This window comes from Phyllostomus hastatus, unplaced genomic scaffold, assembly GCF_019186645.2.
Source record: "Phyllostomus hastatus isolate PE091 unplaced genomic scaffold, TTU_PhHast_1.1 phas_scaffold_78, whole genome shotgun sequence".
In the NCBI taxonomy this organism is placed as follows: Eukaryota; Metazoa; Chordata; class Mammalia; order Chiroptera; family Phyllostomidae; genus Phyllostomus; species Phyllostomus hastatus.
Genome location: NW_025334041.1, coordinates 17314598 through 17386686, shown reverse-complemented (window position 1 = coordinate 17386686; position 72089 = coordinate 17314598). Strand labels below are relative to the sequence as shown.

Sequence of the window (72089 nt, the reverse complement as noted above, 5' to 3'; positions counted from 1 at the left end):
TTTTTATTATTATAATTCATTTAGTAACTCTATTATTACCTATGAAAAACAAAAGAATGCAATTTTAATAATTTTGAAGTTTCACATTTGTGTTGTTGTTCCATAGATTGTACCTATGGAAATCCTCTTTTGGGATTTTGACCATTTGCATTCAACTGAGAATAAATATATTTGATGTTTGCCAAACAAGGTTTGGAAGATGCTAACAAAAAACTGATCATTTCCATGTCTTTGGAAATATTCTTTTCAAATTATCCAATAGTAATAAAGTAAATGATGAATTATTTGCTATCTATTGCCTAATAATCAGATATCATTGCATCTAAAATCATTTTTTCCTTTAACTGGTAGAATGCAGTTAAACTCGAGGCTGCAATAACAGATGTCTCACTACTTTGAGTCATGCCAAGACGTTTCGTTTCTTTTCTGACAGTAATTTTTCAGTAGTCTTCTCCAATTAAATTCTAGAATTTTGGGACATGTCAAGATGAGATGTCCTCTGTTCTGCCATTTAGACAGATGACATAACCCTAGTAAAATAATCTAATCTACCCCAGTCTGCCCCAAATCTACCCCTAGTAAAATAATCTAATCTACACTTTTAATTTGCTTGTTCTAGTATAAAACTTCATTGTTGGATACTTTTAGAAAATATATAACTGTGTTTGATTTCCTTCTTTTCATATTCTTCAGATGATCTCATGACCCATGTCCTTTCTTATATACTCTACACAGATAATCACCAAAGAGCAGTTTTTGGCTGATGGACACTGAAGTCAGAAAGATCAATAACAATGTAGAACTTGAGTCAAGTTCCTGATGCCTTTCCTGCCATCACTTCCAAAGTAGCCCTTTTCATGCATCCAGGTAACGCGTGGGCTTTTAATCTAAGATTAAAAACATCTGCGAGAGGAATTGTCAAACAGTCTTGGAACGCTTAGTCGAATTCACAGGAACTCCATCTGGGACTGGTGATACTCCTTTCATATCTTTAATTGTTTCTAGCACCTCCATAGATCAAAGTTCTCTCCGTAATCCTTTCTTCCCATCATGGCATATTTACCTATTTTATATCAAAATATATAATCTTTACCATCTGGTTTCATAGGAGAATATAAATCTTTATCAAAGTAAATTAACATTAAGTAAATTCTTTTTCAGCTCTGTGTGCTTGTATTTCTTTCTTATGTGCAAATTTAAGAAAATCATCCGCTTTTCCATTGTAGATTTTAAATTTAGAAACAAGATTCCTGAGCTTTTCTAACTGTGGAGTATTTTTACATGTTGCCTTGTGTTTGAATTTAGAAGTTCAAAGGAAGTTAGTGTTTTGTTATATAGTGTTTTGATAGTTTTCTAAGAACAGTCTTGTTATAGTTTTTCACACTTGCAAATCTATGTCATATTGCAAGCTATCAACATCTAAAAGATATGATTAGTTTTTAATAATTTTTAGTATTCAATACTTGGCCCATGACTAGTTCATAGTAGACACTCAATAAATTACTATATTAATAACATTAAATCATTATGTTATTATGTGCTTAACTATTATGTTAAAATGTTAAAATGAAGATTTCCAAGTTAAAATGAAAATTGTAAATCAGCTAAAATTGGCAGAAACTATGAAAAAGGAGCTAATTTTAAGGCACAGCTTTGAAAAGATAGCATTTCTTATAATGACATATTTCCTGTTGAACTTCAAACAGTAAAGTGTTTTAGGAGCAAATGATAGGGAAAATGTTGGGGAAGTCTGTAAGAGAAAGGAGAAGAAATATTTAATGATAAGGTCATGTGAATACACAAATTTTTATTGAAACCATAGTTCTATAAGTTTTGGGATTTTGCTACAATATCATATTTACATTGATGAAGTGAAACATTTATGTTTAAACAATTAAATTTATAAATATGTACTTGTCTAAAAAAGTGAAATACTTATAAAACATTCAAAAATGATCTCTTTCATCCCCTGAATTAATTTTACTATATAAACTTCCTAATAAAAGACCAAGAACCATGAAGTGGGCTTCCAAGGGTTAGGTTTTAATCCAGTGTCTCATACTAATGGGAAGTTATGATCATAGACAACATATTTCATTACTCAGGGCCTCATATGTAAAATGAAAGGGTTGGAATATGTGATTCCTAAAGTTCTTTTTCCTTCTTTTTTTAATTGCATTTTTCCTATTACCATATAGTCCCCTGCACCCACCCCCAATCACTACACTGTTGTCCATGTCCCTGAGTCCTTTTTCCTTCTTGCTCAGTCCCTCCCCTACAACATCCCACACCTCCACCTTCGCTGTCACCCTGCTCTCTATCTGTGAGTCTGTCTCTAATTTCCTTGTTAGGTCAGTTTGTTCATTAGATTCCACACACGAGTGAAATCATGTTTTTTGTCTTTCTCTGACTGGCAATTTCACTTAGCATAATGTTCTCCAGGTCCATCCATACTATCAAAAAAGGTAACCTTTCTTTTTATGGCTAAGTAGTATTCCATTGTGTAAATGTCCCATAGTTTTTTTACCTACTCATCTACTAATGGACACTTGGACTGCTTCCATATCTTGGTGAATTGACTATAAAGGTGTGGGTTTATTTCTGGGCTCTCTGTTCTGTTCCATTATCTACATGTTTGTTTTTATGACAGTATCATGCTGTTTTGATTGCTATGGCTGTAGAGTGTAGTTTGATATTAAGTAGTATGATCCTTCCAACTTAGTTCTTCTTTCTCAGGATTATTGCTGCTATGCAGGGCCTTTTGTGGTTCCACGTAAAGTTTTGAAATATTTGCTCTAGTTCTGTGAAATACATCATTGGAATCTTAATACAAATTGCATTGAATCTATAGATTGCTTCAGATAGTATGGACATTTTAATTTTATTATTTCTTTCTATCCATGAATATGTTATATGCTTCCACTTATTTGTATCTTCTATGTCTTTCTTTAGTATCTTATAATTTTCCAAGTAGAGGTCTTTTACATCCTTGATTAGATTTATTCCTAAGTATCTTATTCTTTTTGAAGCAATTATGAATTAGATAATTTAAGCCGACTCTTTTATAGTCAGTTAATATTGGACAGAGGAAGCAAGCACATACAATGGGCTAAAGACAATTTAAATGGTCTTGGGAAAATTGGACAGATATGTGCAGAAAAAAATGAAACTAGACCACCTTCTTACATCACACACAAGAATAAATTCAAAATGTATTAAAGACATAAATGCTTGACCCCAAACCATACAAGTCATAGAAGAAAACATAGGCAGCAAAGTCTCAAACATTGCTCATAGCAATATTTTATCCCAAATATCTCCCAGGCAAGGGAAACAAAAGAAAAAATAAACAAATGGACTACATCAAACTAAAAAGTTTTTGCACAGCAAAGGTAAACATTAACAAAATAAAAGGACAACCCACAGAATGGGAGAATATATTTTCCAACATATCAGATAAGGGGTTAATATCCCAAATTTATAAAGAACTTATAAAACTAAACACCAAAATAATAAACAATCTATTTTAAAAATGGGCAAAGGACCTGAATAGACACCTCTCCAAAGAGGACATACAGATGGCCAACAGACATGTGAAAAGATGCTCAATGTCACTAATCATCAAAGAAATGCAAATTAAAACCACAATGAGATATCATCTCCCACCTGTCAGAATGGCTATCATCAATAAGTCAACAAACAAGTGCTGGCCAGGATGTGGAGAAAAGGGAACCCTTTTGCACTGTTGGTGAGAATGTAGATAGGTGCAGCCACTGTGGAAAGCAGAATGGAGATACTTCAAAAAATTAACAATGGATCTGCCTTAATATTCCATTAAATGTCAAAATTCTGAGATCCAAGACTAAAAACACTTAGATCATAATCACAACTCACTTGAAACTAACATAGTACGATATGTCAACTGTAACTGAAAAATAAAAGGAGAAGAAAGTAAGCCAAACAGCACACGAACCTCTGTAGTGCAACTACAACCATCACCCTTAAAAGCTGAGTGGAAAGCCGAGAATTTACCTTCATGAGGTTGTAATGAGATACCTTAATACCCCCACTGTGATGCTGTCAGGGAAAGCCAATTGGAGAGCTAGGACTTTTGTCCCTGCTGTCCAGCAACAAGCCTTTAGTTTAAGTCTCAGGGTCAGTGGAGACCAAGTAGGACACCTGAACATCCCCTTACACCCAGAAGCAATAAGGCATTTCTTCCCCTCCCCACTGGCTGGTATCAGAAGAGACCTAGTGGACAATCAGGACTTTGACAATAGCTAAATCCACCCAGCAGTAATGAGGAGCTTCCCTTCTTGTATAATGAAGGATGAGTGGGGAATATGGACTTCTGCCACCAACTAACAACAATGATGTGGTGCTCTGTCTTCTACTGCCAGAGCAGTGTCAAACAAAGTAAGAAAACAGAAGGTTTAAATGAGATCCAGAGGCTCAGAGCATAGTAAAAATTGCTCTGGTTGCAATAAAAAGTCTCTCATCTTCAAGAATCAGGAAGATCTTACACTGAATAAAAAGAGACAAACAAAAGATACTAACACCGAGATGACCTCGATGTTAGAATTATCTGACAATATCTTGAAAAAGCCATCATAAACATGCTTCAGGGAGCAACGAAAAACATGTCAAACAAGTGAAAATTAAAAAGTCTCAGCAAAGAAACAGATGATGTAGAGAACCAAATGGAAATTTCAGACCTGAAAAATACAATAACTGGAATTAAAAGGCCAGTGCAGTGGTTGGGCTCAAGGGCAGGATGAAAAGGACAAAGGGAAGAAATTACTCAGTCTGACCAACCAAGGTCAAGTAAACTAAATATAAAGCAACAGAGCCTAGGGACCTGGGAGATTATAACAAAAATTCTCATATTCATGTCATTGGAGTCCTAAAAAGGATGAGAGAAAAAGAAGAGAGATAAAAAAAAATACTTAAAGAAATAATTGGTGAAAACAATGTAATTTTTTCTTTATTTTCATTTTTATTGTTGTCACTATTAGAGATGACTCCTTTCCCCACCCTCCTTAGTTCACCTCCCCCAAGCCCTCACTCTCCCTTCCCTCTGGCCATCACCACACTGCTGTCTATGTCCGTGGGTTATGCGTACACATTCTTTGGCTAATCCCTTCACCTTCTTTCATCTAGTCTCCCCCTCTCTTCACCTCTCCCTCTTCCCTTCCAACAGCTGTCAATCTGTTCCCTGTGTCCATGCCCCTAAAATGTTCCAAATTGGGTAAGAGATATAAACCTACAGGCTTGGGATACTGAATGAGTCCCCAAAAATAAATGCCAAAGTACCGTAAAATTAAACTACTGAAAATTAAATAGAGAAATCTTGAAAGCAGAGACAGACTCCCTCATGAGGGAGAAAGCTTTCTCCCTCATGAAAAGGGAGAAAGCAGTTAGAATGACAGAAGATACCTTATCAGAATCCATGGAGTGTAGACAGAAGAATTTTCAATTCAGTTGTAAAGCTAGTGAATATATCTTTCAGGAAGGAAGTAGAAATCAAGAGGAAGAAAAACTAAGAGGATTTGTCCCAGGTGAGCTAACCTCAAAAAATGGCTAAAGGACTTTCTCTAAACAGAAAGGAAATAATATAAAAAGGAACTTTAGAATATCAGGAAGGAAGAAGAGCATAGTAAGCAGAAATGTGAGTAAATACAATAAGCTTTTATTCTCTTGAGTTTTCAAAATTATGTTCGATGGTTGTAGCAAAAATTATAAACTGTTGAATGTAGCTCTAAATATATAGAGAGGAAATGTTTACAATAACTGTAAATATGTGAGGGTAATGAGAAGTAAAGAAGCTAAAGTTTTGCCCCTGCTGGTGTGGCTCAGTGGATTGAGTGCTGGCCTGTGAACCATAAGATTGGTGGTTCAATTCCCAGTCAGGACACATGCCTGGGTTGCAGGCTAGATCCCCAGTTGGGGGCACATGAGAGGTGATTACACACTGATGTTTCTCTCCCCTTCTTTCTCCCTGCTTTCTCTTCTCTCTAAAAATATATATAAATAAAACATTTTTTAAAAAAAGAAGCTAAAGTTTCCATACTTAAACTGAGAAAAATGAGGACATCAATTAACTGTGTTATGTACATATAATGTAGTAGTTAGAGCAACCACTAAGAAATCTATTCAAAGAGTTATACTCAAAATACTATCACTAAACCAAAATAGAACTGTAAAATAGTGTTTGAGTAACTCACAGGAGGACATGAAAAAAAAACAGAAAAATAAAAAACAGAAGGAACAAACAAAACCAAAATGGCAAACACATCAATAATAACAATAAATGTAGTCTAAATTTACCAATTAAAATGTAAATTGGCAGATTGGGTTAAAAAACATGGTACAACTATATCTTGTTGACCATAAAAATCACTTCAAATATAACGATACAGGCAGGTAGAATGTAAAAGGATAAATAAATAATATAGTTGAAATGTCAATTAAAGGAAGGCAGGAGTGGCTATACTAGCATCAGATAGACTTCAGAGCAAAGACAAAGATAGGTATTATATAATTATAAAAGAACCAATCCACAAAGACTAAGAAGTAGACAATAAACTGCAAAATCTGGTAGGAAAAAAAACTCAACAGACCTGAAAACAGAAAAAGTCAAATCCACAATTACAGTGAATCTAGGACTTGACAATGAACTCTTAGACTTGACACAAAAAACACAATCTATAAAAAAAACTGATAAATTGGACTTTATTGAAATTAAAAATATTTCTTCTACAAAAGGTTCTGTTCAAAATACAAAAAGGTAAACCATAGGCTGTAAGTTCAAGATTAGGTGCCAACATAGTCAATTTCTGGTGGGCACTTCCCAGCTTACAGCCTTTTCAGAGACAGAGACAGAGAGACAGAGAGACAGAGAGAGTTGGAAGGGGGGAAGAGAGTGAGTTGGAAGGGGGGAGATGACAGGGGGAGGGAGGGAGATCTTCCTCTTCTTATAAGGTACTAATCCCCACATGAGGGCCCCATCCTCATGACCTCATTTAACACCAATTACCTCCCGAAGGCCCAGTCTCCAAACACCATCACATCAGGGGTGAGAGCTTCAACATGTGACTGTGAGGTTGGGGGACACAAACATTCAGTCCCTAACAAAGCAGGAACTGAAATCCTAGAATTAGAGTATATGTAATTGAGAACTTACTTGCTTATACAAGATCTGTAAAGAGACCTGACTATTTCAGAGGTCAACTGAAATTGGGAAGTTTCTTATAATTGCAGTGAGCCCTCAGTTCTTTTGCATGAAGATATCAATAACATTTTCTGTTTATGTTTGTATGGATAACTATATCCATTTATGGATAATGTTAGGTCTCCTCAAATGAATGTGTTCTTTGGAAATAGACCTGAGATCCATACTGTTAATTTTTTAAATTTGTACTGTTAATTAAAATTTAAAATACTTTGAGTTTTGATGAAGTTCAAAATTGTCTGTTGGTTTAGATTATTCTACATTGTACATTGGTATGATATTGAAATATGCTAATTCTTTTGCAGGTCAGCACTCCCAGCCACACATTAGGTGCATTTCCAATGAACTTGTCTAGGGAACTGGGCTCTAGATAAATAAACATAAATAAAAAATACTAGACTCCTGACTAGGTGGCTCAATTGGTTGGATCGTCATCACATACACTGAAAGTTTCCAAGTTCAGTCCTTGGTCAGGGCACATACCTAGGTTATGGGTTCAGCAGCAACCAAGGCACAAATCAGAGACAACTGATCAATGTTTCTCACGTCTCTCTCCCTCTCTCTAATCAATAAACATATCCTCAGGTGAGGATTTTAAAAAATACTAGATAAGGTGCTGAGAAACAATACCCTTAACTTGATGTTTACAAAAATATGATTGCTATTTGTTAGGGTTAATTTGCTTCCTTTTTTTTCTTTTAAGAGAGGAACATAATAAGAAAATAACTGTGACCTGGTGCCAGCTGAACATTGAATACAGATGGGAATTCCCAAGGAACTTGTGCTATAACTAGAATAACTACAGAAAAACCATGTCTAAAAATTTAAAGGGACTCTTTAATCTATTTAAAGAATTTGGAGCTTGAAATAATTCCATCGTGAATGAAGTTTACCATCAGCAGTCAGAAACAGTCCTGGTGAATGAAGCTATAGGCATTTAGAAGGGTGGTAAGAGAAGAAAAAAATAATGAGGAAATAAGGAATTTCTTTTGGTAAATGGACATGAAGACATTGTAGTAAGCATTTCAGAGTTATGGGAGGCAGGAGAAAGTCTAGTGGTCGACATAAACATTGACAGTTTATAACCAGTAAGGAATAGTCAACAATATGGTTTTAATATCACTAGATGCTATCTTACAGATATCTGTATGTTTTATGTGACATCTCCACCTCCTACTACCATCACACTGGGGGTTATGTGTTAACATGTGAATTTGGGGGGGGGCACAAATATTCTGTCTATAGTATAGATACATACAAATAAAGAAATGTGCATACATACATGTGGTCTCTTTATCTCACACAAAAGATGAGGTGTAAATATAAAAAAAAATGCCCCTTTTTTATTTTTCATACAATGCACATATCCGTGAAATCCCTTTAATCAGTTAATAGAGATATTCATTTTTTTGTGGCTTGATGGTCCTCCATTATACAAAAGTACCATAGCTTACTCAACTACTCTCCTATGTATGGACATTCAGGTCATTTCCAATATTTAAATATTGTAAGTAATGCTGCAATGAATTTACCTTAAGCAGATTTTTTTGTATTCTGAGGGTAGGACTTAAATTAACTTACTAAAATGGAATTGTTTGGACAAAAATTAGGAATGAACATCTTTACATGTGTTTAACAGCCATTTGTATATCTTTCCCTATAAAGTATATATTTATGTTCTTTGAGCATTTTTCTGATGGACTTTGGTCTTTTAATCTCTTGATTTTTTTCAGAGTTCTTTACCGTTAAGAGTGGTTTAAGAGTAAGTTTGTTACACATTTGTATTATGTAAAAAATGCCCAAGCAACATTATATTGAAAATTAAGAACTGAAATTGGCAGATTTTTAAAAAATTTTTATTCTTTTTTTAAAAAAATTATCGTTGTTCAATTACAGTCATCCACATTTTTCCTCCCATTACTCTCCCCTGCCCTACCCACCCCTAACCTCCCTTGTTCAATCCTCCCCTCCCTTTGTCTTTGTCAATGGGTCCTTTATACACTGACCTTCCCCATCTTCCCTCCCTTTTCCCCTCCCCCTTTCCTATCTGGTCACTGTTGGTTTGTTTTTTACTTCCCTGTCTCTAGTTCTATTTTGCTTGTTTGTTTGTTTTGTTGATTAGGTTCCACTTAAAGGTGAGATCATATGGTATTTGTCTTTCACTTTCACTGGTTTATTTCACTTAGCATAATGTTCTCCAGTTCCATCCATGCTGTTGCAAAGGGTAGGAGTTCCTTTTTTCTTTCTGCTGTGTAGTAGTCCATTGTGTAAATGTACCATAGTTTTTTGATCCACTCATTTACTGATGGCACTTAAGCTATTTCCAGCACTTAGCTGTTGTAAATAATGCTGCTCTCAACAATGGGGTGCATATATTCTTTTGAACTGGTGATTCAGGATTCTTAGGGTATAATCCCAGCAGTGGGATCACAGGATCAAAAGGCAGTTAGTTAAAATAGATAAAATAGAAATCAACCCAGCAGGGTCACTTGTCACGTGTTTATAAACTGTTATGTTCACACTTTAGCAATTTATTACCTATGCCTAAATATATTACACTATTCTGAAACCTTTTAATCATTATATCTTCTATGTTTCCCCTTTGCTACTACTCAGTTTCATCCCCGTTCTGATTTATAATTAAATAAGTTGCTCTTGACAAACATAATTACTCAAGTCTGCAAGCTGAGATGGAATTTCTTTCAAGAGGAATAAGACTTATCTCAACTAATGAGTCATTAAGTTTCATTTCTGTTGCCAAGTGTGCATTATCTTTTATTCAACATGATATGCTGAATCCAGAAACTTTCCTGAATGCCAAAATGTCATTTCTCTCTCTCCACACTCTTTTTCCTGGGATCCGTGCATTTCTGTTCACTCACCTCAGGCCTGATCCACATGCCTGCTATTCCCATCGCAGCCATCTCTTCAAGCTGCCAATCACACGGCACTTGGCCCGAAGGCTCGGGGATTTTGAGTTTGTACAGCCAAATATCCAGAGTCTGGGTTCACTCCACCCAACACTTTTGGATTTGGATTTTGGCATTGTTTTTCACACAGAATTCCAAAGAGGAACAGTTGCTTTACCAAATCCCCCTGCCACCGAGCTCCTTCTCCTTATTCATCTTGTGTTGCCCCAGCTACATTGCAGCAACCATTTAGGAGGAAATAGCAGAGACCCTGGGGGTCACGTTGCCTTTCACCCATGCTGCCCAACTGCTGCCCAGGGGCCTTATTCACTGAAAATCTCACAATTTTGTGTTTCCTTCCAAGCCACCTTGGCAAAAGCTTTTCTTTTGAATTTCAGTGGTGAAGGATGATAGGATGACAGGTTGGTGTGATGCAGCTTTACCGACTGAACAGAACGAAGCTTAAAGATGTTGGAGAAAATATGCAGAAATAGCTAGAGACCATTCACTTTGAGAATGCTGAGTGGTTCAATTGAGTGACTTGAAACCACTGAAAGTAGCTTACTTGCTTCTCACAGTGACATTCTTATTTCTTCTCAAAATTTGGAGTGAAAAGTTGTTGAATTAGCACATTAATATGTTTTATTACCTCCTACTGGATGATGTGTATGTTGGGCTATCCAAATATACAAATGGAAATCAATTTGATCAAAAGTGTTAAAAATGTCATTTCATCATAGACAACTTGTTACTTGTGCCTCATGAATTTTTTTTAAAAATTACACTTCTTAAACCCATCGCCCTAAAATGGGAGATTTATTCATTAAAACTATGTTCTCCTGGATCTAGAGGGTAGTTTTACTGCCATTTTTAAACAAGTGTTTTAATCGTCAGATACCAAATGGGGACAACCTCATACCATCTTTCCCATCAAACTCACTGCACACTGATTCCCCGTGGCACACATGCGATACCACTTTCTCACCTGTATCTGGACTGAAATGCACCCTGCACTTCCCTCAGGGGTGAGGCAGTAGGCTGTATCATCAAGTCATCATGAGGTTTCTGAATCTTGACTGAGTCCTCATAGTGGCCTAGTACTTGATTCTGAACTTTTTTGCATCCAAGATTTCAATATACCAGCTCTTCGGTGAGGCCTTGGAAAATTTATGAGCCTAATTATATATACATATCAGACATGCATTTATAAAGTAAATTTCAGATATATGTATTTATCTTTAACACATCTTTCCAATAATCAAAAATATTTCTGCTATACTAGATAACCAACTCTCAGTATCAGAGTAGTTAGATATGGAATTAGCAAGCAGAGACAGTTTGGGGAGAGTGAGATCACGCCGAAGACCTGGGCTGGCACTAAAAGTGGCCTCGCCAAACCCTGTGAACACTCTTGTCCTATAGATTACTCCTTCCTGTGGGCCAGAACCTGTTACCTGAATCTTCCATACACAGCCAGTCTCACTTATGTACTCTCTTACTCTTTCTTGCTCTTTCTTTTTCTCTTCCTTCCTAAAATTTTTCTGATGACCACAGTACATTCTTCTTTCTGGCCCATTCTCTCTTTCTCATATCATTGTAACTGGCTTTCATTTCCATTGCAATATACTTTCTTCATTTCAGCGTACTTTTGTGGTGTATTACAAGTCATAAGGGGATAAATTATTTTTGCAATTGTCCAGCAGGGTTACTATGTCCCATTTTTAAAAAGAGTAATCCCATCTCTAAATCATGTTCAGATGCTTTTTTTTTGCCTTGAATAATTTTCGAAAAGGGATCCATCCATCCATGATGTACCCATTCTATTTAGTTTCTCCAAAATTGCAGACATTTCCTTTGGGTGCCCACCTTTTTTCGGGACTTTAACCCTTATACATCTCCTGAAGATATCTCCCCAAGTGACACTTACACAAGAATCGTTGAAATTAGAAGTGCCATCTGCAATGAAACCAAATGGGAAAATCACCCGGCTTCGGTTTCCTTAGCCACGATCAATAATTATATTAATGAAGGAATGGATGAGAGGGGCTATGCTGCATGCAAGTCATAAATTGGGGTCTCTTGTGAGAGATTTGGATTTGAACTGTAGCTCCTCTGTTACTTCAGCTAGGGAATCCTCTCTTAGCTTTAGTTTCTGTATTTGTAAAACGTAGAAAATAAAACTGTCTCTCCTCTGGTGCCCTCTGTCCACACCAGCACTGGGGTTGCTGCAGAACTTCAATGAGAAAACATGAAACGCTGATTAGCACAATGACTGGCAAGGGTGGGTCTTCAACAAATGTCCGCCAACATGCTCACATCTGAAACAAGGAGAGGATGCTGGGATGCTTTGTGGGCTGCCAACTCAGAATCATAACCACACCCTTCTAAGGTCAGGGAAATTATATTCCCCAAATTCCCCTTCCCTATTGCATTCTGGAGAAGAGTTCCCTTTGAGAGGAAGCTGTGTGAAGGTCGGGCAGCAGAAGAGAAGATGAAGCCATTATTCTCTGGATGTGCCGGCAACCACACTTGTAAGAAGGCTTAAGAGTCACAGCAGCTTTTCAGTGCGATCATACGAATCTCTGACATTATTGCTGCAGGTTGCAGAAGTCTTCACGGACTCCCCTGACTTTGCAGCGTCAGTGCCCTTGATTTTCCATGACAACTCTCTGACCTTCCCTCTCCAGGTCTTCCAACAGCCCTGTAAAGCCAAAATTCTAATGAAACCTTTTATTCTTGGAATGGTAACAGTGGCTTTGTTTTCCTGACTGATCCCAGGCTGATAGAGCTGGCTATGGTCAGGTTCAGGAAGTTTCCAGAGAGTGGAATTCATTTGGAACAGGGCACTGCTCCTGTCCTCCATTGAAAGGGCTCAGGCTGCAGAAGAAGAAGCCAGTGATTGCTCTAAGTTGGCTTAGGAGGGGGTGGTGGGGTAAATTAGCTCAACAAATGGCAAAAATATAGTGTGAGGAGTAGAGAGATGAGCCATGAAACAATGTAGGGGTGCCTCATCCAGACTGCATGGGACAGGGAAGGTTTCCTTTGGAGGTCAGCTAAATCCTGAAGGGTAGTAGAAATCAGCCAGGCACAGAAGAATGAGCATTTTAGGCAAATGAAGCAGCATACACAAAAGCAAACAGAGATGAGGATGCCTGATTTGTTTGGAGAGGAGCAAATCATTCAGTGTGGCTGGGGCCAGGAGCAAAAAGACTACATAAGAATTCTTTTTTTGTAAAATAATTAAATAGGTTTGCACTATGCTTAAAAGGGACCTGAAATTAATCACAAAGCAAAAATAGTTTTGTTTTTTTTAAAAAAAGGTATGACAATAATATAAGGACTGAAATAACAGGATCAGCCCCAGAAGAAAGGAAAATGAGACAGAGAAGCATGAAAATAGATTGACCTTTGGTTGCTGGGAGGCAGAGGAAGGTCTCTCTGTGGTCCCCTCAGCACAAATCAAGTCAGCCAAGGTGAAAGTCACCTGAAGAAACAGACATAAGTCACTGTGCGCATTTATTTTCCCTACCACAATCCAGAAGTAGGACCAAATCTACTCAGAACTTGTGGCTTTGCCTGCATGAGTGATAGCAGGTCGTTTTCCGTGGGCCAAGCCCAGCACTGTATTTATTCAGTGTTGAAATGTAGTGAGGGAACAGGGAATTGGTTGACTTCCAGAATTATGAAATAAAACATTTGGCCACAAAATTAACCAAATGAACAAATGTCTTTTGAGGTTTGTTGTGGTAGCTGCATTTTGCATCAAGCCTACTTTGGGATGTATAGGATTTTCATCTTACACTACATCAATTTGCCTCAGCCAATGAAAATCATCAATGTCAGAATATATATGATATTATGTATTATAAAATCCCCAGCCGCTTCCCTGAACCCCAACAGAAATTGATACCTGAATCACTCTAAAGGAGATTTGCTTTCAACACTGGCCATCTCACCAGGGAGGTAAGTCTCTAAAATTTTTTAAATTCCCCAAAGCCAATATTAACACAGACCCTGAAGTTCTATTCACTTAAATTCTTCCAGCTCCCTTTGTCAGCTGGGGTTGAAATTGGCTACCCAACTAGACTTAATTAGGCTGTATTCTATTAACTCTGTTTTTTATTACTATTCAATAAATGCCTAATAAAGTGGGATGGGCCCACCCACTCTATCAGAATCTCCAAACTGGGAGGGAATACATCAAGTTATTTTCAGTATTCTTCGTATTCCATTTAGAGCTCTAAAGCATAACTTTAAAACTGGGTTTTGAATAAGAGCTATAAATTACCATTTTGTAATAGCAAAAGCAACTTCTTGTTTTAGTATAGTGGAAATATCACTGTGTTTGGATCAAAAAACCTGCTTTTTCCCCTAGAGATGGAACTAATTACATTCTTTATATTGAACAAGTCAAACCTCCTCATTCTTCAAATTCCAAATTCTTCCTGTGTAACATTGGGTATATAGACCAAATGGCCCCTATGATTCCTTCCTATGATTTGCTGAATGTTTAAACAAAGGTAGTTCACTCAAGGCTCCTGTTAAAAGAGAAATCTAGAGGCAAAACATACCTTACAATGAAGTCGCACCAGCAAATCATTTTTTGAACAGGCTTCATAATCGCCCTGACAATGATAACCCCAACTATTATGATATAGCATTTAATCAAATGTCTACATATTCACGTCACCATGCTAGATGCTAAGATATATCAAATAAACTAAACAGATGTGGTCTTGGCTGAACTCCTAGGAGCACAATAGATAAAAAGGGAAAATGGTTTCCCACATGAAACTGCTCCCTCAAAGGAACTATTCTTCTGGCCTTTCCTTCAACATGATTCATGATGTGTAGTATTCTGTTCACTTCCAGGTTAAGAACAGGAATAACCAAGAGAAGGACTGACAAATTAAGTCAGTCAGTGCCACCTGCAGTTGGAACACGTACACAAATCCTACCACTTTTTACAGGAAAATCTCATGGAAACTGTTCAGAAGAAAAATCAATGAAGCCATCAAATACTGGGCACTGGTTAGATAAGAGTTTTCAGAGAGAGAAGGCAGAGAGTATAAGATGAGAATGCATATCTTAGTGACAAGAAGTATAACTGCAAATTAAAATGGATTCCAGAAATCATTGGCCATTTTATTAACAGTTGAAGCTTATATGCATGGAAATACTTATCAGTAAACACAGGACCTAATGATTGTCTTGAACAGAAAATAATCTATGAGGTGAACACAGAAGGAGTGCTGTGATCTTCCTAAACTCATCTGTGCTCTGAATGAGACACACACAGGGTGGCTTTCCATTCATTTGTGTCTTCTTCAAATTATTTCAAGAATGTCATAGTTTTCAGTGCACACATATTTCACCTCCTTGGTCAAATTTATGACTATTTTATTTCTTTTTTTAAAGATTTTATTTATTCATTTTTAGAGAGGGAAGGGAGGGAGAAAGAGAGAGAGAGAGAAACATCAATGTGCGGTTGCTGGGGGCTGTGGCCTGCAACCCAGGCACGTGCCCTGACTGGGAATTGAACCTGCGATGCTTTGGTTCACAACCTGCACTCGATCCACTGAGCTATGCCAGCCAGGGCTATTTCTTGATACTATTTTATTTTAGTTTAGTTTTTTAACTTCTTTTTATTGTTGTTCAAGTATAGTTGTCTACATTTTCCCCCACTACCCCCACCCCAGCCGTTCCCACCTCCCACCCCTGATCCCACCTGCACTTGGTTTTTGTCCTGTGTCCTTTATAGAGATGTTCCTGAAAACTTTTACCCCTTTCCCCCCATTATCCCTTCCCACTTCCCCTCTAGTTACTGTCAGTTTGTTCTTAATTTCAATGTTTCTGATTATATTTTGCTTGCTTGTTTGTTTTGTTGATTAGGTATTTTTTATGCTATTTTCAGTGGGATGGTTTTCTTAATTTCCCTTTCAGATAGTTCACTGGTAATGTTTAGAAACACATCTAAGTTTTGTATGTTGATTTTGTATCCTGTAACATAAATGAATGTGTTCATTAGTTCTAATAGTCTTTGGTGGTCATTAGAATTTTCCATATACAACATCATGTCATCTACAAACAGAGACAATTTTACTTCTTACCTTCCAATTTGGATGTTTTTTTTTCTTGCCTGATTGCTCTAGAAAGAACTTCCAGTATTATTTTGAATAAAAAGTGGCAGGTATGTGCAGCCTTATCTTGTTCCTGATCTTAGAGGAAAAGCTTGAAACATTTCACCACTGAGTATGATGTTAGCTGTGGGCTTGTTTTATGTGGCCTTTGTTATGTTGAGGTGTGTTCCCTCTGTATCTAGTTTGTTGAAAGTTTGTATCATGAAAGGATGGTGTCAAGTGCTTTTTCTGTACCTGTTTTGGTAATCTTTTTTCTTTTTAAAAATCTTTTTTTAATCTTTCATTTTGTTCAAGTGGTGTATTATATTTATTGATTTGTCTATCTTGAATCATTCCTTAAGCCCAAGAATAAATCCCACTTGATCATGGTGTATGATACATTTAATTTGCGATTGAATGTGGTTTGCTAATATTTTGTTGAGTATTGTTGCATACATGTTAGTTAATCAAGGATATGCACCAGTAATTTTTTTTGTAATGTCCTTGTCTGGCTTGTGTCAGGGTAATACTAATCTCATAAAATGAGTTTGGAAGTGTTCTCTCCTCTTCAATTTTTTTGAAAGAGTTTGAAAAGAATTAGCATTAATTCTTCTTCAAGTGTTTGATAGAATTTGTCATTGAAGCCATCTGGTCCTTGACTTTTCTTTGCTGGGAGATCTTTGATTACTGATTCCATCTCCTTAAAAATAATTGGTCTGCTTAGATTTTCTGTTTCTTTATGATTCAGTCTTAGTTAGGTTGTATGTTCCTAGGGATGTATCATTTTCTTCCAGGTTATCTAATTGTTGGGGTATAATTAATTGTCCATAGTAGCCTCTTATAAACCTTTGTATTGGTGCAAGTGGTAATATCTCCTTTTCACGTATAATTATGTTTGTTTGAGTCCACACATTTTTCTTAATTAGTCTAGCTAAAGGTATGTCAATTTTGTTTATCTTGAAAGTATCACAGTTTCATAGATTTTTTTTCCTATTGTCTTTCTAGTCTCTCTTCATTCATTTCAGCTCTAATTTGTATGTCCTTCCTTCTACTAATACTGGGTTTCATTTGTTCTTTTTATAACTCTTCTAGGTATAAAGTTGGGTTTTCTGTTTTATAAGAACTTTTATTTTTTCTTTAATATAGGCATTATAACTATAAATGTCCCTTTCAAAACTGCTTTAGCTTCACCCCATCAGGCTTGGTGAGTTATATTTTTATTTGATTTTGTTTCAAGATACTTTCTTATTTCACCTTTCTTCTTTGACCAGTGGGTCAAAGAAGAAAATGTTGTTCAGGAGTACATTTTTTGATATTCACGTATGTATGAATTTTAATGTTTTTCTTCTATAGTTGATTTGAGCTTTATATCATTGTAATCAGAAAATAAGCTTGATATGATTTCAGTCTCCTTAAATTTGTTAAGACTTGCTTTGTGGTTTAACATATGCTCTACCCTGGAGAGTATTCTGTGTGCACATGAGGAAAATGCATATTCTGCTGTTGTTAGATGGCATGTATTCTAATTGTCTGATAGATCCCTTTGCTGTTCTTTATTCATGTTCTGTCTGGCTAATCAAATATTGGTAAAACTGGACATTCACATACAAAAGAATAAAACTGGACCCTTACCTTACGCCATACAAAAAAAAAAAAAACAGAAACATTTAGGACTTACATGTCAGACTTGAAACCATAAAACTCCTAGAAGAAAACAAGAGCAAAAGTTCTTGACATCAGTCTTGGCCTTAATTACTTGGATATGACACTAAAAGTACAGAAAACAAAAACAATTAACAAGATGGACTACATCAGACTGAAAAGCCTCCCACAGCAAAAGAAACAATGAAGAAAAAAAGGAAACCTATGGAAAGGTTGATATCAATATATATACAAGAAACTCATACAACTCAATAGCATAAAACAAACAAAAAACCCAAGAACCAAAACCCCAAAACCAAATAACTCAATTCAAAAATGGGCAAAGGACCTGAATAGACACTTTCCAAAAAAGACATACAAATGGTCAATATACAAAATGATGCTCAGCATCACTAATCAACAAGGAAACGTAAATCAGACCACAATGAAACATCTTCTCAAGCTTATTGCAATGTTTATTACTTTAAAAAAAAAGATAAAGCCTGGTGACAATTTGGAAAAAAGGGAAAGTTTCCATTATAGGGCATGTAAATTGGTGCAACCACTATGAAAAACAGTATAGAAGTTCCTCAAAATATTAAAAATAGAACTAACGTAAGTTCCAGCAATTGCACATCTAAGTATATACCCAATGGAATTGAAAGCAGGACCTTGAAGAGATAACCACACTCTCTTCGCAGCCAAGAAGACATGGAAGCAACCTAAATGTTCATCAACAAAAGAACAGACAGAAGTTGGTATATACTTACAATGGAATATTACTCAGTCTTAAAAAGGAAATTCTGCCATTTGTGACAACAGGGATGAATCTACAGGACATTTAGCTAGAAGTGAGGCAGACACAAAAAGACAATACTACATGATACCACTTATATCAGAAACCTAAACTGTCAAATGCATAGAAACACAATAGAATGGTGGAAATCAGTGGCTGGAGCAAGAAGAAAACAGGGAGATATTAGTCGAAGATCACAAAGTTTCAGTTATGCAAGATGAATAAGTGCTAGAGATCTACTGTATAGCACATTCCCTGTAGTTCATGATACTGTATTTTAAAATTTACTGAGGGCATATCTTATGTGAAGTAGTATTACCACAAAAAAAGTCTGCATACTGTATGCTTCTGTAAGGACAATCTATAAAGACAGAGAAAAGATCAGTAGTTGTGAAGAACTGACTTGTGAGTAGGCTGACTACAAAAGCCAAAGTGAATAATTGGTGAAAGATAGGAAACTACTCACTATCTTTATTGTGGTGGTAGTTAACATTACTATATATATTTGTCAGAACTCAAAGAACTATACCAAAAAGGGTGAATTTTACTGTATATAAATTATATCTCAATAAACTTGATTTAAAAATAAATATATGTAAATGAAGAGTCAATTGATTTACTTAAAATTTGCGTCAAAAACAAAAGAAGGCAGTATTGGAGGAGATGAGGAATAAAGAAGACATAAGACACATAGAAAACAAGTAGCAAATTGCAGAAATGAGCCCTTCATTATTAGTAATCACTTTAAATGTAAATCAATTAAACTCACCAGTTGAAAGACAAAGATTTGCAGAATTAAAAATAAAACAAAACAAAACATGATCCAATGATATGCTGCATACAAGAGACTTACTAAAGACACAACAACACAAATATGTTGAAGATGGAAAGATGGAAAAAGATATTCCCCAAAGTCCCCAAAGGAGACCTAGTGTAACTACATGAATATCAGACAAAATAGATTTAAAGTAAAAAATTGTGGCAGAAGACAAAAAACAAAATTGCATATTAATACAAGAGGATATAAAAATTATTATAAACAAATACACATAAACAAAAGGGTTCCAAGATATATGGAACAAGCATTGACATAATTGAATGGAGAAATAGGCAATTTGGCAATTATAATGGGAGACTTCAACAATCCATTTTTAATAATGGATAGAATATTTAGAAAGCAAATTAATGAGGAAATAAGAACTTGAACAATGCTGTAAAGCAGCTAGCCCCAACAGTGACATATCACATAACAGCTCTCTCTCTCTATATATATACACACACACATGTGTGTGTCCCAATATATACATATATAACCTAAGAGAACATGTCACACAACAAAAGCAGAGTACACACGAAATATTGTCCAGGTTAGAAGATATGTTAGACCATGTGACAACTCTCAATATATTTGAAACAATTGAAACCATGTTAACTGTCTTCCAATTACAATGGAAATGAAGCTGGAAACTAGTAACAGAAGGAAAACTGGAAAATTTGAAAATACATAGAAATTAAACAATACACTTTAAACAACCAATAAGTCATAGAAGAAATCATTAGGGAAGTTAGAAAATGCTTGGATATAAAAGAAAATGAAAATACCAATTACTAAACCATGGGATGCAGCATAAACAATTCTCAGAGGGAAATGTGTGTACTTATGAATATCCACATTAACAAAAAAATGATCATAGATTAACAATTCAACTTTACACCTTAAGGAATTAGAGGAAGAAGGGGAAACTAAACCTCAAATCAGGAGAAGTAAATATAAGATTAGAGGAGAGTTAAATAAAATAGGAGATTAGAAAAAAAAATAGAGAGAACTTTTGGCCAAGATGGAGGCATAGGTAGATGCACTGTGCCTCCTCGCACAACCAAAAGAAGGATAACAACAATTTAAAACAAAAAACAACCAGAACCAACAGAAAATTGAACTGCATGGAAGTCTGACAACCAGGGAGTTAAAGAAGAAACATTCATCCAGACCGGTAGGAGGGGCAGAGTTGGGTGGCCAGGTGGAGAGAACTGGCTGCAAAGTGGTGGCTGGTGGACCCAGCAAGGTGGCAGATTGTGGAGGGATATGACACACAAGGTGGCTAGCGGACCAGACAGTCGAACATTCGTGAGCAGATAAACCAAGTGAAACTGGGAAGCAAACCAGACCACACAACCCAGTGTCCCAGTGCTGGGAATTCAAGCTTCAAACCATTGATTAAAAACACCTGTGGGGGTTGAGTTGCCAGGAGAGACTCCCAGCCTCACAGGAGGGTTCATTGGAGAGACCCACAGGGTCCTAGGATGTACACAAGACCACGCACCAGGTAATCAGCACCAGAAGGGCCCAGTTTGCTTGGGGGAAGCAGTGGAAGGGACTGAAATCCAGCAGAGAGTGGAGCAAGTGCCATTGCTCCCTCTCTGTCCCCTCCCCCACATACAGCATCACAACCCAGCAACTGGGTTGTCTCACCCAGGTGAACACCTAAGGCTCCACCCCTCATAACAGGAATGCCAAGACAAAAAAAAAAAATGGCCCGAAGAAAAGAACAGATCAAAGCTCCAGCACAAATGCAACTAAACAATGAAGGGATAGCCAACCTATCAGATGCACAGTTCAAAACACTGGCGATCAGGATGCTAACAGAATTGGTTGAATTTGGTTGCAGATTAGATGAACAAGTGAAGGCTATGCTAAGTGAAATAAAGGAAAATGTACAGAGAACCAATACTGATGGGAAGGAAACTGAGACTCAAATCAATGGAGTGGACCAGAAGGAAGAAAGAGATAACCAAACAGAAAAAAAATGAAGAAATAAGAATTAAAAAAAAATGAGGAGAGGCTTAGGAACCTCCAGGACATCTTTAAACCTTCCAACATCCGAATTATAGGGGTACCAGAAGGAGAAGAGGGAGAGCAACAAGTGGAAAAGGTATCTGAACAAATAATAAAGGAGAACTTCCCCAGTCTATCAAAGGAAATAGACTTCCAGGAAGTCCAGGAAGCTGAGAGTCCCAAAGAAGCTGGACCCAAGGAGGAACACACCAAGGCACATCATAATTACATTAGCCAAGGTAAAACTGAAGGAGAGAATCCTAGAAGCAGCAAGAGATAAGGAGACAGTAATCTACAAAGGAGTGCCCATAAGACTGTCAGCTGATTTCTCAAAAGAGACTTTGCAGGCAAGAAGGGGCTGGAAAGAAGTATTCCAAGTCATGAAAGGCAAGGACCTACATCCAAGATTGCTTTATCCAGCAAAGCTTTCATTTAGAATGGAAGGGCAGATAAAGTGCTTCTCAGATACTGTCAAGTTAAAGGAGTTCATCATCACCAAGCCCTTATTATATGAAATGTTAAAGGGACCTATCTAAGAAAAATAAGATAAAAAACATGTACAATAAAATGACAGCATACTCACAATTACTAACAACCACACCTAAAACAAAAACAAAAATAAACTAAGCATACAACTAGAACAGGAACAGAACCACAGAAATGGAGATTACATGGAAAGTTAGCAACAGGGGACTGGGAGGAAGAAAGAGGGGAAAAAGGTACAGAGAATAAGTAGCATAGATAGTAGGTAGGAAATAGATGGGGGAGAGTAAGAATAGTGTGGGAAATGTAGAAGCTAAAGAACTTATAAATATGACACATGGACATGAACTAAAGGGGGGGAATGTGGTTGGGAGAGGGAGAGGGTGTGTAGGGTGAAAGGGAGTGAAGGGGAGATATGGGACAATTGTAATAGCATAATCAAACTATATTAATTAATTAATTAATTAATCAATCAATCAATTAATTAAATAGAGAGTTAAAAACCAAAGTTGATTGATTGGATAGATCAAGAATATTGACAAAACTTTAGCTAGACTTAGAAAAAATAGAATACACAAATAAATTAGAAATGCAAATGAGGATATTACTCCTGACTTTACAGAAATTATAAAAAACTACCATGAACGATTGCTGGGGGGGAGGAGAGGGAAGGGGACTGACTGACAACAGAAAAAGAATATAGTAAAGACTAAGTTAAAAAAAGAAAGAAAAATAAACTACCACAAGCAATTGTAGGCTAAAAACTGATATGGATGAAATAAACAAATTTCTAGAAATGCACAGATCACTGAAACTGATTCAAGAATAAATAAAAATCTCAAAAGATATTAAATCAGTAAGTAATCAAAAACCTTTCAGTAAAGAAAAGTCCATAATCAGATGACTTCACTGATGAATTCTACCAAACATTTAAAGAAGAATGAACAACAAAACTAGTCAAACTCTTACAAAGATTGGAAAAGGAACACTTTCTAAAATATTCTATGAGGCTAGTATTACCCTGATATTAAAGCCAGACAGAGACATTATAAAAGAAGAAAGGGAAAATAACAAATCAATATCCCTTATTAAAATAAATGCAAAATTCCTCAACAAAATACTAGCAAGCTGAATCCAAAGGCAAATTGAAATGTTTATATACCATGATCAAGTGGAATTTATCACAGAAATGCAAGAGTGGTTCAACATAAGAAAATCAATCACTGAAACACACCACATTAACAGAATAAAGGAAAAAAATAAACATCTCGGTAGACACACAAAGAACATTTGGCAAAATCCAACAATGTTGAATAATATAAATACTAAGTACACTAGAAATAGAAAGTCCTTAACATTAATAAAGGGCACTTACGAAAAACCCACAACTAACCTCATACTCAATGGTGAATGGTTAACAGCTTTCCCCCTAAGATCAGGAGCAAGGCAAGGATGCAGCTTTCACCAGTGCTCTTCAATATTGTACTGGAAGTCCTAGCTAGGGCAATTATGCAAGAAAAAGAAAACAGAAAGTATTCAAATGGAAAGGAAGAAACAAAACTATCTCCCTTTGCTGATGACAAAATTTATAGTATATAAAATCCCAAAGAAACAAACAAAACAAAAAAATCCCTGCTGGAGCTAAGAAACAAATTCAGCAAAGTTGTGTGTTACAAAATCAAATGAAAAAACCAGTTGTGTTTCTTATAGCAGCAGTAAAAATTCTGAATGTTAAAAGGAAAAAAAAATGTCATTTACATTAGGATCCATGACTAAAATCCCTAGGAAAAAAATTTAACCAAGGCGAGAAACTTGCTTACTGAAAACTACAAAACACTGCTGAAATAAATCAAAGAGGACCTAAAGAAAACAGAAAGAACACATTCTGTGTTCATAAAGTGGAAGACTCAATATTGCTAAGATGACAATACTCTCTAAAATGATCTTCAGATTCATTGCAATCGCTATCAAAATTTTAATTGCCTTTCCTTGTGAAAATGGAAAATCCTTCTAGAAATGCACATGGAATTTCAAGGAGTGTCAATGAGCTAAAAACAACATTGAAAGAGTTAACAATGGAGGACTCACATTTTTATTTCAAAACTGACTACGAGTTAAAGTATTCAAAACGGGATGGTACTGGCATAGGGATACAAAACAGACAAATGAAATGGAATGGAGAGTCCAGAAATAGGTTCAAACACCTTTTGATGATTGGTTTGAGACAAGGGTACCAAGGCTATTTAATGAGGAAAAAACAGCTCTTTAACAAGGTGCTGGGACAACTGGGTAACCCTGTACAAAAATTTAAATTGAGCTCCTACCTCACTTCGCAGGCAAATTAACATAAAAATGGATGAACAACCATTTATAAGTATAAGAGCTAAAATTATGAAACTATTTGAAGAAAAAATAGGGGTTATTCTGGATGATCTCATAATTGGGAGTGGATTCTTAGATTTGACATCAAAAGCACAAACAATAACAAAAAGAGATAAATTAACTTCATAAGCATCAAAAATGTTTGTTTTGCAAAGAACATTATTAGGAAAGCTAAAAGACAACCTACAGGATAGGATAAAATATTTGCAAATTATCTAATAAGGATTTAATATTCAGAATATATTTTTAAAACCCTAAAACTCTACAACACAAAGAGTCAATTAATAAATGAACAAAAACTTAAATAGGCATTTAACCAAGGAAGACACACAAATGGCCATCAGCCCGTGAAAAGTTGCTTAGCGTCATTAGTCGTTAAGAAAATGCAAATCAAAGCTACAATAGATAGTACTTCACAACTACTGAAATAATTTTAACTAAAAACAAAACAGCAAAAATGGCAGCTAACAAGGAAGAAGGGAAAGGGCCATCAAAGAACGTGTATAAAGGACCCACGGACAAAGCCAAAGAGGGGTAGAATTGAGGGTGGGAGGTTGCGGGTGGAGCAGGGGAAAGTGGTGGTGGGAAAATGGAGACATCTGTATATGAACATTAATTAAAAAATGATAAAAAAAGAAGAAAAGTTTATAAGGATGCAGAGAGACTGGCCCCCTCATACATTGTTGGTGATATTGTAAAAGTATATTTGCTGCACACAAGTTTGACATTTCCTCAAAAAGCCAAACACAGCATTACCCTATGACCCAGCAAGTCCACCTCTAGGTATATGCCCGACAGAACTGCAAACAGGGACTCGGGTTCTTGTGTGCCAATATTCGCTGCCATGTTTTTCACAGTAGCTAAAAGATGGAAACAATCCAACAGCCCATCAGTGGATGGATCAATAAACAAAATGTGGTTATACATGCAATGGAATATTATTCAGCCATAAAAAGGAACAATATTCTGACCCATGCTACAACATGCATGAACCTTGAAAACACTATGCTAAGTAAAAAAAGCCAGACACAAAAAGCCATGTATTGTATGATACCTTTTATATGAAATATCCAAAATAGGTTAATCCACAGAGACAGAAGGCGGACTAGTCATTGTCCTGGGATAGAGTGAGTGGGGAATGGGGATTGCTTATTTTTAATGAGTACAGAGTGTTCTTCTGGGGTGACGAAATAAGTTATGAAATGGAGATGGTAGTTTCATAACATTTTAAGTGCACTAATTGCCACTGAATTTGTATGCTTTAAAAATATTAATTTTGTATGAATTACATTTCAATAAATATTAAGTTGTTGGGCTAAAACATAAATATTTGGTTTCTTACTACTCAGCAACTATAAAAAGAGAAATTAAACTGCTCTTCAGTTCTGAAATAATGGCTTTAAATGTCTTCTTTCTCTTTCCAAATTTGAATTTGTCTTCCGTTACCATCTTAATCTTGGCTCCATGTACATGCTCAGGATGAGGTGTGGAGCTAGGGAAAGTGTCCTTTTCATTTTCACTTGCTTCATTTGATGATCATAAGTTGAAATATTTTGAAAACACTTATGTCTGGATGAGTGTTCTGAAACATTTTGGTCTAAGTCACATGTAACAAACTCTTCAGTGGTCTTCTCCTAGAGGTCTGGTTGTGAGCCCGTGCATACTATGTAAGCATGCTTTCTTTATTTTTATGCAGAATTGGCATTTGTATTTGTGTGAAATCGGTGTTGCTGCCTAATCACAGCTCCTGCCCTTAGTCTGCTGAGTAACAAACAAGGGGCATCAGGCAAACAAATTCCAAGGACATGTAATTTCATGAATGTCAGATCCATAGGAATTGCCCCAGTAGTCTCAGCTTCCAGGAGAACATCTCTGCTTTCTCCGAGTTAAAACCAGAGGGGAGGGGGAAGGGGAAAATGGGGGATGGAAGAGGAAGCGTCAAATGAAGGAACATGTATAAAGGACCCATGAACAAAGACAGCAGGGGAGGGGAAAGGTTGAATGTGGGAGGTGAGGGTGGGCGAGGTGGGGGAGAGTAATACAGGAAAAATGGGGACAACTGTAACTGAACAACAATAAAAAAGTTGTGGGGTTTTTAAAAATAGTATTGAGTAACTGAAAGGAGGTAACTTTTGTTATATCTCAGCTAAGAATTATTTAATGTTAATAAACAGACTTTGTTTTGGTAAGTCAAATATTCAACATGATGATTCTAAAGCAATTCAGTAGCACTGCCATATTTTCAAAGTAATGTAATATATTATTTTAATAAATATTTTTCAACATAAACTGCATTATCACAATGAATATATACAGGACTCCTACCTTTGAAGGAGAAATACGCACAATTTAATGACAATTTCAAGACATATAACAACTTCATAGGATTGGAATAGGCTTCTTTGCTTTCTTTTGTTGGGGGAGGAGGGTCATTAAGTGAAACATTTATGTTTAATATTTGTTCTTAATTGTACCTGGCTAATATTTCAAATAAATCCTATAAGACTTAATGTTTTAGTACCTAAAATTTCATCAACATTCACTAAAACCTCATTTCACTATTTACCAACATAATAGAATTAATCTAGTTAGGAATGCATGGTGTGAAAAGGTCCCATATTTAAAGCAATACTCCACCCTGTGGTAGAGTATAAAAATGCATAGAAACTATTTCAACAACAAAGGTTATTGCAAATTTAATGGCTCTGAAATAGGCCTTTTTTTCCCCTTGACTTGTCCTTGGAGAAAAAGCTAGATGTATAGTTGTCTTTTATAATGGCTTCTTAAATAATAATCATTCAAAAGCAAAATTCCCATCTAATTTGGAGAAAATAGACCTTTGAGAATAAAATACATACTCTCACTATGTGATATTATTGACTAATTTTAATGTTCATATATTGATTAAAATATTTTTAACTTAAAATAAAGATGCTAGGTTCATTTTCTTTAATGAAAAAAGCAAGCCAGAGACTTTCTGAAATATTATAAGTCAAATATAAAACTAAAATTAATATATGTACGTGTTACACATCTATAAGTGATATTATAAATCATGGTTACACCATAACAAAAAGCATACTTGATAACAAAATTGTTATGTTTATGGTAAAAAGAAACCCAGTGCTTTAAAAAAAAGAACTGGAAAAAAAGTAACACTACCCTGAAATATGCATAGACATAGTTTTTAATTTAAAATCTGAACTTAACCATTTTGAAGTTTAGTACTAAATGCATTTTATCTTGAGATTTTTAAAGTGTGTATATTTTTCTCTGTAGCATTTTTTTTGTTTTTGCTTTTTAAGGAAGAACATCTCTAAAGTATGTTAACACATACTGCATTGCAATAATATAGTTTTCTGGGGTGACAGACGAAAGCACATTGTTGAGAGAGCTGACTTCTCTTTTGGACCGCAACAAGTAACTGATGTTGTAAAGTTACCATTAGTCATGGGCAACCAAAGCAAGCCAATGGATCAAGTCATTTTCCTGTAGCACCTCTAAACCTGTAGCATCCCCACTTGAGAGATGAGGAAACAGGTTTAGAATCAGGTCCTCTGCCCAGGGATTTGGACCTAATTCTGCCAGGGTTCCAACCCTTCCACTGCCTACCTACCCTTTCCTATTCCATGATAAGGGCAAAGGGGCTCATGTATGCAACAAAGCAAATTTTACAAGTTATGTAAGGATTAGTTTTCATTTTTTGTTTTTTTACAAATGAGAAATAGTACTAAATTTGTATATAATCAATGATTAAAATATGCTGCTCTTGTCAGAGAAGTTTAACAACTTAGGCTATATACCTATATAAATTTATATATGTTAGACAATGTATGAATCTAATGAGACCATGTTTCTGTGTGTGTGTGAGAGAGTTCATGATACAAGAGTTAGAAGTTTCACCTTAGATCAGGATAAATTAGTCTGTTATTAAAATGTCAGGTCTGATTTTAAGTATCATGATGAAAATCCAGGTGAACAAATTAGGAAGATCCAACAGGAGTTATTCATGGGGTGAAAATTCTTTGTTATCACATCCTGAAGTAACTGGCAAAGTGCTTGGTTAATCTAAATGGAATATCTTGAAAGTGAAAGGTGGAGGCATCACTTAAGGAATAGGTTAAGACCATGTTTATCAAAACTGTCAAATGTCAAAAATATGGCACGGGGTGAAAGATATCTCTTTTGGAGAAAGCATTAATATTCCTTAATTTCAATAAAGTGGTTAATTTTAGGGACACTGAAATAAATGTGCTTTGGAGATGTTCTAAAAAGTGTAAAAACCATCCAAATGTACTTGCATCTCTGCTTTTAATGGGCTTTTCCAGGAGGGAAGAATTCTCTTATAAATGAGAAAAGCTACAATCAGCAATCTTAGAGGGCTTCATAGCCCTCAAAAGGCTGATATCCTCAACTCTTTTAAATTAATAATGGATTTATATAGAATACAATAGGGATAAAATTTTATTAAGAAAATCATCCATACCACTTTGATTAATAGCATAAAAATCAATCTTTAGAAGTCAAACTTAAGAAAACATGTGTTATTTTGTAGGAGTTCAAATTAAACACAAGAAAATAAATATTGATTGAATTGTTTCGAAATCCTGCTTGTCTATTTTTTCATTTGAACTCAAGAGTGAAGGATCTCCTAATCAGGTAAGTTGAGACTAGATTATACCATTTAAGATATAATTTTGGAGTTTGAAAGAACTGTGCTTGAACCACATTTATTTGCCCACACAATGATGTAGAAAAGGGTCATCAGAACTGGGAGAAGTTATGAAATTTTATACACAAACATGTGTTCATTAATGGAGAATATGAATGTCTTAAAATATTGTATTTTTTCCTATTTCAAATGAGGTATGCAAAAAGAAACAATAAAATTTAAGAAAGCAAGGTATTCAATATTTCCAACAATTGAATTTTATGGTTCTAACATTTTTAAATTAAATACTGTGAAGTTGATACTGCTGCCTATCTATTAGAATGGCTGAAAAAAATACCGACAGTACTAATTGCTGGTGAGGATGCTAAGCAACAGGAACTCTTAGTCATTGCTGATGTGAATATAAAGTGATACAGTTATTTCAGAAGACAGTCTGGCAGCTTCTTAAAAAAATGTATACATGACCTTGTATTAGTCAAAATTCAAAGAAATTTACAGTAAAAAAAGGGAATTCTAAACTTCAATTTATGAAAATTTTCTTTAAAATAATTTAGGAATTCAGAGGAATGGTAAAAAATTCTAGGTTGGTATTTTTCTTTCGGTGCTTTAAATATTTTACCCTATTCTTTTCTTACATGGTTTCCAAGGAGAAAGTGAATGTAATTCTTGTATTTGTTCCTTTGTAAGTAAGGTGTTTTTCCCTCTGGATTTTTTAGGGTTTTTCTTCCTTTCCCTTTGATTTACTATAATTTAAAAGTGATATGCCTAGATGTTGTTTTTTGGCACTTATTCTGTTTTGCATTCTTTGGGTTTCCTAGATCTGTGGTTTGGTGCCATATTAATTTGGGCAAGTACTCAGTCATTACTCTTTCAAATATTTCTTTTGTTCTTTTTTCTCTTTTCCTTCTGATATTCCCATTATGCATTTGTTATAACTTTTGTAGTTGTCCCACAGTCCTTGGATATTCTATTCTGGGTTTTGTCTTTCTTCTCTTTCTTGTCAGTTTTGGAGTTTTCTACTGAGATATCCCCAAGCTCAGAGATTCTTTTCATTTTTTAAATATATTTTATTGATTATGCTATTACAGTTGTCCCATTTTTTTTCTCCCTTTTGTTCTCTTCCACCCTCTAACCCTCTTCCCATCATCATTCCCCCACCTTTGTTCATGTCCCATGGGTCACATGTAGAAGTTGTTTGGCTTCTCCATTTCCCTACTATTCTTGACCTCCTGCTGTCTATTTTGTACCTACCATTTATGATTCTTATTCCCTGTACCTTTTCCCCCATTCTCTCTCCTCCTCCTCCCTGTTGATAACCCTCAGTGTGATCTCCACTTCTGTGATTCTTTTCCTGTTCTAGTTGTTTGCTTAGTTCACTTTTGGTTTTGGTTTTTTAGGTTCAGTGGTTGAGAGTTGTGAACTTGTTGTCATTTTACTGTTTGTATTTTTGATCATCTTCTTTTTGTTAGATAATTCCCTTTAACATTTCATATAATAAGGGCTGGATGATGATGAATTCCATTAACTTGACCTTTTCTGGGAAGCGCTTTATCTATCCTTCCATTCTAAATTATAGCTTTGCTGGATAGAGTAATTTGGGATGTAGGTTCTTGCCTTTTCATGACTTGGAATACTTCTTTTCAGCCTCTTCTTTCCTGTAAGGTTTCTTTTGAGAAATCAGCCAATAGTCTTATGGGAACTCCTTTGCAGGTAACTGTCTCCTTTTCTCTTGCTGCTTTTAAGATTCTCTCCTTATCTCTGATCTTGGGTAATGTAATTATGATGTGCCTCGGTGTGTTCCTCCTTGGGTCATCTTCTTTGGGACTCTGAGCTTCCTGGACTTCCTGGAAGTCTATTTCCTTTGCCAGATTAGGGAAGTTCTTCTTCATTATATTTTCAAATAGGTTTTCAATTTCTTGTTCTTCCTCTTCTCTTTCTGGCACACCAGTGATTCAGATATTGGAACATTTAAAGTTGTTCTAGAGGTTCCTAAGCCTCTCCTCCTTTTTCTGAATTCATGTTTTTTTGTGTGTTTTTTTCACTCTGTTCTGGTTAAATGTTTCTTTCTCTTTTCTGGTCCAAATCATTTATTTGAGTTGTGGGTTTCTTTCCTTCATTGTTGGTTCCCTGTACATTTTCCTTTATTTCACTTTGCATAGCCTTCACTTTTTCCTCTAATTTGCATTCATACTCAACCAATTCTGTGAGCATCCTAATTACCAGTGTCTTGAACTACGCATCTGATAGGTTGGCTATCTCTTCCTCATTTAGTTGTATTTTTTCTGGAGCTTTGATCTGTTCTTTCATTTGGGCCATTTTTTTTTGGTCTGGGCACACCTATTACACAGTAAGGGATGAAGCCTTAAATGTTCACCAGTGAGGAGCAACCCACTACACTGTGTTGTGATGCTGTATGTGGGGGAGGGGTCAGAGAGGGAACAGTGCCACTTGCTCCGATCTCTGCCGGCTTTCAGTCACTTCCCCCACTACCCACAAGCAAATTGGGCCCTTCTGGTGCTGATTCCCAGGTGGGTGGGTGGACTTGTGTACATTCTAGGACCCTGTGGGTCTCTCCAATGAACTCTCCTGTGAGTCTGGGAGTCTCTCCTAGAACCTCAACCCCCACAGGTGTTTGCAATCAGAGATTTTGAGGCTTTATTTCCCTGGGCTGGAGCCCTGGGTTGTGCAGTCTGTCTCACTCCCCAGTTATTCCTCCTGGTTTGTCCACACCCGGATGTGGGACCACCCAGTCTGCCAGCCACTGCCTTGCCCCGAGTCCTCTCTGCCCTGGCTGCCCATCTGGGTAAATGTTTCTTCTTGAACTCCTTGGTTGTTGGACTTCCATACAGTTCAATTTTATGTCAGTTCTGGTTATTTTTTGTTTTTAAGTTTGTTTTTGTCCTTCTTGTGGTTATGCAAGGAGACACAGTATGTCTACCTATGCTTCCATAATGGCCGGAAGTCCAGTAAATCCAGAGATTCTTTGCTTAGCTGTGCCTAATCACTAATAAGCCACCCAAAGTATTCTTCATTTGTTACACTGCTTTTGATGTCCAGCATTTCTTTTTGGTTTCCCTTGGATTTTTATCTCTCTACTCTCTGTCCTTGAACACTGTCTACTTTGTCCACTGAAACTCTTAGCATATTAATGTAGTTGTTTATTTCCTCAACAGATAATTCAAACATCCCCATTATGTCTGGTTCTGATGCTTTCTCTGTCACCTCAAATTGTGTTTTTTGCCTTTTAGTATGCCTTGTATTTTTTTTTTTGATAGCAAGTAAAAGTACACAGGCCTTTAGGCATGTGGCCATAAGCTCTTTGGGGAGGGGAAGCATTCTATAGCCATGACTGGGTCTGTTTTGGTGAGCCTGTGCCTCTGGGCTGCGAACCTCATAAGTTTCTTATTTTTTTTTCTCTTTTCCCCTCCTCCTAGGTGGTATAGGATGGTGAGAGTGGGCTGGATTTGGGTTTTTCCCTCCTCCCACATGGCAGGCTAGAGCTGATAGCCATTGGTTACTTTCCTTCCCCTGAGTCAGTGAGACTCCGACTAGATCCCAGATAGGCTCTGGTGAACTAGTTTCCCCTGAGGATAGGCCTTGCTAAGAATAAAGTGTTCTGGAGCATTTAAAAATGGTTCCTTTCCCCTCCTTCACCAAAAGCTCAAGGGGATTTCCCTCCAGGATTTACTGTGAGAACCTGTCAAGCTCCTAGAGGTAAATCTCCCAATATTGTGCCCCACCACTCCCTGCAACGACTGAGTCCCCCTGGAGTTCTGAACTGTTAGACTAGTCTGTGCTGAGCCTCCAGCAGTATGTCAATTACAGCTCAGGGGTTCCTCCTCCAGCCCCGGCTCCTGCAGTGGGGGCCACTTGTCCCTGCTCTGACAGACAGCGGTGACTCCCTGTATTTGCCTGTCTCTCTCCAATCTCAGGGGAGTGGTTTCTCCTGTGACTTCCTCTCTACATGGATGCAAGAAGAGTCATTGATTTCTCAGTCTTTTCAGCTTCTTATTTTTTGTTAGGATGGAGTGTCGACTTCCAAGCTCCTTTTATATAAAACTGGAAACTGGAAGTCCTCCCATGTGCTTATAGATTTTTAAGGTTCTTTTGTTACTTAAGTTTCTCATAATTTAAGTGCATTTGTGAAGAATAAATTAATGGGAAGGCTATTATGAAAGAAATAATTATATTGCACATTTAGCAATAGGAGGGGATTTCAAGGGGTCACCCACTACAGGGATGATTATGTCCAGGATACAAAGGAGTCAAGCCCGGAGAAGTGAAGGGAAACAGGGAGGAGTGGAGAAGAAGTTGATGTGACAAAAGAGGGTATCGAAATGGAAGGATATGAGACAGTGAGGGGAGTTAACACATAAGGACAGTGAAAGAGGAGTTATCATTATACCCTGGGAATTGTGAAATTGGAATGTTTCTTTAAATGCTCCACAGAAGAAAAAAAAATTAAAACAGAACTAGTGAAATGCATTCTTTCAAGGGCAAATATGAGAAATTAAAGATCCCTGTTCATGTTCTGTCATTTTCACTACCTGATAGAGCCGGGAGGGCCCAAGCCCCCGTTTCTCCCTTTGGCCTCCTTCTGTCCACAGAGAACCTGAGCTATTAGGACTTGCATCCTGGTTCCCTTCAAGAAAACTTATGTGATGTCTTAAGTTTATTTCAGATCTTAAAAATGATGAAAACACAGTTTACATGAATAAAATCACTTCTTCTGGAAGATAATTATCAATCCAGTTGAATTTATCATTATGTTTTTACCTACTATTTCATTTGTCTTTGTCCAAATTTATACTATTATAATACATTTTTCTTCAGCCTTAAATTTTACATGTTCAAGTTGTTTTAGTGATTACTTTGTCATCTAGTTAACTGTAATTAAGGACTATTATTGAGTTATTGAGTTATCTTAATCTTGCATAAATCTCTCTGGCCCTTAATTATTTCTATCTTTCTGAAAATAACCTTCACTTTGTAGCTGGATCAACATATTCTATATTTAGCACTATACTTTTTACCATAATAGTCTGGATTTTGCTTTAATTATAATAACACCTTGAAAATTTAAAAAAAAAATTTCATATCAACTTTTAGGATTGGACATAGTTTTCATTAAAAAATACACATAGAATATAATTGCAAAAATGTAGGTCAAAATATCTTCTCCTGCCCATTCATAATATCACACATTTGCAACCTGAACAACAATTTGTTGTTTGTTGGACTACGGAAATTTAATGTTAGAAACTATATTACCATGTTGTAATAAAAATACATGAGGATAAATATTACTGTAAACAGTGTTCCATCTTACCAAATAACTCATTTATCCTTCACTTCATTAAACAAACAATATTTCTAAAATACCATTTGCTGATCCCATAGTTGACTGATGGATGATTAGAAATGCTGTTAATCACCACTCCCATCCCCACATACATGTTTTATCTGTTTTAGGGTTTTGGTTTTTAAAAAGAGTAAACTGAATCTAAATACTGAGTGAAGAGTTTCTTGGGTTCTTTGAGAAACTTATTAAATGTTTTGTAAAAATGTTATAGTGACTCTCAGATTCACCCTACAAATCTTGCCCATTTTGTCAGAAAGGCAACATAATCAGCTTTCTGACGACGGTTCTCGACCATACAAGAATGTTAACGATTCGCATTATTTGCCCATCATAGTGAACAACGTTTGAATTATAATAATGCAACCCAGCACCTGGACCATTGCTTTCAGACAGATTTTCTTTAGTTCAAAAGTTCCTCTATAAGGGAAGGAACAGTGTGGATACCACCTGTTAATCATGCTTGTGGCCCTTTTTGTACTTAATATAAAACCTGCACATAGCAAGATTTTAATACACTATTTTTAAGGTTTTAAAAATTAAATGTAGTACAAAACTTTTTATCTCATCAACATTCTTTATATACTTTGGTCACTCTTACCATAAAATGGGGGAAAAGGAGGTAGTTAGAAGGGAAGTGATGTTTTCCAATTACTGAAGAAATGAGACCATTCACACCTAAATAAAGGTAGTTACAAGTCTAGCTGTTTCCTCCAAATAGAAGAACATGCAACACACTCACAGCTTTACAGGCCCAAATGCAGCAGAGCAGTCACTAAACTCAACTGTAATCAAATGAGGAAGGAAAAGAGAGATGCCTTATTTATTTCAGTTACGGGTAGCTATCAGAAATCTGAGCAACTTTCCATCATACTTAAACAGTGTTTTAAAGGCCAGCTTAAACAATACAGGCTTATTTAATTAGCATAAGCCAAACCCTTACAATAACCAGTCCCTAACAATAGTAAAGGGCTCTTTGGTTGCAAGAAACAGAACCCCTCAAAAGGATTCAAATTAAAAGGATGTTTATCGTAAGGAGAAGAACACTCTCATGGAAGCCAAAAGCAGGAAATGCAGCCAGGCCTTACATAAGGTAGGAACTTGGCTGGCAGCCAGTCTCTCCAAGTCTGTCCCTCTGGGGACATACAATCTATCATCTTCTCGCAGATAGCTCTGTTTGCAGAGTCCTAATTTTTGCTTGTCAGTAATTTCACTTGCACCAGTATCTAGCTGACATTATCTCTACCCTTCGCAAATTTATAGCTCCAAAAGCCATATAATATGCTGGTTCAGTTTCTGTTTTTCTCTCCCAAGTTCTTCAGAAAGAGAACATGACTTTCAGCTTGAGTCCATCTGTAATCCAATCAACGTGGGTGGAGTACTCAGTATATGATACAGAGGCCGCCCTTACTGGGACTCTGGGCCGGACCTGATGGGGTTAAAGAGGCTATACATGGAAGAGAGAAATTTCATTGCTAGTTACATCTACAGTGCATTTCTCTTACCGCTTATTTGTGATGAGGGTTTTAAATTACATATTTCCTTCTGCTATTAAATCATGTGGTTTCATAGCAATAGGTGTTTTTTTATAGACGTTTAAGTACCATATATGTTGAAGCATATAAAGAAAACATACCTGAATCAATAATTTAAACTTACCAGGAGATAAAATAACCAAAAACTGACATCTGGAACACATTACATCATCTATTAAATAGTAATTATGCTACTTGATCTACTGTGTACAAGTTGAAAACCATGAATATATTTTTTTCATAATTTGAAACCAAAACAGATAAAGCATATTTCACATGGCACCTAACATTTTAGTTTTTTCCAATAATAGGTCTTTAGTTATCCTTGATACAATTGATATTAACACAATTATTAAGAAAACATCATTACTCCCTTGAGTTTCTTTAGATTATTGGCCAAGGTGAAATCATGGCAAAGATACAGACATGTGCCTGGTTCTGAACTCGCCGTGTCTCATGTTCCACCTGCTCACTCTGGTGTAGGCGTCCCTGGTCTGGAAATCTTCCAGAAACATGAAGCCCAGAACACTTCTCCCACCTTTAGGCCGCCACTGGACTCTAAAATTCTCTACCTCTAGAATCCATCTCTGTCGTTATTTGCTCTAACTTCACCTTCTAATGAGGTCTTCATTCACTGTCCTGTTGAAAATTGTAAAGCTCACACTGACATGTCTTCTGCCGCATGTTTCCTCATAACATTTATCATCCCCGGACACACTACCCAGGTACTTATACTTTGGTCTGTCTCCTGCAGCTGGAGTGCGCCCTCCATGGAGAGGCAGCTTTGTCTCTTCTGTTCTCTGACGATTTCCTGTGCCTAAATCCAGAGTCTGGCACATAGTAGGCACATACTGAATATTGTTTGCAGGAATGAATGGCTCAGAGGACACAGGAGAACCAGAAACTGTCTAAATATAACAAAGCCGCGGGCCTTTAACGGTGTGGGCATGTTCACAGTCGGCCTCCAGGAAGGACGTGGAGCCACTGGACTGCTGGGCGTGGGCCTCCCGCCACACCCACGTGCGAGGGCGAATCGCCTGTGTAGTCGGAAACCAAAATCCACAGCAAATAAAAATTTAGTAAAAAAAAAAACATGTTTTCACGATAAATTAGATGCAAGCTCTTCAATTTTATGGGTGCTATAAACATGTTTCCAAGAAAAACTGATAGACACTCCTCAGTTGTGATTTGTGGAACCATACTGATCTCTACTTGAGATTAGAGCTGTCACTTTTTACAATTTGAGTTGTTTCCGTCTGTAAACTCTATTTGGAAAAAATTCAAAGGCCACTTTAAAGTGTAGGTGGAGGAGGATCATTATTCCTCCAACCTTCTCCCTTCTCTTTAAATCATAAGTGTTGTTCTTAAGCTAATAGAATAGAGAAATACGTGCATAGAAAATATATTTCAGAAATTCATCTCACTACATAATTACTTTCAAGACATAAAAAAAGGTGTCCAAAAATAAAGTTAGTCATAGTCTCTTTGTTCTTTGAGCCTCAGTCACGACTAGTCCAAGTCTGCCTCTGAAGTGTTCGTTTTGAACATTCTGGAGACCAAGGAGAACTTTTCACCATTTATTTTTAAATGTGTTGGCAGAATAGGTTTTCCATATTTTGAAATAAATCAAGCTCCAATGTAGAGACAGTTAACAAAGGAACCCAAACCCTGGCCGCACACACATACTTCTCCCTCCCTGCCGCATGTGGATTGGTAAAATATACAGCACCTCCAACATTTGGCTGGATGAAAACAATGCTTCTCTTGGCTTTTCTTTAATCTGCTGACTACACCCACGAAGGCACTTTGGCAGTCCTCTTTATGTTTTCATTTGTTTTTCTTGCACAGAGCAATAAACAGGGTGCCAGCACCGCAAGCCACAGCCTCCAGGGCACTGAAGGCAAATCAAACAATTGAAAGGGGAGACTGGAATACACTCTGCTGCCCCAGGCCTGGCTGAAACTCACCAGTGACTTAAAAAAATAGATGGCTTCCTTCCCATTTTTTTGTTCAATTTATGATTTTTGAAGGGAGGAAATGGATGAGCCTTATATTTCATGCAATAAAATGCAAACCTCCAGAACTCTAGCTTACTGAATTCATACATGCCTCACCTAATCCTCCCACCACGTATGACCCCTTTGTGATAACACAGGCATATTACCTCTGGGTTATACAAACAGAACGTGCATCTTCTCAAAGCGGTATGTTTCCAACTTGACTGATTCATTTAGTATTAGCCTGAGCTTGTACTTTGCTGGTAGATTCAGAGGCTAAATATCTATAAGGGGTCTGTCTAGAAGGTATCCAGCCACATGACAAAAGATAGAGATATTTATTGAAGAAGATAAAAGAAACATTGTACATAGGACAATGGCACTTCAGTCCCCTTCAACTTGGGACCTCACACAGTTCTCCCAATAGCAATAAGCTGCCCCATCTTATTTTCCTGCATCTCATCCCCTTTCAAAGGTTATTTTAGTTTGTGGAAAAATCAGAAGTCATAAGGCACCTAATCTGGGCTGAAGTGGGGATGAGTCACCTGGGTGATCTGATATCAAATCACAACTGTTGACTGGGTATGTCACCAAGAAACTGCATGAGACATGATGCATGAGTAGGCTCATTGTTGTGATGAAGCTGCCAATCACCAGTTGCTCATAGCTGTGGCCTTCTGAACCATCTGAATAGTTTCCATGGAGGAATGTTCAAGTTTAATGCAAAATTTGATTTAGAATCTGTTGCTCTACTTGCTCAGTCATTTATTATTATTATTATTATGTTGTTGTTGTTGTTCAAGTACAGTATCTGCATTTACCCCTCACCACTCCCCCTTAACCCCAGCCACCCCCACCTCCTTCCCCTGCTTCCACCCCCTTGGTTTTGTCCATGTGTTCTTTATAGTTTTTCCTGAAAACCCTTCCCCTCATTATCCCCTCCTACCTTCCCTGTGGTTACTGTCAGATAGTTCTTAATTTCAATGTTCTAGGTTCTATTTTGCTTGCTTGTTTGTTTTGTTGATTAGGTTCCACCTAAATGTGAGATCATATGGTATTTGTCCCTCATCGCCTGGCTTATTTCACTTAGCATAATTCTCTTCAGTTCCACCCATGCTGTTGCAAAGGATAGGAGCTCCTTCTCTTTTTCTGCTGCATAGAATTCCATTGTGTAAATGTACCACGGTTTTTTGATCCACTCATTTACTGATGGGCACTTATCTTGCTTCCAACACTTGGCTATTGTAAATCGTACTGCTGTGAACATTGGGGTAGATAGGTTCTTTTGTATTGGTGTTTCAGGATTCTTAGGGTATAGTTCCAGCAGTGGAATTGCTGGGTCAAAAGGAAGTTCCATTTTAGTTTTCTGAGAAAATTCCATAATGTTTCCCACAATGGCTGCACCAGTCTGCATTCCCACCAACAGTGCATTAGGGTTCCCTTTTCTCCACATCCTCTCCAATACTTGTTTGTTGATTCATTTATGATGGCCATTTTCACTGTGTGAAGTGGCATCTCATTGTGGTTTTAATTTGCATCTCTCTGATGGCTAGTGATGCTGAGCATCTTTTCATGTATCTTTGGGCCCTCTGTATGTCCTCCTTGGAGAAGTGTCTGTTCAGGTCCTTTGCCCATTTTTCAATTGGGTTGTTTGTCTTCCTAGAGTGGAGTCATATGTCACTCAGTCATTTTGAATATGATAGCCACACAATACACATGCTAATTCAATGGTGTCTACCACCCCCACTGACTAGTACAGTGAAGTCATCATTGTTTATGCATGTGCATTCTAATTCTAGTCCACTCTCCTTGGCTGCCAGGTTACATTGATGTTGCACAAACCATTCTTGTTGTATTAACAATGGCTGGACTTTTTCCGGAGAGACCTCATATGTATAAATGCGTGTGTCTAATGTACCCAGATAGCACTTTGACCATGTATTAGTTTAAAATAAGCAAAACTATATAAACAACAAGCAACTTAAAGATGTCTCCTAAAAATAAACCCACACAATAAAAAGCATTAGTGAATAGTTTGCTACTAAAGGTGAAATATGGATTCAATAATATGAATATATCGTATACATTTACATAAATTGTATTAATATGTAGTGACAAAGTATACATATAAATTATTTATAGACTATTAATTGACCTTATCTTTTGGAATAAGGTGATATCAGGAGATACTTTTCCACAAGTGTCTTGCCTTTCTACACATCTCATGAACAAGAGGCACTCATAGCTTCTTACTCCAGATCAACTTTTCAAGGATGTTCCTATAGCTAAAGCCTTGGAAAATGAAAATAGTGTCTCCCTCCATAACAGAGGCCAGGTTTCCTTACTGTTCAGTGTAATCAAGTTAACGTCTCCCTCTGGAGCAAAGGTTGGGCATGTTCGCTTCTCCCTAAGCATAGGGCTTCTTAGCTGTGACACAAGCTTGTTTCGTTTCCAGCATCCTCCTGAGCCCTCAACTCTGCCCTTTTGGGACTTGCAGGGCAAGGGGAGCTGACACAAAGAAACTCATACTGCTTGATGCACCCTGAGTAATGAAAGTCCTGTGTTTCTGACCTAGGAGTCTCCTGTCTTACGCCAGCAACCATGAATTTGTTAGCAAATTCAGCAAATGAACATGTTAGCTTGCAAGTAAGTTAAAACTTCACTCTTTACAGCTTTTAGTAAATGCGAGTAAGTGAATAAGACTCCAAGAAGTAACATACCATTTACAATAAGCAGCAGTGTCAATGACATTTAGGATTTTATACCCGAAAGGAACCATTAGATCTTACAGCTCCCAGTTCAGTGTTCTCATTCTACAGGTAAAGTAGTATATCCCAAAGAGGTAAGGAAAACTGTTAAAAGTAATGTTGGGAACCACCCTGCCTGATTTCAGAAGCCGTGGCTCATGGCTAAGTGTGAGGGGGATCCACCAGCAGGTCCCCCTCCCCCCTCCAGCCACCATGGATGAAGTCTACCAAGACATGATCTGCTTGGGGAGGAAAGGTGGCCGATCTCTCAAAGGAGAAGGGCCAAGAGCCTTTTCCTCGATGGGCTTTTATTGGGTTCATTTTGCACAGGAGTACAGGTAAAGCTCATCAATCATTGTCAGGCAGTTAGGATTAAACAACAGATAACATACAAAGAACTATGAGGGCTTACAGCGATCCCTCACCTATCGTGGGAGTTACATTCCAGAGACGCCCCTCAACAGGTGAAAATCCGCAAAGTAGCGGCATTATATTTATTTTATTATTTATATATATATTTTAAGGCTTTATAAACCCTTCCCACACTCCTATAAACCTTTCCCTCTCTCTTATAAACACTTCATATGCTCTTAAACACTTTCTATACTCTTAAACCTACGTAATTTTAACAACATATAAAATTCTATATGGGTACTCACCAGTGAAGTATACATTTGTCCCTCGCTATATCGAGGTTTACTTATTTTGGCTTCACTGTAACACGGGCTAACCAATCATGCATTGGGGGTCAGGCAGGGTGAAGTAAAAAGGGCAGAGGCGGCACCTCTGCCAGGGACATAAGCTTTGTCTCCTTAGTGGCTTATGGTCACAAGGTCACTCACTCATCCTCAGCCATGGAGGGGTTACAGCCCCTTTCAGGCAGGGCGGTTCCCAACAGCTAAGGCTGAGTAAAAAGACCTTGGAACCATAAGTCACTAAGAAGACAAATCTTATCCTCCCAGCAGGGGGACAGCCTCTGCCCCCTTTACTTCATCCTGCTTTGCCCCAGGCAGATGACTGGTTAGCCAATGACGAGTAATATTCTTCAAGGGGGGACGACATAAGAAAGGCACAGTTATGAAGGGGCCTTCAGGGAAGGACTTAGGGGATGATAGAAAAGGGGTGATAGACCCTCACCCTTTGGTTTTGTTATAGCCTGAGTCCTCATTCTATCTGTAAAAAGTTTCCTAATCTCTTGGCTGCTTGCATCCCCCACCTGATTTAAGCTTGCAACAATGCCAGAGGTGGGAGTGGCCCTGTGCTGGAAAGGGTGGTTCTCTGGGGCAATCAGGCCTATGAAAAGAATGCATAAAATCCTGTGAAACCTGCTTTGCTAAGAATACCCTCAACTTAAATGATAAAGGTCCAAGCATAAAATGAGTTTGTTTTCCCAAGTTTTATGGCCCTTTGGCTATCTGACCCTGACTCAGAATAAGCCCTCATAGTTCTTTGAATATTATCTATTGTTTGATCATTACTGCCTGACAATGATTGATGAGCTTTACCTGTATTCCTGTGCAAGTTGAGCCCAATAAAAGCCCATTGAGGAACAGGCTCAAGGCCCTTCTCCTTTGAGAGATTGGCCACCTCTCCTCCCCAAGCAGATCATGTCTTTGTAGACTTATCCTCATTTGCTGTGGCCAAGGGGAGGGAGTCTCTTCCCACCCCCACCCCCAGGCACAAAGTAACAAATTTATAAGCATCAGGAACACTGTCATATTTACTTTACTCCACCCCATGGGGTTAAACCACTGTCATTTAACATGCAAAGGTTAAAGGCAATGAATAAAAAATTGTGTTTGAATATCTTAGAACACTAGGCATTGAAATATGCTTGTGTAATCACTTATTTTCGAGGTTTAGTATTCTTGTGGGTTTCCTTGCACACATGCATGAATACTCACACTTACACAAAATGTTCTTTGATGCCTGTAAAATCTTCTTTAACTGGTGATCTGGCCTACAAACAACCAAACCTGAAAGCCACTAGACTAACAAAATATGGTGTGATGCAGAATTAACAAGAACTCCTTTCACGTATCAGACACATTGTGTTTATACTTCTTTCCTTTCAGGCTCATTTACTAATGCATTCTAATTTTAAATTCTAAATATGGTTCTCTTTAATGGTTCTGTTACCTTGTACTTCCAAATTTTTAATAAGAATTGGCAAGGTAATTCATTTGTCCTGGCCTTTCCCTGAGTCAATAACTACAAGAGCATTTCCTAATTATACCCAATGAATGTGGAACTAATTACCTACAACTACTCAGACTCAGCTCATTTGCTATTGAAATCCTGGTTGCAGATTCATATTTGCTGATTCAGCTTCTATTCTTAATTGCTCAAATTTTGTAACTTAACTAGCTTTTTGCCTTATTAACATTTTAAAAATAAACTGAGGATGAATTACCAAATTAATGTGAATAAGTGTGAATAGGTTTATCAGTCTAATGTCTGAGGGAAGGCAACTGTCCTTTAAGGGGACCCAGTGCACTAAATATTTTTTTGAAATACATAGAAGGCAGAACAATTCCATGAAGTTATTCACTGCTGGCAAAGTCGAGCTTTGAGACAGAAAACGAGACCAAGTATCTGAACACCACTGTTTTAGTAAGGAGAGTCAATGACAGACTGAGTGGAATGTTCATTTCTTCTCACAGTAAAGTATATTAAAATACATTAAACCAGTGATTTATACATTTAAAGTTTTTTCTTTCTAAGTACTCAAAGAATATTTTTTAAAACTGACAATGTACTGGGACCCAAAGAAAATCTCAATTTCCAAAAGTAGAAATCTGAGCGTACCTTTGAAGATCTCAATACATGAACGAGCTGGAAACTAACAATGAAAAGATAGCAATGAACATCAGTAATAACAACAATGAAAACTCTTAGAAATTTTAACAGGGCCCTTCTAAATAAATTTGGTTCAAAGAATTCAGAGATATCTAAACATTAGAAACATTGAGAACACTATGTACATATCCTTGAGGGTACATACAAGACAGAATTCAGGTGAAGATTTTAGGGTCAAATGCTATTGATGAGAAAGCTTGAAATTAAACTGGATTGGAGAATTTAATTGAAGCCAAGAGGAGAAAAAGTAAAGCAAACCATAGTATGTAGTGAAAAGTAGGAAATAAGGAAACAAAACAAAAATTGGCAAACCTGGTCAATTACTAGTTAGGAAATGTAACATTTTAAAAATCCCAGGAACAAAAACAGAAATTCCTGAAAATAAATTTAGTATGTAGAAAAGAGTTTTAATAGAAAAAATTTAATGCTACTGAAGGATGTAATAGACTTGAATAAATGAAGACCTAATATGTTTATCAGCTAGGGAAACAGGGTATGATACGGAACTCAATTGTCCATTAATTATACCTCAATTTAGAGCACAGGTGGTAAACACAAGGCCTGTGGGCTGAATCCAGCCCTCCACCTTATTTCATCTGGCCTGGCACCTTGTTTCTACCCAGTGGCAGCACGGAGCTCTTGCTTAACTGTTAAGGAATAGTTACATTTATACAGTCCTAAAATTACATTTGGCCCTTTGAAGGCAACTGCAAAGCTTATGTGGCCCCCAGTGAAAATGAGTTTGACAGTCCGATTTAGAGCAATTCTATCAAAATCTCCAAAATGTTTTTTAGTGTGACAAGTGATTTGTAGGTACAGCCAGAAGATTATATGAAAGAAGTGAGCCAATACAATTCTGCAAGTGCATACTAAAGGGTATTTCAAACAGATCTCAAAGCTTACCAAAAAGCTATGTGTATTTTTCTATGGTTATTTAATGTTACCAAAAATGAAGCAGCTTCATACAATATCCATTCAATAGTTTATAGCTGTCAGTCAAAAGTCTGGCAGATGCAGGTGGGTTCTCTGCTGAAGATTTTACAAGACTGAAATCCAGGTGTTGGCTGGCTGAGTTCTCGTCTAGAGGGTTTAGGGCAGGGATGTCAAACTCATTTTCACCAGGGGCCACATCAGCCTTACGGTTGCCTTCAAAGGGCCAAATATAATTTTAGGACTGTATACATGTAACTACTCCTTAACAGTAAAGCGAGAGCTCGGCACTGCTGTGGGATAGAAACGATGTGCCAGGCCAGATGAAACACGGTGGAGGGCTGGATTTGGCCCGCGGGCCTTGTGTTTGCCACCTGCCGTCTGGGGGAACTCTGCTTCCAGGATTATTGGCAGAGCTCAGTCCCTTGAGGATGTAGGACTGAGGCTGCAGTTTTCCTACTGGCTGTTGGCCAGCAGTCGCCCGCAGCAGCTCAGATTCTTGACACTTCCCTCCTCATCTCAGTCAGGGACTCTCCCTCCAGGCACCTGCTTCTGTTCTCGTGCTGCCAATCTCTCTTCTTCCGCCAGTGGTTGGAGAAAACTCCATGATTTAAAAGGGCAGCGCTTGTATGTCAAGTACAGCGCAGGGAATAGTCCATAATATTACAGAAATTGTGTGTGGTGCCAGATGGGTACTTGAATTATCAGGGAGGGAGGGGATCACTTTGTAAAGTATACGATTGGCTAACCATTATGCTGTACACCTGAAACTAATATAAAATAATATTGAATGCCAACTCTAATTGAAAAATAAAATTTAAAAAATTACCAAATACATCGTAGAGCTCATGTGATTAAGGTTTGGGCCACCCAAAGAATTTCTTTCTTAAAGCCAACTGTGCCATATAATTATAATGTAAAAAATATTATGGAGATAAAGTTTATCATCTTCAGTTACAAGAAAGGTGGGGCACCCCAGGGTCCATGTGAGAATTCCGCCTACTACACTGGAGTAACAAACAGTGTGGTCCTATACCAGGGTACATAAGCACACCACAACAAAAACAGGACTATTTACGGTACATGCAACGTAGTGTAAGCGAAGCTACGTCTTCAAGTCTATAGAGAAAATACGGCTTTAACTGATTGTTTGAGGACACATGGACATCAATTTAGAGAAAAAATAAATTCCTACATTAAAATATATACCAATTGCAAATGGATTAAAATTTTAAAAGTAAAATGATAAAAGTACTGCAAGAAAATATGAGTATCTTGTGATCTTGGGATGGAAATCTTTGTAAGAAACACAATATATGCCCTGGCTGGCATAGCTCAGTGGATTGAACGCAGGCTGCAAACCAAAGCATCGCAGGTTCGATTCCCAGTCAGGGCACATGCCTGGGTTGAAGGCCATGGCCCCCAGCAACCGCACATTGATGTTTCTCTCTCTCTCTCTCTTTCTCCCTCCCTTCCCTCTCTAAAAATAAATAAATAACAATCTTTAAAAAAAAATAAGAATCTTAAAAAAAAGAAACACAATGTCTGAGATAAAACTCAAACAGAAGGGATCACCGATTACATAAAAATAAAGGCTGAACAGCAAACAAGAGAGCTAAAATATAAATGACAAATTACAAAAATTATTTGAACATATATAGAAAAAAATTCATCGTCCCAAATACATAGAGGGCTCTTAAACAGAGAAATACATGGAAAAAACACCACAGGACATGAAGAGAAATTCTGAAAAAAACAAATGTATACACAATACACAAGTGGTTCGAGCTCACTAAAACCTAAATCAATATAAATTATACAACATCATATTTTCCCCTATCACATAGTCAAAAATTAAAATGACCCATAATTTCCACGTTAGCAACATTGCCAACCATACGTTGCTGATAGGATTGTAAACTGGTACAAATGTCCTGAAATACAAAACCACCCATATCAGAAACTAATTTTTTTAATTTTAAAAAATTATTTTATTGTTGTTCAAGTACATTTGTTTGCATTTACCCCTCACCTCCCTGCCCCACACCAGCTATTCCGCCTCCCTCCCCTGCTTCCACCCCCACCCTTGGTTTTGTCCATGTGTCCTTTATAGCTATTCCTGAAAACCTTCCCATTATCCTCCATTATCCCCTCCCACCTCCCCTCTGGTTACTGTCAGATTGTTCTTAATTTCAATGTCTCTGGTTATATTTTGCTTGTTTGTTTTGTTGATTAAGTTCCACTTAAGGGTGAGCTCATATGGTATTTGTCCCTCACCACCTGGCTTATTTCACTTAGCATAATTCTCTCCAGTTCCATCCATGCTGTCACAGAGGAGTTCATCCTTTCCTTCTGCTGCATAATATTTCATTGTGTAAATGTACCATAGTGTTTTGATCCACTCATTTACTGATGGGCACTTAGGTTGCTTCCAGCACTTGCCTATTGTAAATTGTGCTGCTATGAACATTGGGGTGCATAGGTTCTTTTGAATTGGTGTTTCAGGGTTCTTAGGATATAATCCCAGCAGTGAAATTGCTGGGTCAAAGGGCAGTTCATTTTAGTTTTCTGAGGAATTTTCTCAAAAAGTAAAATTATTCCCCTTCAACACAGTTCTACTTCTGGGACTTTTATCAAATAAGGATGCCTATATGTGTATGTTCAATGTGTGTGTTTAATAAGAGAGAAAATATGAACCCAATTAAGAAAATATGAACTCAAATATTCATTAACAAATGAAACAAATTACACACTGAAATTCTGCCAGCATTAGAAATCAGAGTATCTTTATATATTCATATGGAAAGTAATCTGTATCAGATGAAAGTATGGCCAAAGTCTGAGTTGTGTGACTGCATTTATATTTTAAAATATTTTAAAGTCAATTTGAAAACTAAACTCTAAAACTACACATGAAACTGACAATAGTACTTATTTCTAGGATGCAGAATGTTACATGGGTGTGTACATGGCAGGAGGGTGGGGACACACTTTTGCACTTCAAACTTTAAAAAATGAATATACATTAATTTTACAACACAGTACTTCTTATTTGTGGAAGAAAAATATCCAAAGATGATCCTTGTGGTGACTGTGTTGTATAAAGCAAGTGAGACTCAATTCGACCATTTGGAAGTTAGTTCTAAGTTATCACTGACACACTGTTGGAATACAAATACCATATTTTTAGGACTATAAGATGCACCTAGGTTTTAGAGGAAAATAGGGAAAATATTTTTGAAGCAAAAAATGTGGTAAAATATTTAATAACCTGTGACCCTGCTCCACCGCTGCCCCTCCCCCACAGTGAGCCAGATAAGCTACATTCGGACTATAAGATGCACCCCCTTTCCCTTCCAAATTTGGGGGAAAGTGTGTCTTATAGTCTGAAAAATACCGTACTTGAAACTGGCATCATCTGTAGGCAAAGCACTTAACACATTAAGATATTCATTGAAGCAACATGTGAAAAGGTTAGTATCACATCAGAGGCAAAGTGATACCATTTGAAACTGTGCTTTTTTTTTACATTTTACATCTTTCATATAATGCTTTTTTAAAAATGTTTTATTGATTATGCTATTACTGTTGTCCCAGTATCCCCCTTCATTCCCCTCCACCCTGCACACCCTCTCCCAACCACATTCCCAACCTTTAGTTCATGTCCATGTGTCATAAGTTCTTTAGCTTCTACATTTCCCATACTATTCTTGCCCTCCCCCTGTCTATTTTCTACCTACCATCTATGCTGCTTATTCTCTGTACCTTTCCCCCCTCTCCTCCTCCCACTCCCCTGTTGCTAACCCTCCATGTGATCTCCATTTCTGTGGTTCTGTTCCTGTTCTAGTTGATTGCTTAGTTTGTTTTTGTTTTAGGTGTGGTTGTTCATAATTGTGAGTTTGCTGTCATTTTACTATACATGTTTTTTATCTTCCTTTTCTTAGATAAGTCCCTTTAACATTTCATATAATAAGTGCTTGGTGATGATGAACTCCTTTCACTTGACCTTATCTGAGAAGCACTTTATCTGCCCTTCCATTCTAAATGAAAACTTTGCTGGACAGAGCAATCTTAGATGTAGGTCCTTGCCTTTCATGACTTGGAATACTTCTTTCCAGACCCTTCTTGCCTGCAAGGTCTCTTTTGAGAAATCAGCTGACAGTCTGATGGAAACTCCTTTGTAGGTTACTGTCTCCTTATCTCTTGCTGCTTCTAGGATTCTCTCATCTTTAATCTTGGATAATGTAATTATGATGTGCCTTGGTGTGTTCCTCCTTGGGTCCAACTTCTTTGGGACTCTCTGAGCTTCCTGGACTTCCTGGAAGTCTATTTCCTTTGCCAGATTGGGGAAGTTCTCCTTTATTATTTGTTCAAATAAGTTTTCCACTTGTTGCTCTTCCTCTCCCCCTTCTGGTACCCCTATAATTTGGATGTTGGTATGTTTAAAGATGTCCTGGAGGTTCCTAAGCCTCTCCTCATTTTTTTGAATTCTTATTTCTCCATTCTTTTCTGTTTGGTTGTTTCTTTCTTCCTTCTGGTCCACTCCATTGATGCAAGTCCCAGTTTTCTTCCCATCACTAGTGGTTCCCCGTGCATTTTCCTTCATTTCACTTAGCACAGCCTTCATTTTTTCATCTAGTTTGTGATAAAATTCAACCAATTCTGTGAACATCCTGATCACCAGTGCTTTGTACTGTGCATCTGATAGGCTGGCTATCTCTTAGTCACTTAGTTATATTTGCTGTGGAGCTTTGATCTGTTCTTCTGTTTGGGCCTTTTTTTTTTTGGCTTGTCGCATCTGTTATGTATGAGGGGTGGAGCCTTAGGTGTTCACCAGGGTGGGGCAACCCAGGTGCTGGGTTGTGATGCTGTATGTGGGGGTGGGGTTCAAGAGGGAACAGTGGAGGTTGCTCCGTTCTCCGTCCGACTTCAGTCCTTTCCACTGCTTCCCCCAAGTAAACTGGGCCCTTCTGGTGTTGATTCCCATGTGGGTGGAATTGTGCACATTCTAGGACCCTGTGGGTCTCTCCAACAAAAACTGTGAGAATGGGAGTCTCTCCCTGTGTATCAACCCCGACAGGTGTTTTCAATCAGTGTGCTCCAAGGTTCTGTTTCCAGTTGCTGGGACCCTGGGTTGCGCGCAGTGCCTCACTTTACAGTTGCCACCTTGCTGGGTCTGCCCATTGCCACCCTGCGCCTGGGGTCTGCCAGCTACCACCTGCATGCCCAGGGTCCGCTGATGCGGTCTTGTGCGCCTGAGATGCCTTACACGCCCGGTCCCACCACTCTTTGTGCCTCGACCCCTCTCCGCCAGGCTGCCCAACTCCGCCCCCGCTACTGGTCTGAATGAACGTGTCTATTTTAACTCCTTCATTTTCCAACTTGCATACACTTCAATTTTCTGTCAGTTTTTGTTGTTATTCTGTTTCTAAATTGTTGTTGTCTCTATCTTGGTTGTGCGAGGAGGCACAGTGTGTCTACCTATGCCTCCAACTTGGCCAGAAATCCTGAAGCTGTGCTTTTTCATTTCATCAGTTAAAAGTAGCTGCTGATGCTTTCGCTTCCCAGCAGTGTAGGGGCAGTTAAGGTGCAATCCCAGCTCTCAAAAAATTTATTGGTCAAGACATAGTTCTCTTGATCAGTACGTGATCAGTATGTAAAACAGGTAAACAGTTTCAAACAACAGAGTGCTACAAGTTTTAAAAAACCATAAAAACAATTATGATTACAAAGCAAGCATATTTAGCCCACTTCAGTCTGGAAACACCTTATGTAGAAGCTACTGTCTCAGACAGTTTTCTGTACTGGGTTTTTCTCATGCGCCTGCTGGGCTCTCCTCCACCTCCTTCCCTTCTCCATGGGTGAAAATGCTGCTCATCCAGCTTCATGGGTGAAAACGCTCTAACATTACCCTTTGCTTCCACCTGCAAAAGTGGCAGTTTTTGACTGTTTCTACATGGTTCATGCCTTTCAAACTGATCCTTGACTTAACACTTTGTTTTGTATCTCGTGGAAAAAACTCTAAGTGCTTTGAGAGCTGAAACCATTTAAATCATCTATTTATTCCAAATGATTAATGAGGTGCCTTTAAAGTTGGTGACTGATGGGAATTATAGCAAAGGTAAGCAGTCTGGTCTAGGTCAGAGGAATTTTATGAGTGAATACTGAGATAAAATGATAAAACTCAGGTTAGCACAGCATGTGACGAATGTTTTGAAAAACACCTGGAGGCTATCACCAGAGGTTTTATGTCAGATAAAACCAACAGTCACTGTATTCTAGGCAAAGCAAATGCCAGATCTGCTTTTTAAAGCTAATCATCGTGGAAAAGCATGAATAAATACAGTTTCAAGCTTTGTGTTTTTTCTTCAAAAAAGCAAATTATTTTAAATTGTACACAACATGAATGACTTAAGCACCAACTGAAAAGATATACCACATGGGAATTTGCTCCCATTGATAAGCCACAATGTATTTTTCTATGAATAGCATAAATGTGAAGTTTCCTTTGTACTTATGAAAGGGAAATTGCTTCACTAAAAATTAATTTTCTATGTTGCCAGACACGATTACAATGATGTATTCAAATTTTTAAAATGTAAGGAAGCAACTATGAACATTTTCTGGGTATGCCACAATAACAAACCCTGAGGATACAGCTTGTTTTCAACTGCTTCCGACTCATCCTCTCTTTAAACCAGTGCTGTCCAGAAGCTAATGTGAGCCTCATGTGCAATTTTAAATCTTTTAGCAAAAAGAAAGTTAAAAAAACTGAAAAAAACAAACCAATTTTAACATTTTATTTAACCCACTATACCAAAACTAGTATAATTTCACCAATATACAAAACTGAGATATTTATATTTTCTTTGTACATCTTCAAAACTTGGTGTGTATTTTATACTGGCACCACATCTCAATTTGGAGTACCCACATTACAAGGGCCCAATACACACCTGAAACTAAATTGTATGGAAAGACACTGGCCTGTACCTTTGCACTGTGTATCTACTTGTAGGCAAAGACTGTATTCTACCATTACAAATTTATTTTTATCTGTTTATTTTCAAGTGTATTTAGGGAAAAAGTGATTATAGAAAAATGCTTGAAATAATTTACCAATGAAGTTGCAGATTCTACCAATAATCCACATCTTAGATTTTTAAGTGTGTAGTTACACAATATAAACAAATCTAAAATTTATTCTAAATTGTATCAGAGATATTCAATACACTTAGTTTAACTTTCCATAAAAACTGAATAAAAATCACATTTTAATGATTTACTTTTACATTTTTATCTGATTGTATCCAATATATTATAATCCAAGCACAAGAGGCAGATTACCTTCTGAGATGCAAGTATTGTTCATGAACGCCCTGTAACAGTGAAACCAGCAATTTTTATATATGCATCCATGTGCATATATACGTACTTCAAAAAGCAAAGCGCCATCTCTTCATCCATTAACTTCAAGGTAAGAATGGGGACCACCAGGCACTGGTGGAGCACCAGAAGGTCCCGAAGGCACTTGGAAAGGATCACTGGGAGCGGGATAGAGGCCTGGTGTGGGATAGGATCCTGCAGGCGCAGGATATGGTGCTGGTGGTCCCCAGGCTCCTGGTGGAACAGTGCCCCACGGAACAGGTGGTGCTGCTGCTGGTGCTTGGGGAGGAGGAGGTGCAGGATATGGCCCTGGAGATGGATGTGGCAAATTAGGGGTAGGATACTGTCCCCCATTCCTGGTGCCCAAGGTCCAGAAGACATGGATCCCCATGGCCCTAACAGACCAGCTGCAGCTGGATCAGTGGGTGCACCATATGGTCTCGAAAGCTCTGGAAAGGGCATATTTGGTGTAGGACATGGCCCTGTGGGGCCAGGACCTGGCACAGCTGGGGCTGGATAAGGACCACGAGGTGGGAGGCATGATGGTCCAGGAGGAGGAAAGGGTGCTGGGGGTCCTGGAGGTGGTCCAGTGGGAGGCACAGTGGGACACATTCCTGTTGGTGCTGGTCCAAAAGGCACTGTGGAGGGTGTTGCACTTGGTAAGAGTCCAGATGGCACAGAAGGTGGAGCACCTGGGTTATGCCAACGGTTGGAACCTGGCCAGCCTTGAGGAGGTTGACCAGGTTTAGTATTGTTCACAGCAGAGGGTCTGGCAGGGGAGCGGTCAGGTAGCGCATCTGCCAATGAAAATTCATCATTTTTCCAGCAAGATCCGAGCCCACAGCAAGGTCTAGAAGCATTGACGGACCCGAGGAAACTGAGGGCTGAAGAACCAAGGGCAGCCTGGCTGACAGCGGCGGTGACAATGGCACCGGCAGTGGAAGCAGCAGCACCAGCACCAACAGCGCGCACTACCATTATAAATTTAGATCAAGATATACTATTAGCAGAATTTATACATTAGCAGAAATTAAACAATGTGAGACCAGTACTGTTTCTGATACTATATACATGGCAACAACACTGGCTGCTATTTGTAGTTCAATTCAACCATGCATTCATTCAAGATACTAACACAACTAACAGTGAGTGAACAATCTTCTTTTTCTTCGTAGCACTTAGCACAATTGCTAATTTTCTGTACGCTCTTACCTTTACTGTGTGTACGTGCATCTGTTTCTCTGTGACATGCCACGAGGGAAGGAACCGTATCTCCGGTGTGTGCCTCTGCAGCCCTGGACCTGAGTGGAGTGTGCTGCACAGAGACAGCCAAGCACCTGCCACAGGGGTGAGCACTGCCACGCGTGGCTCATCGGCCTGAACTGGCTAACCCCTTCATTGTTCAGTCCTCCAGTAGTGAAGGCACGTGTGACGTTTTCTCAGTGGAAGCAGTGAACAGCTGTTTTCTCTTCTGAAGAATTTCCAGCAGCCTAACCCAACTATTAAAAGTATTTGGGAAACTCCCCACTAATCAGGATCTGATTTATCCTGCCTTCATCAGATCCTCCTTCCCCAACACACCAGAACAGAATGGCTGAGGCACAACTGAATCGGCACAAGAGAACACCCCTCTCCACAACCTCATGGACTCCGAGAAAAAAGAAACCACCAGCAAACGTGCACCTGAAGGAAAGGAGAGTAATATTGCGCCCTGCCAGTCAGTAGTGACATGGTTCCTATGAGCGCTGGAGACTTCAGAAGCTGCTGTGGCAAGCCATTCCCAGTTAAACAACAGAAACACTGCAGCAGCCATAAAAAAGGAAAATCTGAAACTGGTAAATGCCTTGAATTTTTTTAAAAGTAAACAAAATGGCCTGTAATTTCATGATAAAGGCAGTAAACTGAACACCCAAGCTCAAATTAGTTCTTTAATGATATGATAACATTGCAAAATAAAGTCCTTTTGCTAGTATTGTGATTATACAAATACTTTTATTTATAATGTAAGACCTGGAAGAATGCAAGAGTCAATTCCGAGATGAACTCTTACCTTCCATTCTGTACACAGTAAAATGGCACTTCAATAACACTGGCGTTTTCCAAATGATCGGTTCTGCAATTTTAGCATCAAACACTCAACTCCTATTCAATAGTTTCCTGTTCTAAAAACTATTTCGTATCATTCAAACATGTTTTCATCCACTGTGCATAAATCAACCTTTTGAAACTGAATCATATTTACAACGCACTAAAGAAAATCACTGTTTCCTTTTCTTTCTAGGAGAGTGTTCCAAAAGAGGGGTAAATTCAGCCTCCTCACTGTGCTTTCTTTTCTTTTTTTTCTTTTTGTGGTCACTCTGGTAACCACTGGAGTCACTGGCTGGAAAAACAGGGTCCTGGTCCTGATCTTCCTGGTGCTGCTCCTTCTTCTTCTTCCTCGGCTCTCCGTCCCAGAGACCATTCACACTGCTATTCACCTGTGGGTCTGTCTCTTCCGTCACGGGGACACCTGCAAAGTCTGCTGGCTCTGTGGTCCCACCTGCTCCTTCACCGGGTTCTGGGTCTTTCTTCTTTTTCTTCTTCTTCTTCTTCTTCGGCTCTCCGTCCCACAGATCATTCACACTGCTATTCACCTGCGGGTCTGTCTCTTCCGTCACGGGGACACATGCAAAATCTGCTGGCTCTGTGGTGCCACCTGCTCCTACATCTGGCTCTGGGTCTTTCTTCTTTTTCTTCTTCTTCTTCCTTGGCTCTCCGTCCCACAGACCATTCACACTGCTATTCACCTGCAGGTCTGTCTCTTCCATCACGGGGACACCTGCAAAATCTGCTGGCTCTGTGGTGCCACCTGCTCCTTCATTTGGCTCTGGGTCTTTCTTCTTTTTCTTCTTCTTCTTCAGAGGTTTTTCAAAAACTTCTTCAGGGCCAGTTTCTGTTACTTCTTCAGAAACTGCAGAGCACTTGGCGTGTAAACTGTAAGTTAACAGGTTAAAACTTACTGAGTAATAAACAACAAAAAGGGATCCAGAATATTCTGGCCTGCTAAGATTTTTCTGAACGACAGCAGTATGAGACACATAACCATGGCATAAATTTCAAACGTTCTTTCTTACTACCCTCAGCCCAATGAAGTGTTAAAATTCCTGTATCCCAAGTACTTCTCCCAGACTGTTTTCACACATAAACAGGACTTAAAAAACTGTCAAAGCATGCCTTCTAAATTTTGGTTTTGCTCAGAAAAATTCGGTCACTGAACACTAAACATGACAATACCCAGGCTTATTAGTCAAACCACTGACATGTGTGAGAGAGAAAATATACTGCTGTTATGCATCAAAATATTGGAGTGTCCTGTCTACTATCTCAATCCTTGTTTTAAATAATAGTTCACTGTTCTTCTTAGCCTACGCAGAAGCATATTACTTCACAATTGTGAATTACATCACTAAAACAGGAACAAGAGTCGGTGAAGCAGCCTCCTTTCCAGAACAGTAGTCCTATAAAGCAGCACCAGCCACAGATGACTGTCTAACGAGGTAACTTTAAAAACAGCCCCTCAGCCACACCAGCCACATGTCAAATGCTTGACTGCGGGGCTACTGGACTGCACAAGTCCAGCACGACTCTGCCATCGCTGCAAGTTCTACTGGACGGCTGCTGGAGAACTCGAGCCTAAGCTCTTGTTCCTTACCAGAGCAGAATCTGGAAAACTGGTTACATCAACATCAGCAATATTCTATAGTTCCCCTGCCCCCATTCAAGTTGGCTCCCCAAGCCTGAGATTTAAGATCAGAAGAATTAAGCATTCCAATATGGAAAAATATAGGAATTAAATGATCTACCTGACATAATGACAATAATCAAACAAATTATTTGTTTCAGGTTAATAACTTATACGACATGATTAAGCTTTTACTAGTTTCAAGCTCAGGGGATCTACTATTTAAAAAATTAACAACAAACTAGAAAATATTCAGTAAAATTGAGTTATTAAAATGCAGAGCAGTTAACTAGATGTAGACTTTAGAATATTTAATGCATTGTTATAGTGCTTATGATTATTATTTACAATGACTTCCTGGTTTGAAAGCATAAATACTCTAATAAAACTTTATATATATATATACACATACACACACTTTTTTTTTTCAAAAGAGGGTTTATGGTCTCTAAATTTAGAATAGAAACAATTAAGTATCAAAATGATAACGTGATTAGGAACCGACCTAGTGATATTTAGTTTTCCCCGAATGCAGAACACTCCAGCAGCATCTGAGTCTAAACGAAATACTTCAAACTCTAGTTCATCACCCACGTTTATCTCCAGGCCCTGCCACTGCTCAGCCGGCATGTGCTCAGGCTTAGGGATGGAGGCATTGAAGCACCCGTGCACCAAACAGCCAATGTGGCTGGAAGACACCTTATTAACTGCACCCTGAGAACGAGAAAGAAGAGTGTGGCATCAGCGAGAGATCCAGAGAGTTAACAGATAAACCAAACTTTAAAGCTTCAAACTGACCTTCAGAGAGAAAACATCAAAATAATTTGATGTGAAAAAAGTCTATCTCAATTAAAACTTACCGCATGTCATACTAAAGCATTGCTTTAGAACGCTGTTGAGTTTTTAGAAAGCTCCAAGTTTATTAAATAAGTAATTGCATATCAATCGCCTGGCTGGATGAACAATGACCCTACCTTCTCCCCCCACCGCCAAAAAACCCACTCAGCTCCGACCTGAAGATTCAGTGGGGAGCAGGGCACTCCGTAACCATGGTGCAACAAGGCAGAAATTACTCTTTGACGTGACCTACACTTGAAAAGAGTTCAAGGCAGGAAGTGTGTACTTTTTATCACTAGAACCCACACTGTCTTTCTATCCAAAGTCTACTTTCAAAACTTAGAGAGCATTCCTATTAGAAGACAGCCTACCCTTTACATGTAAATCTTGAGCACAGCTGTTTGGACTGAATCACAAAAACACTAGAAGCTTCAAAACTAAAATAAAAGTATGTGCTATATAATATAAAGCTTGAAATGAGAATTTCCGAAAAACTTACTTTTCTATTCTTCCCCTAGGAATCAACATAGATATTATTACCTAAAATATTTTTAAAGATCATATATTTTGAATCACAGGATTTTAAACAATATTAACATGTATAAAATGCTGCTTAATGCGAGCAACTCCTTATACATATAGAATAAAACTCCCTCCTCATTATCAGGAGCCTGGCATCCACAATGGTACCTTCTGCATGCTCTGGACAAACTGGTGTATCTATAAAATGGAGCCCTGGCTGCTGTGGCTCAGTGGATTGAGTGCCAGCCTTCAAACCAAAGTGTCACTGGTTCGAACCCCAGTCAGGGCACATGTCTGGGTTAAGGGCCAGGTTCCCAATTGGGAGTGTGTGAGAGGCAACCACACACTGATGTTCCTCTCCCTCCTTTTCTCCTTCCCTTCCCCTTTCTCTAAAAATAAATAAATAAAATCTCGTTTTAAAAAAATGGAGTATTATTCAGAAATTAAAAAAAAATGAGTAATCAAGCCATGAAAAGACATGGAAGAATCTGAAGGGCATCCTGGTAAGTGAAAGCAGCAAATGTAAAACGGCTACCCAGTGCACGGGCCAACTGCATGGCACCCTGACAGGGGCAGAACAAAGGGGACAGCACAGAGAGCAGCAGTGCAGGGTCCCAGAGGGAGGGAGGCCGGGATGCGCAGGGCGACAGCGCATTTAGGGCAGTGATCCATTTTTCCATGGAATACTGTGATGGTGGAGACAAATTATTATAAATTTGTCAAAACCCACAGAATATACAACAAAGAGTGACCTCTAATGTCAACTACAGACTAAGTTCAATAAAAACGTATCAATATTGGCTCAACAACTATAACTAACGTAGCACACTAACATGTGATGTCCATAATAGAAGAAACGTGTCTGTTCCATTTTTCTACATGTCTGAAACTGCTGTAAAAAATAAATTGGTAGCAAGCCTAGCAATTAAAATACATTCAATGGGGAAAGTCTTTTCAATATGCGGGTCTGGAGTGACTGAATAGCTAATGGACAAGAAAATGGATCTCAAGGGCCTGCCTCATACTATATACAAAAAATTAAAGCTTGGCCCTGGCTGGCGTAGCTCAGTGGATTGAACACGGGCTGCGAACCAAAGCATCACAGGTTTGATTCCCAGTCAGGGCACATGCCTGGGTTGCAGGCCATGACCCCCAGCAACCACACATTGATGTTTCCTCCTCTCTCTCTCTTTCACCCTCCCTTCCCTCTCTAAAAATAAATAAATAAAATCTTTAAAAAAATATGTTAAAAAAAAATTAAAGCTTGACCACAGACCTAAATGGAAAAGGTGAAACAAAAATTCTAGAAGTTTACAGAAGAAAATCTCCAGAATCTAGGAGCAGGCAAGTTTCTTAGGATCCAAAAAGTAATAACCATAAAAGTATATGATGATGAACTGGACCTCACCAAAATTAAAAGCTTCTGGAAATGCTAATTAAAACCATTGTGAGAAGCTACTATCTGCCCACCAGTAAAGTTAAAAGACTGACAGCACCAACTGTTGGCCAAGACGCAGAGCAACGGGAAGTGCTAAATGACAAGTCAGCCTAACGGAAGTTGAACACACATATACCCTGCGACCTAGCAATACTGCTTGTAGTTTTTAACCTAGGAGAAGTGAAAATGTGCGTTCACAACAGCTTTATACTCATAGCTCCAGACTGAAAACTACCCAATGTCCATCAATGAAAATGGATAACCAAACTGTGATATATTCATAAAACTGAATAGCATGGGCAATAAAAAAGGAACAAACTGCAATATAAGCAACAGCACGGATGACACATTGAGCGAAAGAGGCCATTTTAGAGTGCATAATGAAAAATTCCATTAATGTGGAATTACAGGACAAGCAAAACTAATTTATGGAGAATGAAATCACAGCAGTGGCTGAACCTAGGACAGAGAGAGAGGACGGACCAGGAGGGGTGTAAAGGACACTTCTAAGGAATATGTCTTTGTCGAAATGCACTAAATTGCACACAATGATCTGTACTTTATTGTATGCAAATTATTTCATATTACTAAAAATAAATAAAAATTGAGCCCTGGCTGGTGTAGCTCAGTGGACTGAGTGTGGGCCTGAGAACCAAAGGGTTGCTGGTTGGATTCCCAGTCAGGGCACATGCCAGGACTGCTGGCCAGGTTTCCAGTAGGGGGCGCGCAAGAGGCAACCACACATTGATGTTCCTCTCCCTCTCTTTCTCCCTCCCTTCCCCTCTCTCTAAAGAATAAAGTAAAATAAAATCTTCTAAAAAACCTACAAATTTAAAAAACAAAAATAAAAAATAAAAATTGGGAGAAAGCTGGTCAAATGTATTTAAGGACTGGATTTTGTTGTAGGAAACCAAGTACAAGGGATAATTTTACTTTTCATTTTATACTTTCTTTACATTAGCATGTTATCTCTGTGGACATGTTTACATTTGTGATAATTTATATAAAGCAGATGACAGTTAAATTTAGGAATTTTTAAGTACAAATCTACTGCCAACTCTAATGGTATCAAAGCTGGTTATCGGATTCCAGTTTGGCAGTCCAAATATACTATTTCTTCCTGTTTAACTGATAGTGAAAAAAATATTTTTAATTAGAAATTCCATGTAGATTTTGTCATAGTAAAATCTAACCTATATTTTTATTAACAGTATCAAGGATTAGTTATCATCATTAGATTAAGCAATTCCTATAAAAACATTTTTAGGTAAGAAAAAATTATATCTATATACATATGAATAGATATATGCATATACAAACATATACACACAGAATTGCTGATGGAAGACAAGGGCAAGTGAAAAGGATAAAGGAATACATTTCAGTAGATTTCACACCAATTTCTGCATTTCCAGCTTCTCTTGGAAAACTAAGAGGCCTTTCCGTAGGTCCTTTCCCTCATGGCAGAGTTCGGGTACCCTAGCCGCTCCCTCACCCTTGATTCATTTTCACTGTCTGCCTGGTCCCATGACCATTTTAATTTGCAACTCCTGCATTACATACTACCACATGGTTTGAATCTTTTATTTTTGCTCTTTAAAAAAGTATTTTATTTTATTTATTTTTTAGAGAGAGGGAGGAGAAAGAGAAGGAGAGAAACATTGACTGGTGCCTCTTGCACGCCCCCTACTGGGGACCTGGCCCACAACCCAGGAATTTGTCCTGAGTGGGAACTGAACTGGTGACCTTTAGGTTTGCAGGCTGACACTCAATCCACTAAGCCACACCAGCCAGGACAAATCCTCTCATTTGAAAAGCAAACAAACAAACAAACAAACATCTGTATTTATGTATAACTGGGAAATTTTAAAATAATAATAAAAACTGATCTTATTTTATACCTTAAGGTCATTCTGCTGCTATACAAAGAGAAGAATAAATTGGGTGGATATATACTTTATACATGCATGTGAGTTTAGGATGATGAAGTTTTAAAAATGTACTTAAGCTGAACTGATGGAAATTAATTTTTCCTTTATCTCTTAAAGTAACTTTTAGTTACCCACAAAAGCAGTCCCAAGGCATATAGTCTCAAGTTTCCAAATTACCTAATTATTTAACTATATGAAGAAAGCTAGAAAACAGATATACATACCAGAAGCTTCTGCCCTGGTTCAGGGCAGAAAATAACAAAATCCGCTTCAATATTAAGATGAATGTATCCTTGATCATCATAAATGTCTCCCAGTTCACCCACTACTTTGATGTTATCATATGCGATGGGGACACCTGAAAGGCTGTTTAAAAAAAAAGAAAGAAGTAAAAATGGTAGGTTTTATCCTCTTTTAGGCATTGTCATACCCACTAAATAGATATTCTGAGTCCAAAAATATATCTCCTAAATATAGCCACCCAAGCCTAAGGCACTGTATAGCATATGCTTAGTCTGTAATAACTTTTGCCAAGTGTTCAAACATAATAGCTAAGTTAAAAATAACTCTTTAAGATAGGTACTCAGAAATGTCCAAATATTCACAGAGTCTACCTTTCTTCCCTATTTGGATTTTACTTTCTACTCATTTGGATTTCAGTCATGCCAGAATGAGGGGAAAAAATAGGACTTGGAGCAAAAAGGTCACTTTTATTTTTATAAGAATGACTCAATAAAAGCAATTTTGGTGTTATACAGAATTAACTGTATACACACCACACACACCTATATATATTTATTTGCAATTGTGTAGGTAGGTGATATTATCTGTTAAGTTTCACTTCAGCACAGTAAAGAGTGTTTTCATTTCATTCAGTACTGCAAACTATTATAAGAGGGAGGTTTTGGGTGCTGTGGGGTTCAGCTCTCTTGGCTGGGAAACGTGACCATACAGCCTAAGCCCAAAAGGACTTGTGTGAGCCCTTCAAACCTCTGGGAAAGCAACTCACAGCATGAAGCTTACTAAAAGTCATCAGATGTACAATGACAGACACCTTAGCCATGTCTACCTTTTCTCCTTTTACGTTTTTCTGACACCATCCTAAGTTAGTTTCAGGTCAGGGTGGTGGCCTCACTTAGGATCTTTACTGAACAACTAAATCAAGTTTACGGGATGCTTAGAGTGCACATCCGAGGCTTCTACAGAACCAGTGGAAGGGGCCATATTTGCCACCTTCAAGTAACTCAGGAGCTGTCATATACAAAAGAAATAAGATTTTCTTTTTTATTAATAGCATCTCAAAGATACAGCAGTCAGAAGTTACAATGTGATTTTAGAAAACTACTTTCTCTAAGCAGACTTTTAAAAATTGACATGGGACGCGTCTTCAAAGAAATTCCGTTGCTGGTACAAAAGGGTGGAAAGTCTGTCAAACAGGGGATGTGGCTGAGACGACGTGGATAATGTGTGTCTCAACTGCTCTCTTTTCCTCACTTCTTAAACAAAGAGAAGCAAGAAAGTCCTCTTGATTCCCTAGTCTGGAAAACTACACATAACTACACATAATACATTGTTGATTGATACGTATTACAATTCCTGCTAGGTTCAATGTTTTGTCCCTCATTAGTAGTGCATAGTTCGGTGTGAGGTGCCTGACTTGCCCTGAATAATCGGGAGTCTTTAGCACACCCACGAGGTGTGTGGAGGTGAGGGGGCGGGAATGAGGGGAAGGTTTGGTCCAGGCTGCAACCTGTTCCATAATCTGAATTGGCCACATTGTCCAATCCATTTAAAGAAATTCTCATTCAAGTCTCTCTGGTGAAACAACTACTATTGGAGACACTCTGGGTGACTTTGCCCCAGCCTGTCCAGTGGAGGCATTGATTGATTATGGACAGTTACAAAAATACATCAAACAGCTGCTTGTGTTTCCAGATTGTATGACCACCTTGTACAGCCATCGTCTCTCAACTGGTCTCTTGTCTACTGTCTCACCTCCTTAAACCACCATCTAATGTTACCAAATCATAACAAGACTTGCAGTTTAGTTTCTGAAACTGCAAATCTGATTAGGTCCCAAAGATCAGGGATATGTACTACTCTCTCAAGAGTGTGCCCAGTTTCAGAGTTGGAGGGTATTGTGTTAACCCTTTTTAAGGAAAAAAGCTGACAAAGGCAGGAAAGAAGAGCAACATGGCCATCCTCTCCGGGCTGTCCCCCATCCCCACCCCACCCTGTCTTTGACCCACTGCCCTCCTCTCCAACTGTACTACTTATCGTCTTTCCCAGGACAGCAACCTTACTCCACCTACTTAATACAATTCTCTGGTCAAAGCATTCTATCCCACATCTATCATCCGCTTGTTTATGCCACTCTATTTCCCTGCGAATGCTACCATCTCGAAGCATCTTCCTCCTAGGAAGTTGTTTTCAAAGGTCCTCAGGTCAAATTCACCACTCCTTCTCTTATTATAAATTTACATGGCTGCCAAATTTTAACTTCATTACTTTGGCTTACATGTGTATCTCTACTAGAGCTGAAAGTTCCTGAAAGCACAGACCTTGTTTTTTTCTTTGTTTTTATACGCCAAGTCCCTAGTATACAAAAGAGACACCAAGTGTGGATTGGTGCTTGCAGAATGCAGTATATTCTGGTGGATTCTTAACCTCTTTGGGGTTCAAGATTCCTTGAAAGGTTTGGATACTTTGCTCAAGGAAATTGATGTAAGGAATTCCTGCAATTTCCAGGGGCTCATAAAATTCCTGAAGGGTAACAAGGAATCCTCAGGGAATCCACTCACCCTAGTTGTAGAACCCTTGCCTTTGAGTCAAAGCAGTGCAGAGGAGGATTAAGATAATCTGTCTGCCCCCTCGCCTGAGCCTCCACCCTTCCAACTCTAAGAACTTTGACATTACTCCAGAGGATTTTAATTTAAATGCACCAGGTTTTTGTTTTGTTTTGTTTTGTTTTTTCTCACTCTCAAGAACAACAGGCCGGCCAGTTGGACTAAAAACAAAACATAACAAAACTAATAGTATTTCTCTCATCCCTGATCAGGTCTAAGAGGGGGAAAGTACCAAGGACTTGACAACAATACCGCCCTTCACGGTTTACAAATAAAAATTGCACCAAGGGCTCTGGCTCCCGGGGCGCAGTGGATTAAGCACCAGCCTATGAACCAAAGGGTCTTCGGTTCAATTCCCAGTCAGGGCACATGCCTGGGCGCACCAGCAGGGGGCGCTCCTGAGGCAACCACACACTGATGTTTCCTTCTCTCCCTCCCTTACCCTCTCTAAAAACAAAAGATATATTTACAAATTGCGCCAAAGCTTCATTTTCTATAGAATGTGAGAGCATCAACTCGAGTACTGCATTCCAAACTTTCATTGTCCAACGAAAAAACATACAGAACTGGGCCTGACCGGTCTTCAGACCCCTGCTCTATTCTTACTCCTACACCCAGCTTCTGGAGTGAGCTTCTCCAAACTCTCCGCCGCCACAAGTCTCGTCACCTTTGCGTTTTCCTTCTTGCCTAGGAAAGGGGCTCTGCATAGATCTTGATCAGGGATGTACTCGCCTTGCCCGACTCCAGGACGCCTGCGGGCAGAGCTCGAAGAGGCCGGGGGGACTTCCCCCACACGCCCCCTTTCTCTGGCGCCGTCAGAACTTGCACCCGCCGACGCCTCTCGTGCCCAAATGAAGGGGAGGCAGGCTCCCTTACGGCGCTGTCTGCACCGAAAAGGAAAAGGCTAAGAAACTGGTACCTTTCGGAATAACGCAGGAGCTCCGCATCGAGCTGTTCTCGGATACCGGTGCGTTTCCGGTGAAGGTAGCGCGGCGACAGCGCTATGTGCCTTCGGTGCGGCCCCGCCACGAGGCAGGAGTAGCGGCTGTTCAGCAGTGCACACGCGGCAGCGTAGGTCGGCAGCTCCAGACAAGGCAGGACGCCGGCGGGCCCCACCACCGGCCCCTCGGAGGCCGTTTTCGGCCGCGGAGACTCGGAACAACCTGCAGCCATGCGGTTGGTCAGGTTTCCCACGGCGCGCGCCAGTGACGCAACCGTAACCCCTATTTCCAGACGCAGGTTTGCTCGTCATCCACCGTCTGCCACGCCCCTTGAAAATTTCTCTCCGTGTGCTGCACCACGCAGTTCTGACCAGCAGGGGGCAACCGCTTTTTCTCACTTGGACGACTCCGGGAACCAGGCGCAGAGACTCCGTATTGAGCATGCTCCAAGGCCGACAAACACCGATTCTCTGCAAAGGGCTAGCTAGCAAACCTGTGTTTACGCTAACGTTCCCCTTGGATTTAGTATGTAGATTTAATAGGAGTTCACACTTTGGTCATTTCCAGTAGTAAGGTGATTTGATAGATTTTACAAGCTTATGGTATATATTTTCTGCCAGGAACCCAAGCCTAAGAAGCAGCCCTTATGCCTCAACTGCAACAATATGAAAACATCCCGTATCTCTCTCCAGTCTGTGTTCTCTCCTCATTCTGTAATTGCTAATTCAGGAGATTGTACTACTGGTTTTCCAGGTGGCTCAGTCTGGCTGTCATCCCTTGAGGCTTGTGGCTTCCGGAACATCAAATCCGCCACAACGCCTTTGGGGACGGAGCCAAAACGTCACTATTGTCAGACACTTCTCTCGGTCCTTGCTTCCCAAACTACAGAGCTGTGTGTGGAAGCTGAGCCTAAGATCCAAGGGCACTTTGGAGGAGCCAGATTTTCTCTGAAACACAGATATGATCATGACTCTCTCTGTTTAAAGCCCCACGTAGATGTCCCATTCCCTTCAGCATCATACAAGCTCCTTAAATTTGCATTATATGGCTCCTAGTTACAGGGCCGTCATACGACTCACCCCCAGCAGTTTCTCACCCCCAGCAGTTTCGTTTATCACGCTTTGTCTGCCGCCACTGCCTGTGCTCCTGCCCCACTTTCAGACCATTCTTTCTCTCTCTCCAGTCTTCCTCTCTTCCTTCTGCCTGAGAATATGGTAGCTTCTTGCATACAGGAAAAGTCCTACTCCTGCATCAAATTTTAACTTATACAAGGTCTGTCCAGAAAAAGCCCAGCCATTATTAATATAATGAGAACAATTTGTGGAACATGGATGTAACCTGGCAGCTAAGGAGAGTGGACTGGAATGCACATGTGTGAACAATGTCAGCTTCACTGTACTAGTCAGTGTGTGTTGGGGACAGTGTGCAGTAGACACCACTGAGTGAGCATATGTGCTATGTGGCTGTCACAATCACAACTGAGTGAGAAGAGCAACGAGTCTGCATCCAATTTTGCATTAAGCTTGAACATTCCTCCGTAGAAATTATTTGGATTATTCGGAAGCCATTCGGAGTCAATGCAATGAGTGCAGCGCAAACAAAAGTGTGGCACAAATGCTTCAAAAACAATTGAGAATCTGTGGAAAGCCATCCACATTCTGGAAGGCCTGCAACAAGCAGAACACCTGAGAATGTTGAATGTGTATGGGCTGCAATCAACAAAGACTGGTGACTGACAGTGCGAGAACTAGAAGGTGATTCCAAAAACTACTGTGTCCAAGATTGTGATGCAGGATCTTGGCATGAAACGTGTCATAGCAAAATTCATTCAGTGGCTTCTGCTACCAGAGCAGAAGGACCACGGTGCTGCAGTTGCCATTGCCTTGATTCAAACTGCTACCAATGAACCATATTTTCCAAAGAAGGTTATAACTTTGAAGGAGACTAGGGCATCATTGTCCTATGTACAGTGTTTCTTTTATTTTGTATCTTCTTCAATAAATGTCTCTATTTTTCATATTACATGGCTGGATACCTTCTGGACAGACCTGGTATTTTATATTCTTTTTCTCTGTAGCATTTACTACCACCCCATCCTCTTGTCCCACTAAGAACTGGGTAGCTCCTTGTCTTTGTAAATTACCACCATCAAGTATGTACTTGTTTTGTGTTGATTGCCCGTTTGTTAGTTCTTTCACAAGACTCCAAGCTCACTAAGGCAGAGACCATATGTGTGTCTTTCACCTCACAACACCTTGTACAACTAAACCAAAACAAAACAAACAAAAAACCCTAATGCATCTTAAATGAATACATGAATGAAAGAAATAGGTGATAAAGAGTTCATAGTCTAAGTGAGGAAAGAGAAACTAAACAAACATATAACATAGATTACACTATATAAGTACCGAGAGAATTGTACAGCAATTAATTAGCACACTTGCCACTTCCCATAGCTGCTGTAAAAAGCCTCTAATCTCTCTAACCCCCTTTTCACACTTATAAAATAGGGACAATGATGTCAGCAGCTATGTGGTCTCTTGGTGCTTGACTTCTTGCAGGAAAGATTTCACAATACAGATCCAGGTGATTTGGAGAGTATGTTTGTTAGAGCTGGGGACAGTGAAACAAAGGAGGGACTTAAGATAGAAGAGGCAAGATCATAGCAACAGGAGTGGGCCTAGGTGGAGCTGCCTTGGCCCTTCGGAAATGTGCGGAAAAGTTGAGCCTAGGTTTGGAGATCTTGGCTCTTTAGGAAAAAAGGTCACAGAAGCAGAAAAGGGCTGGGCTGTGTGGACTCAGCTGAGACAAGTTCTGAGTTGGAGAAAAAAAGCAAAGATACATGACCTAGGAAAGAAGGGGTCAGGGGAAGGCACTGGCATGCTCTGGAGAGAGAGGGCTCACACTGGGTCCTTTGCCTGAAGAATTTTTGTTTTCTAAAGGTAGGAATTTTAGGGGAGGTCTCAGGGGAGGATCTCAATAGTATAGTCATCAGCTTTCTAGGTGTGCCCTTGCAGGGTCCTGGTCTCTAGTGATTTCCTTGGCCAGGGAAAGGGCATTCAATCAGTGCAGCTGGTCCTGATGCCAGTGACAGCATCAGTTTGTCTGGTTTTGCTGCTTTTCTGGGCCTGGAGCTGAGACTCCATTGAGGCCTGGGTGTTATCTCTGTCTCTGTGGTCAACAGGCCCAAGGCTCTGTGTCTAAAATCATTTGATGCTGATCGGAGCCTTCTTGTCATGAGGGCTTAATGCTTCGGGGAGTGGTCAGCTAGGGAGAAAGAGGCAGCTGAACCAGGGTTGTGGGTGGGGCCAGTGTGAGGCAGCTGCCAGTCTCAGTTTTCCAGTTCCACACTTGCCAAGGAATTTTTCCAGTTTCTTACTATGCTGCCTCAATGATACTTGCCCTGGTTACTATAGAGATGGTAAGAGGTTCAAATAAAATGAACAAAAAGCATTTTCTTTAGTATTCTCTGACTTGCACAAACTCAGCATGATATGATAATGGGATGAAACTGTTCCTAATGTGTGGTGATAAACCTGTGAAGTCCACAGATGGGAAATGTACCAGCCTTCCCTGGGTTTTGTTGCAAAGTCCTGCAACAGCCCTGTCGGAACTTTAAAATCTGAGAAACTTTAAAATCTCCTGATGCCTTGATGGCACCTCACATCAAGTGAATCTAAACCTCTTTGTGCATGCAAGATGCCTCTAGATTATCTGCAAGTTATTTGAATGAGAATAATTTGTCCAAAAGCAATCCAGCAAAACAAACTGTGCACACAAACAAACAAAAACCAACAACAACAACAAAACACAACAAGCTGGACATCAGGATATTTCGGTCAAAACAAAACTTAACCTGAAATCAATTACCCCAGTAATGATTTTCCTCCAATTTTAAACATGGAGTAGTTTTGTAACCATTTCTGTGTTCATAAGCAATTTAGAGATTTCCTTGTTTGACATTGAAAATTGTGTTTTAGTTTTTAAAATTCTGGCCTGGTTGTTAGCCACCATCCACACTCTGCATGATTTCGAAGAGTGAAAATGTGATTCAGCCTGCATGGAAATATTCACCATTATAAATGTTACCAAACGAACTGTTTCTGCCTATCATCCTGTGAAGAACAGAAGTACTGTGAGATCTGTCCTACCCACCTCCCATTTCACATAATACACAGTTTATTTGATCAAGAACCCATGGTTGGACTGCACCCCTTTATTTTTCTCTAAAATTTCTTCAGAGTGTCACAGAAGGTCAGGCATTGGTGGTCACTGTCTCAAGAAAAGGTTTTCAAGCCAAAGGCTTGAAAATCAATCTCCTGTCTGCAAGAGGGAGAGAGAAGGTTGGGAATGACTCTGAGTGCGTGTCCACCGGCCCCGGGGACAAGTGTCCCCACAACAGTCTGCATGTCTTAAACCAGTTCCCCCTCCAATACACACACAAACACCGCATGGTGTCAGCATCTTTCTAGTCCTCACAATCGAAGAATCTCTGGAACAATGAAATGTGCAGTAATGAGTAGTTTGCTGAAACAAATTACAAAGTAGTTTGTGCTGCATGTTCCAATCAAATGTGTTTTTTTTTTCCTATAAAAAGAATCTGGATGCATAAATACCATGTGTTAATATTAGTTATCTCAAGGGTGGGTTGATAGCTTGTATTACTTGTTCGGATTTTCATGTTATTATAGTGAGTCGGCATTGTTTTATGTTAAAAAGTACCAGAAACTTAAAAAGGGAAAGGATCTCTATTGTTGCAGATTTGGGTGGTTGTAAAAATCCTCTATTTTTAGACCATTTAACATAGTGCAAGGAGAAGAGCTTGAGTCCCTAACTCACACTGTGTGAGTCTGAATCCTGGCTGTGCACTTACTGGGTGTGATAGTAGGCCAATTTCTTTCTTCTGTTTAAAGCTGAAATTATTAAAGTAGATTTCAAACAGAAATGGAATTAGAAAGTTTGAACAATATATAAAGCCTTAAATAAAAGAGTTTCATATAAAGGTATTCAAGTGAAAACGCCATTGCATCAGTTGGCTTTTGTGCATAACAAACCATCCCCAAATTCAAAGACCTTGAATACCCATGAATTTGGCTCATAATTCCGCAGGTACAAATTTGGGTGGGGCTCAGATGCACTCATAGGGGCATCTGTGATCAGGGGTGCTTCCCTGCGCTCATCCTCCTGAAGGTTAGAGAGGGTTTGCTTTCCTGGTGGCTGTGCAGGTTTCTGAGGGAGAGAGGGACCCGCACAACCTCCTGCCCAGATTCTGGAACTTGCACAGTGACCATCCAGTGCATAGAATGCTTCTGATCTCAGTGCATTGTACTTTTGCCTAGGAGAGCACCGGGGGCTACTTCTATCCCATATCAGGTGCACACTAGAAGTCCCTAAAATGCCCACCTCCTCCCACTGGGTGAAGCGTAACAATAGTACTGACTGGAAGGGTTCTATCACCATTATGGGTCACTTTTGTGAAATTAGTGGAATGTGTGATGATTTCAGCAGCCTCACAACCACCACCATCTTCATCCTAGTTAAGCTTTGTTACAAACCTGCCAGGCTGTGTAAAGATCACCAACACAGAATCTTTATGCACCTATTATAATTACTACATATGTTTACAGATAAAGAGATTCTAATGAAGATTAAACAAGGTCAGCCCCTCGAATGTGGCAATCCTGTCTGTACTGTGAGCAGCCGCAAACCATATTTCTTGAGTGAGTGAATGAATGAGTTGCCCAAGAGCCCACAGCTGTTAATCAAAGAATCTAAACCGGGAGTAACTTATTCCATAACTCATGCTTTAAATCACTAAAAATCCTCACTTTTCCTAAGCTCATGACCAACATGGATACGGAAGAAATTGGAAGTCATGAAAATGGGTGGCTTATTTTATCTAGCCTCTGCCTAAAAATTGTTAAAGTGGGAATCTGGCCAAGCTGGTAAATATGACCATTTTAACAGACGTGGGAAGAATGTTTTAAAGCCCTGGATTTGGCCGATGTGTGAATGCTGGCATTCTTGCAGAAATAATTCAGGCAAGACGGCATGGTCTGGTAGGTGATAGCACCGGGTGGTCTGGGTGTCAGTCTTGGCACCATCACCTGGGATAGCCGGCCCACTGTTTTCAGACTTCAGCTTCCTAATCTGCAGTGTACCGCTGTGACATGGAGAAGCTGTGAGGGCTAAAGAAACAAAGACAGTGCAACGATAAGCACAGCGACTGGCCGATATTAAGTGCTCCATAGTGCACCCCTATTTTAGTCCCTGGCAGGCACCTTAGTTACAATCTGCTTGATTCCGCCTAATTAAGGCTGTAAAGAGGAACTTGGGAGCAGAAGCGTCGGACCTTCTGGAATGAATAGTAAGGGAGAGACTGTGACTTAAGAGAAAAAAATTGGATAAGAGTATGAATAAAAACTGGAGAATGCTTTGGCCCCATCTCTGGGAGTGAGTTCATTGTTTTGTTTCGCTTGGCATTATTAGCATGATTAATTTCAGCTCCTTTTCAATGTCCTACTATTATAAGCAATCTATCTATATATAAATTTGATTCAGCTTAAAACAAAGATTCAAGTAGTATTCTCTTAAAGATTTTATTGATAAAATTTACTGTATGTATACACTAGGTATACTGAGACACAAATTCACGATTTCATTTGTCAGAAAGAATGAAAATAGGTTGAACACGAACTAGTTTTTTGAAATAAATGTATTTAATTTGGAAAGTTTTTTTTAGTAGTTCAATAAAATTTGAAATACAGTGCTTCTGGGGAAAATCCTTGTTTAAAATTTGCCTAGTAGGTTTTGTAAATGAAGAAACAAAAAACCAAAAATCTAAACACAAACATATCCACCAGCCATAGGTTGATACAGACCCCTTGTAATTCACAAATATGTCAGCAGATGGCAAACATGAGCTTTAAATTTGTAAAGTTTCACTTCAGTCCAAAGTACTTGTAGGAATGGAAAAAATTGAAGCAATTATTTATTGATGGTTTGTTTTTACCTATAATCTTTTGAAAGAGGACTTAGGATCATTTTTTGACTCTGAAAAGTCTTTTTGCTTCATTAGACTGTTGAATTTATAGATGTATGCTTAAAATGAAGAGAAAATAATATTAGATTTTATTAAACACAGATTTTACATTTTTGCCACTTATGCTGTTACTGAAAATACACAGAAATGAAGTGACTCAAAGGTGCCTGTCCTTAAGTTAAGACCCAACTCCCTCCACAAACTTATGCATCCTTGGTGGTCCTCAAGGTCAGGTCCCTGCCCCGGGAGCATCCCTATTCCAGGCAAGTGGTTAGAAATGCAGATTCTCAGGCCACACCCCAGGCTTATCGAGTCAACCTGGGGATGGAGCCCAGCAACCTGGCTCACCAAGCCCTCCAGGTGATTATAATACCTGCTGACGTCTGAGAACCAGTGCCTCTGAAGAGCCTTCACTTTCAGGACAGAGGCTCAGAATTGATGATTTTTATTCAGGTATAGTTGACATAAATGCAGTGATAACTAACAATGTAGCTGTTTTTTTCTTTCATATGGTTCAGTGTTCCAACTCAGTAAATTCTGCAACATAAGGAAAATAAAATAATGCACAATGTATATGAACTTGGAAAAGTAGAATGCCATTATTTAATTTCCACACATTTCTCATGCTGCACAAAGGATTTCACTTTGTATTCCCCTTTGGATTATACAAAGAGGGATAACATTATGGCCAATTTTGCACTGAAACAGCTAATGAAACAATTAAAACTAAATAAAAATATGATTATTTCCGAGGGGTATAGAGCAGTCTTCAGGGAAGAAACGATTCTCTACGAAGTGTGTGTTGTTCTCATTGGTTTTAGCATACATGTATGCCCCATGCTTTTAGGCACAGCCAAATCCCCCTGCCATCCTCTTCTCACTGAAATAAGATGAACAATCATTTGAAATTAACAACAAACGCTCAGGCCACA

General features: G+C 38.7%; 2 protein-coding genes across 2 annotated transcripts; both read right to left on the bottom strand.

Annotated features, from left to right (window-relative positions):
- Positions 1-51157: 51157 nt before the first annotated feature.
- On the bottom strand, positions 51158-52891 carry LOC123811996 (MAPK-interacting and spindle-stabilizing protein-like). The gene is given in 2 exon segments (XM_045828575.1): positions 51158-52233; positions 52236-52891. Coding segments are annotated over 2 exon segments (903 nt in total). The 5' UTR covers positions 52858-52891; the 3' UTR covers positions 51158-51952.
- An 840-nt stretch (positions 52892-53731) lies between these two features.
- Positions 53732-64372, bottom strand: POLR1F (RNA polymerase I subunit F). Its single transcript, XM_045828574.1, has 4 exons — positions 64094-64372; positions 60553-60694; positions 56106-56314; positions 53732-54852 (listed from the first exon to the last, which is right to left on the bottom strand). The coding sequence occupies exons 1-4, from the start codon at positions 64345-64347 to the stop codon at positions 54138-54140; spliced, it is 1320 nt and encodes a 439-aa protein (XP_045684530.1). The 5' UTR covers positions 64348-64372; the 3' UTR covers positions 53732-54137.
- Between the last annotated feature and the right edge of the window lie 7717 nt (positions 64373-72089).

Excerpts from the sequence above, each read along its gene's own strand:
- POLR1F (XM_045828574.1), bottom strand. The coding sequence starts at position 64,347 with ATGGCTGCAGGTTGTTCCGAGTCTCCGCGGCCGAAAACGGCCTCCGAG. Across the intron at positions 60,695-64,093 it reads CTCCTGCGTTATTCCGAAAG|CCTTTCAGGTGTCCCCATCG; the intron begins GTACCAGTTTCT and ends TTTTTTAAACAG. Across the intron at positions 56,315-60,552 it reads AACCAGGGCAGAAGCTTCTG|GGTGCAGTTAATAAGGTGTC; the intron begins GTATGTATATCT and ends TCTCGTTCTCAG.